At 38.7% G+C, this 72089-nt stretch overlaps 3 protein-coding genes across 3 annotated transcripts in view; 1 reads left to right on the top strand and 2 right to left on the bottom strand.

Moving 5' to 3' along the window:
- The window catches only part of LOC122831310 (NLR family CARD domain-containing protein 3-like), a 13241-nt gene extending 11913 nt beyond the window's left edge, over positions 1-1328 (bottom strand). Inside the window, exon 1 of the mRNA XM_044117403.1 lies at positions 1-1328. This exon is cut by the window's left edge and continues 322 nt beyond it. Within this exon, the coding sequence (XP_043973338.1) occupies positions 1-1201 (1201 nt within the window). The 5' untranslated portion in view covers positions 1202-1328.
- Positions 1329-20621: 19293 nt separating this feature from the next.
- On the top strand, positions 20622-49753 carry mc5ra (melanocortin 5a receptor). Its single transcript, XM_044117335.1, has 5 exons — positions 20622-20729; positions 40143-40366; positions 40462-40568; positions 43810-43998; positions 45189-49753. The coding sequence occupies exons 1-5, from the start codon at positions 20669-20671 to the stop codon at positions 45757-45759; spliced, it is 1152 nt and encodes a 383-aa protein (XP_043973270.1). The 5' UTR covers positions 20622-20668; the 3' UTR covers positions 45760-49753.
- A 2578-nt stretch (positions 49754-52331) lies between these two features.
- Positions 52332-68086, bottom strand: mc2r (melanocortin 2 receptor). Its single transcript, XM_044116970.1, has 4 exons — positions 68076-68086; positions 67845-67921; positions 56307-56685; positions 52332-54506 (listed from the first exon to the last, which is right to left on the bottom strand). Exons 1-4 carry the CDS (start codon positions 68084-68086, stop codon positions 53948-53950), a joined length of 1026 nt encoding a protein of 341 aa, XP_043972905.1. The 3' UTR covers positions 52332-53947.
- Between the last annotated feature and the right edge of the window lie 4003 nt (positions 68087-72089).

Here is a 72089-nt window from a genome sequence, read left to right as displayed (position 1 = left end):
CTGTCTTTGGAAGGAGGCCTTGTAAGAGAGTTTGATTGGTCTCCAGTGAAAGACCCAGGAGGAAGCGGAGGAAAAGGTCAAGGTGTCCATTTGGACTCTTTAAGGCCTGGTCTACAGCACTCTGATGGAGCCTTGTTAGGTTTAACTTAGAAAAAATCCAATTAACAAAATTTCTTAAACTGGATGGTTGGTCTTCCATTAAGTTAATTCTTGAGTTAATGAAGGTCAAATGGACATAAAGAGCAGCCAGAAACTCCTGAACACTCAGATGGACAAAGCAGAACACCTTGTCCTGGTACAGCCCTCTCTCCTCTTTAAAGATCTGTGTGAACACTCCTGAGTACACCGAGGCTGCTCTTATATCGATGCCACACTCTGTCAGGTCTGATTCATAGAAGATCAGGTTTCCTTTTTGCAACTGATGAAAAGCCAGTTTTGCAAGAGACTCAATTGTCTTCCTGTTCTCTGGACTCCAGTGTGAATCTATTTCAGCTCCTCCATCATACTTGACCTTCTTCAGTTTGGTCTGAACCACCAAAAAGTGGATGTACATCTCAGTCAGGGTGCTGGGCAGCTCTCCTCCCTCGCTGGTCTCCAACACATCCTCCAGAACTGTAGCAGTGATCCAGCAGAAGACTGGGATGTGGCACATGATATGGAGGCTTCGTGATGTCTTTATGTGGTTCATGATCCTGCTGGCCTGATCCACATCTCTGAATCTCTTCTTGAAGTACTCCTCCTTCTGTGGGTCAGTGAAGCCTCTGATCTCTGTCACCATGCCAACACATTGAGGAGGGATTTGATTGGCTGCTGCAGGTCGTGTGGTTATCCAGAGGAGAGCAGAGGGAAGCAGTTTCCCCCTGATGAGGTTTGTCAGCAGAACATCCAGTGAGGTGGACTCTGTAGCGTCAGTCAGGATCTCCTTGCTGTTGAAGTCCAGAGGAAGTCGACTCTCATCCAGGCCATCAAAGATTAACAGAACTTGGAAGTTTTCAAAGCTGAAGATTTCTTTGGTTTCAGTGAAGAAGTGATGAACAAATTCCACCAAGCTGAACTTTTTTTCTTTCAGCACATTCAGCTCTCTGAAAGTGAATGGAAATATGAGCTGGATGTCCTGGTGGGCTTTGTCTTCTGCCCAGTCCAGAGTGAACTTCTGTGTTAAGACTGTTTTCCCGATGCCAGCCACTCCTTTTGTCATCATTGTTCGGAATGGTTCATCTTTTCCAGGTGGGATTTTAAAGAGGTCTTCTTTTCTGATTGTTGTTTCTGGCCTATGAGGCTTCCTGGATGCTGTTTCAATCTGTCTGACCTCATGTTCATCATTGACCTCTCCAGTCCCTCCATCTGTTATGTAGAGCTCTGTGTAGATCTGGTTCAGAAAAGCTGTACTTCCTGCTTTAGCAATCCCCTCAAACACGCACTCAAACCTCTTCTTCAAGGAGGATTTAAGTTCAAGTTGGCACTTCTCCACAGCCCCTGGAATCAAAACAAAAAGAAAAGGGTCGGATCTGTTGTGGTTTCTTGATTATAGTCGGAATATAATTCAGTTTTCAAATGAAATGCATTGACACATATTCAATTTGAAAGTTTCAATTAATTACTTCTCTGTAATTTGTTGATTGTCTTAAATATGATCTACAGCAGTTTCCTCTACTAGAACCACTCGTCTAAAGACTTCATGAAGCTTTGCGATAACATATTTAATATTTTCTCAGACTAATCATACTGGTTTTCTGTATAAAATTTGGTAGAGCACTGGACTGGGTCAATAGTACTTCAAACAAGGGGCTAAAGTGGAATACAAATCTCAATTGTTCATATAAACTCTCTTCAGTAGTTCACCAAAGATTTGAATTTTTCACTTTTATTAAAAATGTACATCCAGACTTCTTGTTTTTGCCTTTTCCAAAGTTTAATCCCCAATGTGAATTAAAAAACACACACTGATTCATCCCAATAACTGCACACACACATACAAAATGTATATGTATACGTGTGTGTATTCATAAACAAGAGCCTTTTTTAGCTGCCTCTTAAGAAAACTCTTAAATGAAGAGCCACCATTACAGAGTTATGTGAACTTACCTTCTGTGCAGGATGAAGCAGAACATAAACGCAGCTCAGAACACAGGTATGAATCAAGTGCTCTGAGGTGATGGATTGTCTTGCTGCAGGCTTGATCCCCTTTTTTAATCACAGTGTTGAATAAATCCCTTGCTTTATTGGCTCTGAATGGGTTCTTCTCAAGTATGGACTCTTTCTCCAACTCATTCAGGACATTATCTTCCACAAGAGCTTCAAGCAGTTGGGTGAGGATTTCTGCTGACACCCTTCTGACCAATTCCCTCTGAATTCTGGTAAGCTCATTCACTGCAAAAAGGAACACAGGTATAATTAAGACATAAAATATCGAGACAAAATAAAGCATGGAACTATTCAAATTTTTGTTTTTGCATGTTAAGATATGTTGTGGCTGTTGTTTTCTTGAGTCCTACAAAACAAAATAAAATGTGAAATATCATAATCACTCCATATGCTGAATTACCAATTTACTTTTATTCTATACAATTTTAATCAATTCAGAAATACTGAATTAATCCCAAAGAGGGATTAAATGCTGTTGTAGCTCATTCAATTAAAGAGTTATTAAAACTGGAGACGAGTGTGAGTAGGAAAGATCTCCTGTAGTGTTAATAGGGTATTGTAGTATTACAACGAATTTGAAGAAGCCTTTGACTGAAGACACTCAGTTTTTCTAAGACATTCTCATGAAGTGGACCAACAGGTTTGTCCATAATCTTCTTGATTTTATGTAAAATCCTTTATTTGACCATCATCTCCACAGTAGTCCCCAGAACAGACTCAGATTTCTTTATTAGCATGAAGAAACAGTAAGCTCACATTGTGACAGTGGCAATATTGTACATGAATAGGTTTATTTAAAACAAACAAACAAAAAAAAACACAAACAAGAATATATGTACTATGTACAGACACACTTACAACTACCTCTGATTCGGTACGGCTTCAGTAATAATTGCCACAGATTCTGTCACTGAAGCTGTGAAATCTATCAAGAAAGCCTTTACAGAAGTCGCACCTAATCAGTATGCATGCAAATGTATATCTACAGAGAGCGAAATAGAGAGAGAGACAGACAGACAAGAACAGAACAGTCATATTCAATCTGCCATAGAGGCTCTTTTTATAAATTACAACCACAGACAACTAAACTTCATCATTTGCTAAATGTGGAGCCGATGCTATTTGTATAAAAAGTAAATAACACTGTGCTGTACAGGAGTTGGTCAACTGAGCGCTAAAGGGAAGATTTGTAAATGTGCATAAAACATTTTGTGTTGGAAATATTAGTTTAATTATGCTAGTTTTAATTATGTTTAACTGTAGCTCATGCTGAAATATTATACTGATTATGATTGTTTTGAGTAGGTTAGATTTAGACTCATGGTTTAATCAATACATAACTTAATCAGTAAAACATTTTTCTTAGATGTAAAGATCACAGTTGATTAAAATTAATCCATGTGTGTATTAGTCATATATTCCTCTGAAAAATCTCTTACTTCAACATAACCAAAGAAGTAGAAAACTAAACAGAGAATATTAAGTGTAATAGATCTACTAATACTGAAATTGATTTTGTTTGTTTTATACAACTTTGAAAATATCATATGAAGCAGGTGCTAATTTTTGCAATCAAAATCTGCTATTTGACGCAGCAGGTCGGAGGAGAGCTCTGTGCAGTTCAGGATCCAGTTTGAGGCAGTTTGAAAGGATGAACAGAAAACACAGATAGCTGATACACGTCAGTCCCACTTTTTGAGTAAAATGTTTCCTTATAAAATAAGCAGATCTTTTGCTCCCTCACAGTTTTCGGTTGCAGCAGGAACATCTTAACACTGCAAAGGGAATCCAGTTGGCTGACCTGAATGATGCTGAAAATTTACTGCAGTTGATCTCACCTGTGAATGAATGATCACTTTCATGTAGGTGAGATCTAATGGAATGGCAATTTTTGGTCTAACATTCATTCTATAGAATGTTTAGCAAAAAACATTCCATAGCTAGAATGTGTTTTTGCTAAACATTCTGTAGCAAAACAAGACATTACTTTGCACGTTCAGAAACTTGCCAGTCGTCTCATGAATCGGCATCCCGGCAACTCGCTCAAAGAGTAGTGCTACTATTAGGCCTGTCGCGATAAACGAAAAATCGATTAATCGTACGATAAATTAAAACTATCTACGTCATTTTAATTATCGGCGTTATCGTCTCTACCAGCCTTTTTCTCTTTCTGTTGAGGCTAAATGAAAAAAGGCTCAACTCAGGTGCTCTCCACTGATCCTCCCTTCCTCATTTCCTTAGTGTAATGTCCAGCGCACACGACACCATCTTAGTGCTGTCGGTCGATTGTCGGCCCATTTTCAAAATCTGAGATCACACATTAGCCGACAGAAATCCTAGGTATAACGGTTCGATCGGGTTCGATGTGCCGACAGTGGGCACAACATAATGGCTACAAGTCCAGCTAACTAATTTTAAAACCAGGCATTAATCAATGCTTTACTACAATCTACCTGCAACGCATGTGGCTCTATTGTCAGCGTAACGTCCTGACTGAATGAAAATCATTATAACCTATTTATGTCACGTTAACGAAGAACAGCTGAAAAGTTATCGGGTTCATCAACGTAGCGATTTCGTTCCAACTCCTCCCCTCGTAATTTCTATATTCTTTGTACAAAATGTTTTATAAACATTAATGTTGTTTCCACATATTATCTCCAAAGTCCGCTGGACTTCGGGTTGCGCCGTTTCAGCAGTTTGGGATTCCCCTCTGTAATTTCCCCTCAGAAAGCAGGAGGAGAATCTGCGCTTTCTGATTGGCTACCTGTCACATTCAACAGGCTGCGTTAACAATCCCAGCGGGGAAAAACCCCTGATTTAGATCGAAGGGGCCACAACGATCTAGCGTAACACACCACACACTACAGGATGATCACAAGCCACAATCTTAGAAAGATCAAAGTTTTATTGCATCAGGTAGTCGATGTGCCCATCTTCTCTATTTAAATCTAATGATTACTGAAGGGCAATATGGTAAACAGACTTTATAATCTGCACTCTTTTGGTTGAATGCAGTATTTATTTACACTTTGGCTTTATGTTATTTCGTTTTTATTCAAGTACATTTTTGTTAATGGAGACTGAGAATCAATTTTATTTTTATTTTTGGTTGTTTTGTTTATTTTGTTTATAAGTTCCAGTGTTGGGTGTTCTTTTGAAAATAAAGTGCATCCATCTTTGGCAGGAAATCGCATGCATTATTACATCATTTCCATTAAATCTGTGTAAAAAGGTCTTCAAACAATACTATCGTCTATCGCAATAGTTTTTTGAGACAATTAATAGTTCAGCAAAATTTGATATCGTGACAGGCCTAGCTACTATCAAATGTTGGATGTAGATTCCGCAAAAGAGAATAAATTAGTGTTGTTTGTAGATTCAGGAGATTGCCTGTTCTCTCTAAGCAGCATTGTCAGAATTGAACACAAACCTCTCTGTATGCAGAAACATTCTGGAGTCGAATGTGAGGCCGTCCGACCGACAGCCACTGGCTTACATCAGATCACACCAGAACCACAGAGGCAGATCAACAGCAGAATATCTGTGATCAAATCGAGGTTTGACTTCTTTGTTGCATTGCATCATTGTCCAAACCAAAATGACTGCCAAAGGTCATACATTTGTTGAGTTTGATCTACAAATGACTTGATTATCTTAAGGGAAAAGCTGTTTAGTGAACAGACTGACTCTGAGCCTTCAGAAAAACACCAATAGTACTTCAGATCTTTTTTTTTAAATGAAGTGCAAGTAAAATCTCTGACCTTTAGAAAGAAAGTAGTATTCCCAACAGTTCTGCCGTGGTAGGCACTTGTCACCCTGGCAACCAAGACACTGCAGGAAAGACGTGCTGTTCTCTGTGTTTTAAACACATCACATGCCTCCATGTTGTGTGGTTTTATCAGTTGTGCTATCATTTGAACCGAGCTGCTGTAGGTTATCCTGAGAAGCTGCTGTTATTGACGACCATGTATACACAAAAGGAAAAAAAAAAACTCCTACAGCAGCCTGTAGCAGTGGCTAACAAAAACAGAATAGAAAGAAACAACATTCTGATAGTTTCATTTTTATGGAGTTGAATTAATATGTGTGTGTGCACTTACCCCAGCATGCACAGTGAATACCAGCTTTGTTCAGTTCTGGTAGTGAAACAAAAAGTCCTACTCTACATCTTGACCTTAATTAGATCAATATTTACCGGGTATTGTGAAAGTATTCTATCCTGGACGCAATATTCTCTGTACATGCCATAAGTCAGATTTTAGTCAATTAATTCTTATTCTTGCATTATATTCCTGGTAAAGTTGTTTATTGTGTGAAGGTCACTACATAAACTAAAGCAAAAAAAAAAAAAAAAAAGTCTGATGTTGGTTTAATATTATGTGTTATTTCCTCATTCCATATTTCCACACGCTTTCCTTCACTCAGATTTGCATTACTGGGCTTGGATGAGCTGAAACTGAATTTAAATAGGCAAACGATGCAACATTATTGCATCTTAGATCTATTAGATCTATTAGATCTATTAGGATCTATTAGGATCTATTGAGATCTAATAGATCTAACAGAATCTAATAGATCTAATAGTTAGATCTATTTCAACAAATTTATCAAAAAAAAATTAGAAACAGATAACAAGTGATGTAACGTTATGAAGGTGCTCTTGCCTTCAAATACTAATGCGACTATCTGTAATTCATGTGTAGTCATTTACAGATGCAAAGAGGAAAAGGAGCTGTTAATAAAACCCAGCCATGGTTGAGAGCATCAGATATAAGATAAGAGTTACAGCTGTTATGATACTATTTTGTGAACTCTGCTCATAAGTATTCCTATTGTCAAGGTTCAAATAGCTTTATAAAAAGGTTCTGAAAGCATTTATTTGTCATGAAGTGTAGTTTTAAAGTGCGCCAAATGCAGAGAGGAAGAGGCAGCCTCTAGATGAAGAATATTTAATGACCATGTTCCCTTCAGTTGTTATAGAAATGCTGTATAAGGAAACACTCCAGGAATGTTTTTGATGAAGGAATGACATTATAACATAGCTAAAAACTTCGGTTTTACATAATACTGTCCCTTTAAATAAGGTAAAGTACATACATGTCTCGAGTAAACACAACAAATTGAGACAGGTTTTCTGGACTCTTTTAAGATTTAAGTGTAAAAAAATACTAAGCAGAAAAAAACACATTGATAAAAACCGTATATAAATCAAGTATTTAAAGCACTAATCAAAAAGAAGTGCATCATATTTAGAGCAGTCCTGTATTTTAACAATAGAGGTAAACTATGTAACAGTCTGTCTGGTCTCCTTTTGATGTGTTGGTACTGTTTGTCTGATGGCAGCAGATTGAAGAGTCATGAGTTTCTGACCGTGATCAGAGTTCCTCTTAACTGAAGCTCAACGAAGGGGAAAACACTCTGGTGTGGTTTCAGATCTCCTCACTAACCTCTCCAGCTGTTTCCTCCCCAAAGCTCCGTGTACTGTTTTGAAGATGCTGGTGGGGAGTATTGTGTTCTTCAGTTTCATCAGTAAGTGCAGTCTCTAGTGGCTCTCTTTCATCAGGTGAGGTCAGAGAAATGTACTCAAAAGTGTCTGGCACTGTTTGTGCGCTTTCTAGTCGACAGCATACCATAAATACGAGGAGCCCTTGAGATCTTCCATACAGGAGGATCTTTTCGTTTTGGTCATGATTCTTCTCATGAACATATGGGAGCGCTGCTGGAACGATGCAGTAAATCAATACTGCATGGCCTTAGGAAGCATCTCCTTCATGACAACAGACCAGAGCCTAATTACCACACCAGAATCCCTGATCTGCTGCTCCATTCTGCCTCTATGCTTCACTTTGGTTACACATTTTAATGCTGGTGGGATCAAAGTAAACTGCTGCTTTTGCCTTTAGACACTTACCACTTACCCTTTAGTTCACATCACTGTTAAACAGACTTTCTGTTTCCTTTGCTTATTTTAGCGTAATAAATCTTACATCGCTCTGGGGGGGGGGGGAAGAGCAAAATGTGTGTTTACAAGAAAAACCTAGTGCTTTAGCACTAGCTTTTTCTTGTTTAGTGTCCTGACTGTGACTGACTGTAAAACTACACAGATTCAATTCAAAGCGGAAAATCCTCCACTGGAACAGAAGCAATTAGTGTCAGGAGGGGGCCGAGAAAGAGCCAAAGTGGATTCTTTTACATGACTGAGTTTAGAAATTTGAGTTTTGACATTTAAAAGTTGGTTTTCCAATTTTTTATAAAAGCCTATGCCTACTGAAAATGTCCATAACAATAGTGGCTTAAAGTGAAACATAGCAACAAAGGAGACTGCAAGTATTTTTTTCTGTCAGCAGGGGATGGGTGAGGGTTGATGTGTTCATAAATAGATCTTATAACACTATACTCAAAAGACAGAGTGAGAATCTTTTGTTTTTCATCACTAAGCTATAAAATGAAGAAAAAAAAAAGAAAAGAACGTACATAATACCGACCTGCTGTCAGTTCTGTTTTCTTTATTTGAAACTAATGAAAAATGGGTTGGGCTTTGCCAGGTTCTAAAATGTTGCAGAAAATTGCTTCAAGTCAGCAGAAACACAGACAGGATTCCACGTCGTCATTATTTATCGAGTAGAGATGGAGCCGAAAGACGTGTCAAAAACTCAGTACGCCTCACATTCAGTAACCTGTGGAGCCAGACCTGTTATCTGTCCTGGTTTTTCAGTCAATCACCTCATTGTGGACCAATCATGGTTCCCTCTTCTTTACAGCCTTGCTTCATTGCCTACATCAGCGAATTTTTTAACATTTGATTCTAGAATTCTTTAGTACACAGATGAATTATGGCTGAAGTCAGTGACTGCCAGGTGTCCAGGTCCTGCTGCCACACAACAACCCCTCCACCTCTGTGACTAACAAATGAAAGGAAAGCAACACGGGTGGGCCGAGATTTTTATTCAGAATTTTCACACAGTTCTAGGTTAGTTTGGATTTTTTTTTTTCCCTCAATGAAAGCATCATCTTAAAGCTGCATTTTGTATTCACACAGGTTATCTTCATGCATGTTGATATATTTGATGATCTGAAAAATGGAAGTGTAATAAAAAGCAAAAAGAAGGCTGCCAATAGATTTTCACTGCACTGCAATTACAATCTGATGTTTTACCGGCAGGATTTAATCTAAGGATTAGCCGAGTTGGACCTTATTTAACATAAAGGTGAACCTGCAAGCGAGCTCTTCTTCAAAGGTTAATCTATTTACAATCTTCTTCCAGTCTGGCTTGTGCTAATGTGAGCCCAGCACATCTCTGACTGAAGAGAGAGGATAAAAAATGTCTGTTATTATCCATCGACACGGAACTACACTTTCTTCAGTTCCGTAATATAATTGCACCAGGACTATATTCAATCAACAAACACAAAAGAAGGATTAAATCAAGTGCTTCTAAGGTTAGTTTGACTCAAGTAATTGCAATGTAAAGAGTCACTATAAATCAAAACTCTTTATTTCTGCCCTTTTTTAAATTTTAGCAATTGCCTTTCTTTGTTCTCAGATAATCCAGACCGACGTTTTAATCCTGGTATTTTCTGTACGAGTTCAATATTATTGCATCTTCAAAGATCTTTCTTTGTGAAAGATGAAAAAGTAAAAGAAACGAGAAAGATGAAGAAAAGAGTCTGATTTGAATGTTGTAGAAAATTATAAATCCAAACCCAGAACAGCCTGACAATACAAGTAAAAGAAAATAAACATCTGGTGCAGATTTTTAATTAACACACTTCTTTGGTCTCACATTTAAAAGTTTAAAAAAACTTTAAAGCTGCATATAAGAATTTAATAAAACATAAAAATAGCCAAAGATAAAAAAAATTAATAAGAAGCATGGTATAGTTAAAAAAGAACGGATCAAACAAACTCAGATGGGATTCAGGAACTGCATCAGTGTTTGGCTTGTGTAATTATTAATAATTATGATCAATAATTTATTATAAATAAAATGATTAATAAATTGGAGTTTCACCACCAGAATATCTGGACTCATTACTCTGACATGTCAGTCATGCTACAGACACCAGATGAACAGACACTTATCTCCAATTAACTGAGGATTTATTAACAAATTAGCTCAGCCTTCCAGTCAAAATATCCAGTCAATAGCAGCTGAATCTAACTGCTAAAGAAAAAAACAAAAAAAATTGAATAATAAGTGAAGGATCAAATGAAATTAACAAATTATGGTGAAACGTAATGGAATGATTTTTGACTAATCATTAAAAACAACGGAGGATCAGAGGAGCCAATTATACAGTGAAATTACTACTCAAAGTAAAAAGGGACGAATCATAAAAACTCAATATGCGCTTCGAGTTTCCAGACCAAGGAACACATGGCTTCAGAGCTCTTTAATACTCTGAATGAAAGAGCTCTGTGTGTGAGAAAGAAGATCAAAAGAGGGTGACCTTGGTTTTATCTTGATTTTTTGGATGCAGTCATTTAAAAAAATCGAGCCAGCATGCATCACAAAAAACAATAATAATCACACAGCAGTCAGCAACTCCAACGACAAACATTCAACCAACATGTCTTAGTTAACTTTTCTTACTCAGCCCAAACACTTCATGGGAGCTTTGCCCTTACTATGAGCTGATGAGGGTCATTCAGATTCAAAATGAAGTTTGCAGAAAGGGTCCAATGAAAGGCTCCACAGCTGGAACAGCAGGATGAGTCTTAGATCGACGAGTCGACTGAGGGAGAGCCCACTCCGAAACGGCTTCTAATCCGACTACGCTATTGATTGGAGTTTGCAAAACAGCCAATCCAGGAACGCCATTCGTTTTCCTTGGCAGTGATTGGCTGAACACCCAAAAGCAGACACAAGAAAGACTGTAGATATTAACTTCTATGGTAGAGCGAAGCTTCCACTGTGCATGTTAATGAACAGTAAGGTATATTGAACATGTTTTGTGAAGAATACAAGGTATTCTTAGACTCGGTTTCATGTATTTTAGCTTTTCATTGTTCTGTATGCTGGGGATCCTCTGAATACATGGCCTTCCATCCAAACTGGAGCCAGCTTAGTTTTGAATTAATGCGAGAAGCCAAGAGCTCCATGGTAATTTTACAATGGAGAGATTCACATCTTTGGTCAGAGAACATGAGACGGGCCATGAAACAAGCAGGACCAAGTCTCCCCCGGGGCGTTTTCAGTTATTTGCACAGTCCAAACGTGTGGATTCTTAGCTTGATGTCAGATACATGCAAATGAAAAATGGAATGGAGATCTGATCATTTGAATGTTGCCTCTCTGCAAACAAGATTAGTGAGAAAACAGCTATCAAAGTTTCTAAAGAAACTTATCAAAGGGTTTTCACTCACATTACTTTGTAGTAACCAGCTTCAAAAGAGTCTAATTGTTCACAAGCAATTAACAAATGAACACATCACTACTTATCATCAGCTCTCTGTTTGGGAACACAATGCCCCGTCACGTTCATGTCTGCTAGAACTGGGAATTCCGGCCAAATCTTCCAGGCCACTTGTTACATCTAGCTGAATAGAAAAAAATATTCTTTTTTTTGTTGTTGTTGTTTTATATACAGGACATTGTGTGTCTTTACCATCAACTGGACTGTCTCCTACTCCTCAGTGCAAAGTGTCACCCTAAAAGCCACTGAGTTTAGCTGTTCAGGAACCTTCTTCCCACACATAATGAGCATGATGTTTTCTGAAGAGTACAGATGCAGCTGGGGACAAATTGTATGTGGCTCTCCAGCTTTTTCTATCTGGAGGCGGAAGCTTTTTCAGCTCTCTGGCTGCATGTTAAGTATGGCATTTAACGCATTACTGCATCTTTGGTTGAAGGTTGCTGTTTAAAGTTTAATGAGAGCGTCATATTGTGGACTGAAGTCTTGAGTTTTACTCTTCCCACACTAACTAAATCATATTTTAACAGAAATGTAGTCCAATCCAGCCATGCTTCACAGATTTTTTGTTGAGCCATCCAAACTTTGACTTTCATATTTTAACGAGCAACAGCGTTCCTCATCTAAACTGAATTTCTGGTCTGTGTGGCTGGACTGGCTCCACAATTAATCAGAAGTTCAGTTGCAACAGTTTGGTAGTCAAAAAGTGAAAAAATAAAATAGTCGCCAAATAACTATTTCCGACAACAAATTTGCGTAAGCACTTAAGTAAGCATTTGTAAAGTTCATTTATGTAGCAGCATTCACAGATAAAAGCCATCAAGTGGTGCCTAAAGACAGAGCAGAAAGATTAAAAACATGATGATGTATTAAATACATATGCAGCTGTAGCTAAATACAATGTGCATCACCTATCCTCTCTAAACCATTCACTGCAACTACAGATACGCATCAATTATGGCTGCTGGGGAACTGTAGCTACTTAACCTAAAGGCATACACAACAATTAGAGGCTGGTTGTTGGAAATTAACTGTTGGGAACCTGACAGCACAGGGGGCAGTGTGCCAAGTGTGGGTGTGATTAGGCTGTTCACAAGGTTTTCTGGAGTGAGCTGCAGCTTGTGGGTTTCTACTCTCCTGGCAGTGAAGCTGCCTCCTCTTATCCAATCAATCACTCCGAAACACACTATTGAACAAGTGCCAGTCAAGGAGTGGTCGATGCTAAGTGTCAGGAAAACAGTAATAGTTGTGAAAGTACCCAGCTGTAGGTCATGAGAAGTGCGTGTAGAAACCATGCTGAACCACTGAGTCAGTGGAGGAAAGCCTCCATATGTTTAGTGGCTGCTATTATATACTAATTACATGGTGCGTTGTGTGACAACCAAAGTTCAGCATGTCTATGCTGTGAGCTCTGATTGGACAAAGTCATTGGAGAGCGAATTATCTAAATATCGCATATCCGTTATTGCAATATAATGATTCCAGCTATAGGCAGTGAAGAGAGAGAAAAGACAAGATTTACCACACATGCCAGTCTTCCCAGGCAATTTAACTTAAGGTCAAGATATGGAATGTCTACAGACGTTCAAAAAAAAAAAAAGTAACTTACATCTTAGCTTACATGCCTCACTTAGCTTGTTAAATGTTTAGAAGTCAAGTTAGAAAAAGATTGAACAAGAATGGCTCATTGAAATGTTTGCCTGGAGAGGAACAAGTTGCTTTGCACTGAGTTGCAGCGCTGGACGTGTAGAGTGAGAGCAGGTTGAGATGTTTGGGTATAATCCACCACACCGTGTTTGTATTAAACTAAATGGATCACACAGGGACAATCAATCAATCAATCAATCAATCAATCAATCAATCAATCAATCAATCAATCAATCAATCAATCAATCAATCAACTTTATTTGTATAGCATATTTCAGCAACAAGGCAGTTCAAAGTAATGTACATCATAAAAACACAAAAATAAAGTCAAAGACACAATAATATAAGGTTTTGTTTATTACACATCAGAACGTTTGTCTGTGTTTCATTCATAATGTTTCAAAAGCAACTTGAAAAAAGTTGTTTCTTTGGTCCCTTATTTGAAAGTAGGCTAAGAGGAAAGGGGGAAGACATGCGGTAAATGTCGACAGGTCCGGGAATCGAACCCCCGATGGCTGCGTCGAGGACTCAAGGCCTCCAAACGTGGGTCGCACTATCCCCTACACCACCACAGTACACCCTAAACAAGTTTGTTTTAAGTCTGGATTTAAAGGAACTCAGTTTTTCAGCTGTTTTGCAGTTTTCAGGAAGTTTGTTCAGGTACGTCTTTGGAACCGTTGAGCACAGCGGTGGAAGGATGATGGTTTGGACTTTTTGCATTTATTTATCCTGGATACTTTCAGATCTGGTTAACCTTAAGCATCGGTCTCTCAAGGGTTGATAGACTTTACGTGAGTTGTATTCTTCTCTACTTTAGGTAATTCAAGCACTGATTACTATTGTTTTAACATCCAGGCTTTAGTCTTTGATTTCTCTCTTTTACTCAGCTTTAGGTTGACTTCCTTCTGAGCGCTGTGTTCCATGTGTTTTAACTTCCTGTTTTCCTGTGACTCGTGGAACTGAGCTTCTTTGTCACCCTTCAAACTTTTGTATTTTGACCCTTTTGATTCATGTTTCTACAGTCTGGCTTCTGTTTGTTCATTTCTGGTCAGTCATTTCTCCTCTTAGAGTCCCTCAGTGGTTCCTGACTTGGGTTTATGCTTCCCTGCAGCGGGAACACATTCTTTGATTAGACTCACCTGATCCAGGTACCAATGATCATCCTTTTCAGTTTTTAACCTCTTCTATAAAATGAAGGATCTTTGGCAGATCCTGCATTTTCTCATATCTGCTTGTTTCTTGTGATGTTTGCTAGCTTTGTCTTTGGAGGTTTCTCCTCTCCCTGAAAGGCTTGTTTTTTTGTGTGATTTTTAAAAAGTCAGAAACTTTATATTTAACACAAATATGTGAAGGGAAGAAATGGAAACAAAAGGTACTCATCTCTCTGCTGAATTTCTGTTGTGCACATTTTGATATTTGCTATATTAGAAAAGGGGAAAGACAATAATTTCAGTCCCATGACATTTAAAATGCTAAAGTTGATAGAAAGGTTACACACATATACGATATATATATGATTTTAAATTCCCAAACAAGCACATGTTCTATTACAGACTTTTACAAGGGTCTCAGTTTTTAGATTCATTTAACTTAAGAAAGAAGATTTGGAAATAAGAATGCTGAAAGAAAGTTCCCAGAACCTTTGATAAGGTGCTGCTCTGCAACAAAAGCAGTCTATGAGAGACTAAGACAAGCTTAATTTAAGATGAGATAATAACTACTGGGAGAAAACCTTTAAAAAAGAAATGAAAGAAAAATGAATAAAATAAACATTTCTGAGTTAAGAACTATTTCTGAGAAGACACACTCATTTATATACTTTAGATCAACAGTCACATTTATTGAGCTCGTTGTACAAATGTTTGTTGATAGAATGGTGAGAAAGTTCTTGTGATGTTTGCAAAGAATTTGCCCTTGAACAGAAATGTCGGAAGATAAAGGATGTTTCAGAAAGACTCCGTGCCCTTAAGACACCTTCTGAGGAGAAAACTGATAAAAGAAGCAATCATGACTTTTACAAGGCTTCCTTAAGAAGAAGAATTTTTTTCCACCCTTCTGAGAATTATGCTGCGTGATCTTGAGACAGAGGCCCATAAATACTCATACATACATCTTGTTAATTCAATGCGTACACTCACGTGTTACTGAAAGCAGAACTATTGACTCACATGCCAACCAAGGCTGCAGTTTGTATAAAACTTTCCTTTTCCTGTCAATCTGAGACAGAAACAGAAGTAAGACGTTTAGTTGGACTCAAACACCACAGGAATGAATCGGTTAAGATTAGCAAAGATAAAAAGCCCTTATGAAACTAATGAATAATTTTTAAACTTTGTAAAACTACATTTAGCTGTAATTACACGTTGAAAAAAAGGTATTTTTAAACCAATTTAGAAAATTACTCTAATTTGCTGCTGTAAATTTTAATGGTTTTCCCAAATTTCAATTCTTATTTTAATTATTCTAAAATCTGAATTGTAGCCTCTACAATACTAATCAAACTAGCTGAAATAAATTGAAGTATTTTTTCAAAAGTTGGTTCCAAGAAGAAAAAATAAAATAAAATGCAGGTCTTTTGTAGTGATTCCACTTCTACACACTGAGATTTCTGTTTGTTCTTCTTTGCAGGAAAACTCCAGCTTTTTGAGATGGAGAACTTCTCTAAATACCATTTTTGAAATCTTGCTAGACATTCTCCATTGCATTTGGGCTCGGACTTTGACTGTTCCACTCTTGTGTTTGATCTAAGTCAGTGGTCAATTTCTGATATCAGCATTGAGGTGCCTAAACATCTATTAAAGGCTTGAATAGCTTCGCTGATAGGCTAACTCCTTTCAGCACAACTGGACACAATGATAGTCTTTTCCAGTGTCCAATCAGATTGAATTTCAAGCCAGAAATGACCGGTCAGCGGGGGTTTGTGTGTAATGCAACAAAATGTGAATAGGTTTTATGGACTGTATTGTTCATTGAGGTAAAGTTTAGGTAAAAACCAGGGACATTTGAGGTCAACACTCAGAGGCACAGATATGAAAGAATGAGCACCCAGTGTTATCATTCCGGCGGTGTGTGAGCTTCCTGCTGCTCCCTTCAAGAGGAGAGTTTGATGAGAAGATTGAACTCTGTGGGTCGGCAGAAAAAGCAATAACATAACCAACCACACCAGGACCATGGCATAGTAATAGATAATGTATAAGTTATTTGCTAACATGACATTAAAGAAACCAAGTTTATTCAAGACCTTTTCTTTAGATTCTCAGAGTGAACATTTAAAAGTCCTGTTTCAGAAAGTTAAGCCAAGGCAGTGGGACAAAAATGGTTTCACCAAAAATAGAGAATTTAGGAGCCAGATGCTGTTAACCAGAAATTTTTGGGTTTCACAGATTAGAAATGTGATCAGTGATGGCATAGTTACTTTGAAAAAGTAACTTTGATCAGATTACAGATTACTCCTTGAGTAATCAGAAATACTTAGAAGTGATGTTTTAATGTTACTTTTAAGTTACATTAAATGTAACTTCTAGGCAGAAATGCCCAAATTACCCCAAGAAAATTATATGCAGATATTCCTCATCTACAAAAGCCTGGTTGTTTGGGTATTGCAGCAGATCATGACTCTGACATGTGAGAGCAGCTCAAAAGCAAATAATATTGGGTTTTTTAACAATTGAGTCAAGGTTTGTCTGCATTTTTTTCTACCACTGTGCAGGTATTGAATTGAACATTACTAGTTCAGGTATGTGGGGGAAGAAAACGACTTTGACTAGATCTGTGACAAAAATGCTTTGAAAAAGTCCAGAAGCAGTTTGGCTTTGGGATCACAAAAGTCGAACTTTGGCTGGAAATCAAAACAACTTTGAGCCTGTTTCAACTGGAAGTCTAATTCTGTGTGATCTCTGTTCACTTTGTTTTTCATCTGAGTCGGATTACTCGAGGGAGAAGCTCTACAAATGGGAGGAAATTACTTCTGAATCAACCAGAGCTGGAATCAGTCAAAACTCCGTCGTCTGTCACAGCATTTCCTAGTGCCAGCTGGTCACCTTTGACCTTGTTTCCCAGTCTATAACCATGCTGTCTGGAGTTAGGTGTAAGATGAGATCAACTCCGATACATACAAAGAGGAATTAGCTGGGTGGTTTTGCCATAGATACGTGTTTTTCTCAGAATCTATGGTAAAAATCTCAGATGAGTTTATTATTATTATTATGCTGTTCTCGGATTATTTGCAGGAAGGAAAACTTCAGTCAAAACTCTACAATTTCTCACAAAAAAAAAAAAACAACCATCTTCTTGTCAAAACATACATCATATAGGCTGATTCTGCTTAATTCAACTTAACTCTAAACACTCGTAGCATTTACACAAACTGTAAAAACAACTTCACCAGCCCTACATAACACCGTTTGTGCAGACCAATGGAATTATCTCTCTACATCAGACAGATTTTATAATGACCGAAGAGAATAGAAAAAGAAAAAAAAGATCACACTAAACACGACTGACCTCTTCGCCTCGCTGGATGAAAGACTTGTCAGTATCAGAGGCTATGTTGTCATTAGCAAGGCAACGTGGGAACAATCTTCTGAGTGATGAGTCCATCAATCTGATGTTCCATCAGTCTGCTCACAGGTTTCCTCCACAGCTAGAGTCTGAACACACGACCACCTTTCAATGCCATGCAGAGAAGAAATCTTTGTTGGCGTTCGGGAGGGTTTCCGCGTGTCCCTTATCACACACACCTGTGTGTGCACCTACCTACGTTGTACCTTTTAGAACATAGGTGTGTTCATTTGAAAGTTCATAAAAGTTCAATTGCAATTGCAAGGAAGTAACATTTTGATTGCTTTCAGTGTCAAAGGAGACAAAGGAGAAGTTTTATGACAAACCGTTTTTAAAGGGAGAGCTGAAGGAACAACAGAAACTCCTTAACAAACAATAAATGAGTTTTATAAATGCTTCCTAACTCAGCAGCAGAAAACGTCTTTTCAGAGAAAACTGTGCCACCTCAATGTCAGAGTTTCTTTTTCATTTTCCTTTTCTTTTGTCAGTCTCTGAATTGTTGCCTAGAAAAATTGCTTCATTTGAAGAAAACATTAATAAACCTGATGGGAGGGAGTGTTTCCAACATTCCAATGTAAAGCACATGAGCAGCTCCACCAGGAAATGTTTCATAAAGTAAAACTGAAGTTGGGCATCAGGAAGGAGGGCTGGTGTGTGAAGGCTTCAAACACACATCCTGAGTGTTGTAAGAAAAAATGACTGTAGCATGTGAGGGCAACTGAAACCCAGCAGTGGCTGCTTCCTGTGGGAATATTAGATCTATAAATGTTTCTTAAGCAAAATACTGAAAAAAAAAAATCTATCATTCCTATTGTATTTTGTTTCATAAATATAGATTTGCAGAGCTTTAAATCTAAAAAAAAAAAAAAAAAGAAAAAAAAAAGGTTGCTTTATCACAATATTTCTAGCCACAAAGAAGCATAAAGAATTCTGGATCCCTCTATGTGTGACAGGTCTCACTGTCCACAAATCAGACCTTCTTGATGCCGTTTAGGGCAGACAGGTCTCCTCACAGACATTCAATTCTTTACTCAGCTTGTTTAAGTGTTACCACTTCACTTAAGGTCCGTGTGTCTACACCGTGTGCACTGGGCTCCACACAGAAAGAAAGAAAGAAAAAAGCAACACTCAATCCATGAAATACTGGAGCCAATATTTCATGGACTAAGTCAATGAAATTCTTGCCAAATCTTGGCAAGAAAAATGCGCAAAATGCGCTAGATGTCCTGCTGTTGCCAGACATCTAGCGATGAGTGACTGACAGCATGACGCAAACGAGGCAGGATTTTGATATCGACTGATTTAAAACCCTCCTATCATTCTTCAGTCACATCGTCCAGCCTGAAATAAACCAGTCACAAACTTTCTGAGTTACATCGATCGTGATGATTTTGATGATTATTCCTCATGATAAATGAAAACTCAAAAGTCACAAGATCGGTAGAAAGCTTTTCTAATCCAAAAAGGTTATAGCAGGTTGACAAAATCACGGGGAAACCTGTTGACTTGACAGTTGTTCATCACTTGTGACGTCCAAAAGTCAGGCAAGCCATAACATGTAAATATTAAAAAAAACACTGTCTGATTAAATGTTAATGGATGGTTGAGTGGAAGAAAACAACATGGTAGAAAAAGCTTCTGAAACTAGAAACATAACTGCCGACGTCGAGAGAACTGAGAAGCAGAGAGCTGCAGTTCCCGTCACCAGGCAGAACACGGGGGCCTGTCTGCTGGCAACTTCAAAAGCGTGTTTTGCATTTCGTTTGGAAATTGCAGGTTCAGAGTGGATGAAGAGAGGAGAGGCAAAGAATACCAGCCCACATCATCAAAAGTACCAAGTGAAGTACAGAGATCAGCTGAACAGAGTCATTAAAGCTCAATCAGCCTGCAGGCTCTGAGCAGCACTGAGGCCAAACACCGTACACAACACCTGAACAGCCACATTTCTCTTTTAACTTTATAAATTCATTTTAGATAATATATATATTTTTTGTCAAAACATATTTCTTTTATTAGCTAGATTGTCATCCAGTTTAAACATACCACTTTGTGATATTTGTAACCAATAAATCAATTAATTGCATGATAAATTAAAAACAATCTCAATAATTTTCCTTTGCATGATTTATCGTTTTTCTATTTTCTCTCTTTGTTTTTTTTGCTTTTAACCAAATCTGGGTTGTAAAAGTCTTCAGTCTGGTGCTTTGGTCTCAACTAGCCCTCTGTTTGAAGGACAACTGTGTTTACAGAGACTTTATAATTCTTTTAATTTGTTGTTGTTGCACTGTTGTTTATTTGTTTAAATAAAAATTGTTAAATGTTCATTACCATTTAAAGTTTTCTAATCAGAATGTGTTCTTTCATTATTTATTTATTTGTTCTTTACTTATTACTTGAAAATGCTTTTGAAACACTAATATTATCATTTATCATCCATCAAAACTTGCTATCGTGGCTGGCTTATCTGGCAATGAATGTACACAAGTTTTAGTAGTCGGAGTCAGCGAATGAAATGTGCTGAACTGCTGTGAAGCCATTCAGCCATCATCACACCCTGACAGAGACTTTTCCTTTACTAGTTCACTTTGCTATAACAGCTGTGAACAAAAGCTACACGAAGTTGTGACAAAACCCCTGCTGTCTGTTGGAGCTTTGAAGAAGCTGCATTTCTTGCAGAGGAAGCGTCTGGCTGCTGCTCCCTTCGCTCCCCGGTGAGAGAAAGCCGGCTAAATATTCCTCGCTGTGGCTGTGTGTTGTATTCAACGCAGTCAGGGCAGGGAAGGGAGTTCTCCTTCCTCTCTCTCTCACTGTCTTTCAATCTCTCTCTTTCCCTTTCTCTCCTCACTCTCACACACAGCTCAGCATCGCCACTGACACGACTCATAAATCCACCCGTTTTATGCTCCTCAGTCCTTCAGAGCCACTTGGAGGGAGGATTTGTGTAACAGCTCCGGTTAGCGGTGAGTCATCCCTCATGTCTGTCTCTTTATTTATGAAATTCTACTACTGCTCCCATCACTTCTGCTGTATGAAATGTACTTTTTCTTTTAAACGGTCACAAAAGTAAAATGCAGGTAAGCGGCAGACACATAAACATCTATATTTATTAGGAATAATAATAATTGGTGCTATTATTATTCGGCATTTTTATTATTTATTATTGTCTCTGCATATTTTTAGATTTTTTTTTCCCACTTTCTGCATTCAGGACAGCTATCTGATTTCCTAAACTTTATTCCATTTCTTCACATTTATTATGGATGGAATGCTGCAAAAACCTATTTTCTGAACTCTCCATTGAGCAGAGTCAGCGCCTCTGCACAAGTTGCGAAAGGGATTTTAATTTTAATCATTCCCAACTTAGTGAGTTAACTTCCCAGTATGTGCAGTTTGCCTGTGAGGGAAATGACTTCCACATGCACTTATCCTGTATGTGCTGAGGGTTTGTTGCTAAGCGTTAGGGATGATGAGGCGACGAGATGCAGCTGCTTTTCTACATCCTGTGGATCCAGAGATGCAGCAGAGCTGATCAGTCAGATCTGCAACAGCTCAAGTTCCTATAGATACCGTCAGAGTTGCTTGTGTCTCGGGCAGCGTGTTGCCAGAAAAGTACACACGTGTCCTCACAGCTGGTGGCATTTATTTGGAAGAGCGGCATAGTGCAAAATCCAAAAACTCGGGTGAGAATTGTTGACGACAGGAAGTGAAAAGGGTTAGGCAATTAGCATCTTCAAGAGCTCACAAATTCATTTCTGCTGTGCAGAATCTCTCTCATTCTGGAAAAATATAAGACTGAAGAAAACATCATCTTTTTGTGCAGGATCGGGCTGAACGGGGAGTGAAGGAGCCGCCGCAGCGTGGCGGTCAGCTCCCCTCAGGGTTTTAAATGTGGCTCCTGACAAACACGTCCACCGCTCACCTCACACCAAAACCATGTCTGTCTTTTATCTCCATTGTCTGCTTTACATTATGACCGGCTCATCTCTGCTGAATGCTTGTTGGGTGAGTGATCTGCAAAGGGACTGTTGTTCTGTTGAAACTCTACTGTGAGGCAACAGAGAGAAGTGATTTTAAAAGGACAACTGGATTATTTTACTGGTAGCTATAATGTGACAGGAGCCGAAGGAAAGCAGCTCTCAGCAGGAACCAAGAAACAAAGATATTTTTTCAAAAAGCTTTTTCTAGCACTAGGGGCCTTTATTTACAGTAGATCAGACAGAAAATTGGCAGAGAGCGAAAGGAAAAGACTCTAGTATTTTGCTGCACCTGATTTGTCTTTGAATTTTCCGTGGAATTGTTCCGATCAGCGTCTGCAAGGCCACAGGGTTTATTTCCATTAAATCCAGTGCAACACTGAAGAACATCCCAATGATTCTCAGCGATCAGCTTGAGCTCTGGCCAATCCATGTCAATAACGCCTCATCCTCCCTGAACCACTGTTGCACTATTTCAGCTCGCTGAATCCCGGCATTGTCATCTCGGGTTACCCCTGTGTCTTCCAGGGTAGAAGCAATCCAGTGATAGAATAACCTGATCATTCAGTATCTCCAGCCAGTCAGCTGACCTCATGATGTTGCTGAACTTTGACCTGAGCCCATATCACAGCGCTGCCACCGCAGGTGTTACACCGCAGACAGTTTTCCTCTCTACTCACCCTGATGCTCCCATCACTCTGGAAGAGGATAAATCTGGACTCATCAGAACACATGACCTCCTTCCATCGCTCTAGGGTCCACTCTTCATGCTCCCTTCCAAACTGCAGCCTTTTTCTCCGGTTAGCCTCACTAATTAGTGGTTTTCTTGTGGAGACACAGCTGTTCACTCCCAATCTGCTGAGGTCTCTTCACACTGTGCATGTGGAAATACTCTTTCACTGGTTAACATCGCCTTGAGACCTGCTGTTGTTTTTCTGCAATTTGCTGTCATCAAACATTTAAGTTATCAACGATCATGACCATTCTGGGGTTTTTTACCAACCACATTTCTCCCTCCAGGATGATCGTTTCCCACTTTCTTTCCAGATTTGAATTATTCTTTGGACACTTCTCAACCCAATTTTAGTTGGTTCATCTTCTTAGATATTTTTTCTGTTTGATTCCAATGATCTGACCTTTCTTAAACAACCTAGAATCTTTCACCAAACACAGGATGTGTGTTTCCACATGGATGTCTGGGAAATGAGCAGCTACAATTGCTCACAAATGTAAAATACGCGCCGATAATGAAAGCATCGCAGAGCTAAACCAGCTAAACCAACAGTCCAGTTTATTAATCTGTCTTAATATCAGAGGAGAGAAATCTGAGCCTGTTCACCTGCAGTGGCATCTTTTGATGTGTTCTATGACATTCCATCAAAGATGGAACAAGCGCTCTGAAAAGAGTGTTTATTGCGTATCTGCATGTCGAAACAATTCTGCTGCCGCTGGCGACGACTGATGATGAGATCTGAGCCGATCTGGAATGAACAGATTATTTTAGGCACAGTTTGACTCTTATAAAACCTTCTTCTATGTGTGAATGCACAATAAAGCATGTAGATTGAGAAAAGAACAATACGTATAGTAGGACCTCAGAACAGAATTAATGTTTTTCTTTGATATGCTGAACTTTTGTTCTATGTATAAATACAGTAAATAAATCTTGAGCAGAACAGGCTCAGGGTGGCTCACAACAACCACCGCTGTTTATGTTTTCCATTTCTGTTTCATAAAGGATTAATATTCCTTTTCATGTATCACATGTAAAGGATCCATGTGATCCCACTGAGTTCTTGTTTTGCATCTAATAAAGAAAATTAGGTTTAATTTCCCTGCAAATATAGATACTTGAGGCATAAAATATATGATTAATGACAAAAAGATTATACAGCATGTAGCTGAAAGACATATTTAAAAACTCTTTATTTATCCTTAAATAACCAGCTCTAACTTTAAACTGGACTAACTAATCTGCGGCGATTTGACAGTAAAAGTCATCAAAGCAGCTCCTCTGCAGCAGATACAATCTAAAGGTGTTGAACCCTGAAGGCATAAAGGTACAGACCGACTGAAAACCACACATCACAGCACGTCGCAATGGTATAATTTTGCTGCGAGGTTCTGTCAGCTGCTTTGTTATTAACATGAACATTTCTTCCTTGAAAATCACCAGCAGATAATTAGGATGAGACATCCTACAGCTCCAAACTACGAGTCAGAGCTGGAATGGTGATAGCGGCGTTATTCTGGGTGGAACATTCAGAAGAGAGATAGAGAGAGAGAAAAAAAAATACATCACCTAACAAGCAGTGTGTTTTTGATAGTGTATCCTTGGCAACCTTTAAAAAGCACCTCTGACTGCGCTCTGTTCCCGTGTCATTGAGCATCATGAGAAGAGCTGCACATTGAGGTCTCAGTGTGGCGGATCGGGCCGATCGGCGGCCCGATCCGCCACAACAGAGCTGCACTCTGTTGTGTCGTCAGCTGTAGTGAAAAGAAAGGAAATAAATATTAAAAGGTAAATAGATAGAAAGAAAGAAAGGTCTCAAAATGAGACGAGACACAATGCTGATTTCACGAGAACGAGACGTGATGAGAATTTAATGTTACTTCCAAGAAAAGTTCAAAGATCAAATTTATACTTCAGTGATGTGCTGTGGTGGTGCAGGGGTTAAGCACAACCCACATATGGAAGCCTTAGTCCTTGATGTGGCTGTCACAGGTTCAATTCCCTGCCTGGCAACCTTTGCTGCATGTCTTCCCTTTCTCTCTTTACCCAATTAATTATCTAATAAAGGCCACTAGAGCCAATAGAACTTTTAAAAAAAAAAAAAAAAGAAATGCTTCAAAAAGACCTTTGCTGTGAATTTTAAAGATTCTAACCTGATGTTTCCTTTTCTGATTTGTTTTCATCTCTTCAGACCTTAGAGCGGTTCTCTCACAGTGGATGGTCTGCTGTACCACATTTCCCAGTTACTACTGATAGAGTGGGCTCTGATTGTTGATTATTGAGCAGATGTCAGTGTTGTACCACTGACATCTATCCAGTGGTTGTCATAGCGATGCTTTCTGCCTCTTTTTGCGTCATGAGTACTTATAGATTTAAGTCTCAGTCACTTTGTTGAATCTATAGTTCCAACTAGAAACCCACAATTCCCCCAAACAAATGATTTAAGGGTAGCTGAGATAAAATTTACCTCAATGAGAAATATCGTCATGGTTTAATATCGCGAGATCTTGTATCACAAAATCCAGTTTCATCCCAGAGGAATTTGGAGTAAAATTGTTTTTGACAGACTCCATCATATCAAAGCGTTGGTCACCTTTATAGTTTAGGTCATGCACAACATTTTCTGGTCGAAAATGGAGACATCACAGAAAAAGCACCCAGTTTTTGTCCCACCAGGTGGTTTTTCAGCCACTTTGACAACAAACAGCTCAAAGTTTCCAGGATTCGCTGCTGCTCTCATGAAAGGAAATGCAGCAATAAAAATGTGACAACAGCAGGATGCTCTGAGCTAACTCGGTTCGATCAGAGGTTCCTTCATGTTTTGTAAATAGTGTCACCTGATCAGTGGAGGGATAAGAACCAGAATCAGTTGGAACTGGTTTTAATGAACCCGTTGCAGAACCAGATCCACCGTCAGCCTACCTCCACTGCTGTATCAAAGTGGAGAAAACTAAAAAGTGATTGTTGAGAGCATGAATACACACTAAAGATAATATAAAATCAAGCATATATCTTTTCCTAAAGAAGAAGAAATGGAAAAACCAGGTTGGGAGAAAAAAAAAAAATCAGCACAGAAACATCAGTGACTCACAAAACTGTGAGAGCTTGTTGCTCAAGTTTGATTGGGTTTGTTTTTTACTATGTTTTAGTCCATTTAAATATTTCTATGTATTTTTAGTACCAACTTTACATATCATTGGTGTCCATTATGTAACATCTATAAGCACTGCTGCTCAGTGAAAGCAGAGCCTTGATCAGAGCTGTAGAGCAGATTGGAGTCTTAATGTGTTTAAAAGATTTGAAAAAAAGACTGTACATATCCACTCAGCTCACTTTTAATCTGCCTAATCAGTGGTAAAACATAGCCAGTTCACCTCATTCATACTGTACATCTGTACTTGTGAGACAAAAGCTTTATATATGTCATGGTTGGAGTTACGCGCTTGACCCACATGCAGAAACACAAGGAATCAGAAAAATCTAGTTTATTTTCTTTTCAAAAAAGGAAAAAACCTGAAGAATGTTTTGGTTGGGTAAATGTTTTCTGGGGGAAACTGGATCGGTGTCGTCTCAGTGCTGGAGGCAAGGAAGAGGAGAGATAAGCGTAATGTAGGCTGGAATTAAACAGATTCTGGAACGGGCTTCCTGGGTGAAGTGAGGTTCATCCGCCAGGGGGAAAAACTCAGGTTGGGTCTGGAGCCTAGGAAGCTGACGGGAGGGTGGAGGAGTCCGGTCCGGACCCGAAGGTCGGAGGATCTTCAGGGGTAACGGACAGGGGAGTTCGAGCGTCACGAGGAGGGAAATCCACGGGCCAGGACGGGGTTCACAACAGTCGAGTACTCAGCGTCACAAAAGTGCACCTGGAAAAAACTCGGAGAAGTCACTCTGGGGCTCTGAGTACCATTACTGGTCAACACTCTGGCGCCGGAGAAGCCGCCGCCTGCTCCTCTTATACTGGCGATGATTGTGCCAATTACGCACCGGTGCTCGGGAACCGCCCTTCAACCAACCGTAACCTCCTGGCTCCTCCTGCTGGAAAAAACAGCTCCCCACAAGACTAGACCTCCAAACCCAACAATATATTAGTGGGTTGCAGCGGTACTTAGAACTCACTGAACATATAAGAGTGAAAACTACAATCTCATTAACTCAGCAGTCGAACCTAGCTCAAGCCTTACAGCTGCTCTGGGTGCTCTTCTCTGAAAAAGCCACATGAAAGGTGTTTGAAAATGTTCACGCACAAATGAATCCTCTAGCACCTCTAAATGTAAAAATAGTTCCCATGTCTGATGAGATAAATGCTTCCCAACCTCCGGTGTATAAAATCTTGAGTAGCGGATAAAGTCAAGCACTTACTCAGGAATTGGGAAATTTATTAAAGTCTATCTGAAAAGCAGTGGGGGCCGCACAGCAGTACAGCTGGTCGCTTTGAAGTAAGAAAGTTGTCGGTCCAAATCCCAGCCTGGGGTTTTTCTGCATGTTCTCTCCAGGCACTCTGGAACCCTTCAAGTACAAAACACAACATTTAAACTGAGTGTGTGTGTGGGTGTGTGTGTTGGACTGGTGAACTCGTAGACGAACTTGAACAGTCTTTATACAATAGTAATCAATTTAACCATTTTATAAGAGATTTAAACATTTTTGAGAGCCTTTATCACCAATGGTTTATCAACAGTAGCACAGCTGCTGACTGTAGGTACCTGACATACAGCAATTTATGTAATGACATGTATACATTTTTTTGTTTATAGGTAAGAAAAGAAAAGGGAGGGGATAAAATCATAATGCATGGGTTCAAAATGTTATTATGAATTGACAGAGAGGTAAACTGACCCACCAGAGCCAAACGACTCAGTCAGCCCAGTTGGATTGGAAACAAAGCATTTATACTCCAGTATTAATTTGTGCAAACGTTCCACTTTATGAGATCATCAGCGTCTTCTCTTCAATTAAATCGCCATCTGTCATCTGCCTTACTGTAGCAATGATGATATGATAGTACCTGTAATCCACTCAGTCAGTGTGCCACAACAGCTGCCACCTTATATCTTACAGGTTACTGATTATGTTTTCTATTAAACAGCATTAATATGTTCTTATTTAGCAGCATACCTGAGATTGTTTTAATGATGTCCGTGTCCCTTTTGATTGATTCAAACTGACAGATTTTGCTTGTAAATGTTATGGAGACACATCATAAACTAACAGTGCAGATGTGAAGTGATAATAGTTTAAAACACTAGAATGATTCACTAGAACCTCTTAATTTAGTGGTAAGGGCTAACGTTCATGACTGCTGTTGTGCAAACTTTGTCCAGTAGTACTAAAAGTTATCTCCAAGGGGTGTGCTGTGGTGGCGCAGGGCGTTAGCATGCCCCACGTTTGGAGGCCCTAGTCCTCGAAGCGGACATCATGGGTTCGAGTCCCGGTCCCGGCGACCTTTGCTGCATGTCTTCCCCCGTCTCCTCACCCTCTTTCCTGTCTGCCTACTGTCACAAAAAAAATACAAGCCACTAGTGGAGCAAAAACTCTTCGGAGAAAAAAAAGTTATTTCCAAATACTTTGCTGGAAAAAATATTCCATGAAAACTTATTCCTGTGTTGGCTGAAGTTCTGTATCTTTCTATCTAGGTTGTTAAATGATAATAATATTTTGTTTTATGCCTTGTATGAATCTGCAGGTTCAGCTAACCTAGCACCCACACAAACTAGCTTGTGTGGGTGCTAGGTCCACAGTACATGGACCCGTGAGCAGCTCTAGTATATGGACCTGCTCTCACCATCTCCCAGCCTAAGATAAGCTATTAAAATGCTTGGAAATCAGAGTTTTGAGTAGGAGGTCGCACCTTTAAAAATAAGATGTTCTCAGCTGGGTGCAGTCTGTTCCACAGTGTGAACAGCTGATGCTAGCTCAGCCTGTTAACAAGCCATTTTGGCTCACACACTCTCCTGGTGGGATAATAACCAGCAGCGAGTCTGTCTGTTGTAATTCAGCAGGCATGGCAACTAATGGCTAACATTTCCTTAAACTCAGACAGGAGCAAGTCCCTGTGTGATATTAACATCTCCTGTGCATGCAGAATATTTTATATTAGAAGAGAGAAGTTTGGCAAATCTATTAAGATTTCATCAAATAATTCCTGCAGGCACCTCCTCTTCTCAGGATGGCAAACTGAAGTTATCCAATTTCCTTAATGCTAGCTACGTATCATTGATTATCTCTTGAGTTACTTCCTCCCACTAAGATTTTAAAAATGTCAGCCAACAAAACTTTTTCTCACTCCATGGCTTCATTCTGTCTGGATGAAAAATTGCAACTTTTTTTTTTTCTTTGGCTCTCTGTCATGGAAATAAATTGAAATCTTTACTTATTTTCTGCCACTGTTGCTGGTAGAAGAAAACTTGTGGCAGCCACTCTCATATACTACTATTTTCAAACACATCATTATGTTTCATTAATCTAGGTTGCTGAAAAATTATAATTAATCTCAAATTAACATAGTTTCACTCAGTGGCTAAAAAACAGTTGCACAGAAGTGTTTTACTGTAAAGACGGTTTGTAGTGTGTTTTATTGCAACCTGAAGTGCGAAATAAACTTCAGTGGAGTTTGAAAACAAAATAGGTTTAAGTCATATTTTGAAAACAAAATATGACATAAACCTATTTTGTTTATATGTATATAAACAAGATAGGTTCATGTCTGGTTGAACAATTTGTGTGCCCTGTTGAACTTTTTCTTTCTTTTTTTTTTATTTGGGGGGGGGGATTTTATTGTAATCTATAGGGGGCCCCAGAAAATCTTTGGGAGCCACTGGTTTAACTCATCTGCTTCTATGCTTCAGCAGAAGCAGATGCATAGTCCAAGTCAGTCCCCAGGTGATGGTGATCTGTTCAATGTGTAAACATAAACAGGTTACTTACAGGTTTCAGCCAAAGTTTATGAAAAAAGTTAAGTCTTTTCATTCAGCTAAGTTTATTAAGGATGCATTTAAAACTTTCTGGATACCAACCTTTGAGAATTGGATTGTGTTCTTTAAACATGTTTAGGAATGTTGATGTCTGATATGAATATTGACTTCTTTCTTTGCATTGTTGCCTTTTATCCAGGCTCTGTGACATGGCTCCACTTGGCCACAAGCACTTTGTATTTCCTTGTTGTTGAAAATGCGCTATATAAATACAATTACCTTTACCTTTTACCTTTGGCCCTGTTGCTAGTATCTCTTAAGGCTAGGTCCACCACTTGTATTTTTCTGCCAGGTTAGAGGCATAGTGCTTTATTTTCCACAACCATGTTATGGCCGTATCACTGAAGGAGGGTTTCTGTCTTCTTGGCAGTAACTGGGTCAACCTTAAGTCTTCGTCTCAAGTCCTCCTCATTCATGCCGCGGTTGAATCTGGTCAGTCAGAGGAGCGAGCTCCTGAGTCGCTTCATTTCCATATTGCTGAATTTTTATTTTTTTTTGTTGCCAGCCAGCATAGAGCGCTACAGGTCACATGACGGTCTTGTAGGTTTTGGCATCTTGTGGTCGAACGTTAATCCTGTAACTTGTCATCGTTTCATCAGTCATCAGTCTTGACTAGTTCCAGTCTATGGATCTCGATTGTGCCATTGGTTCATCAAGTTCAGGCCAGTTTCTTTCAATCAGTCGCTCCAGGTTTGCGTTTGATCCTGCCGTACCAGCTGGGTCAGACAGTGCAACATCATCAGAGTGGAAACTGATCCGGGGGTGTGTCTGTTTCAAATCCTTTACTAGTCTGTCCACACCTATGATCAACAGCAGGGTGCTGGTGCTTTCTGATATAAATAACATGGAAGTAACACAGCAAAACAGTACAACCGATAAGAAACAATATTAAACTGTGATGAAAATATGCATTTTATCAATAAATAGGACCGCTGCCCTCCGTTTAGGCTGATCTTTTGGCAGTCCCAAAGCCAAGCTTTAGATAGCAGCTGTAGTGTTCTAGTAAAAACATTATTTTTATCCATTTCTTATTCTACATATCTTCTGTCTTTAAAGTATAAAAGTATCTGGCAAAGTGGTTCACTTTTACCTCACAAAGTGCCTGTGAAACTGCTAAATGGGATACCAACAGTATACAAAATAACTCAAGGAGTACATGAGCTTTCTTAAGTGTCACGTTGGTAAATAAAGCAAAAAAAATAAAACAACAACAACAACAAAAAAAAATTGTCAATGTGAACTTTGATTAGTTCAGCCATTCTTTTCAAAAGATGTTTTTACATTTGGGTAAATGATTAATCTGGAACACAATACAGGCATTGCATCAGTCTATTTGTGGAAAAGCTAAGTTTAGCTCTTATTGATGATGTTTGTTTGCTGTGGAACTCTGATCCATCTAAACTCATGTCAGTTTCACTCATATAACACATTCAGACAGTGTGTGTGCTCAGGCTGCCTTGTTGATGAGAAAAGCATATCCGTCCGATCGCACTTAATTACATTTATGATGTAAACTCTGCTGACCTGATTGCTGAATGAATAATGTGGAACACTTCAAAGGACATGCAACTTGAGATGAGCTTCTTTTGTATTTATTTTTTATTATATTATTTGCCACATTAATTTTGAACTGATGCGTTGATCTGAAAATAGACTTAGAATTTGAATGTCTCATCATGCAATCCATTAAGCTGCTTTAATCACGATAACCTAAAATTTTCATGTGTGGGCGAAGACACTGTTTTGCTGCAGTGCATAATGTCTCTTTTTCTTAATATGCTGGTCTGCGAGGCCTTCATCAGACAACACTGAAAGCGTTATATTATGTTAGTCACAGCAAGTAAGTTCAGAAAAGCAAAATTGATTCACAAACAAAGTCAGCCTTGTATATTAAATTTCTTTTTAACAGGCTGGGGCAAAATGCAGAGAAAGAAAAAAAACAGTACTCAGAAGGATAACGGTCAGATTTTCCCTCCCTGAACCTTCAGTTCATTACAGAGGATTACTTTGACCTCAGCTCCACTTGCTATCATGTGAGGAGCAGAAGTGGTGGATGTGTGATGTTCTGGGGTCAATCAAACATGCCTTTCGTTCAACACAACAAAGACGATTCTGTGGAGTAACAAGTATTGCCACGTCTTTGCGTGTCTCTCTTTGGGAAATCCTGATCTGAACAGTGGAGTGGGTGTGGGGGGGTGTGACTGTGTGTGTATACAGTGGACCTCTGCCTTTTTGTGGTTCAGTATTCGTGGATTCACTGAGGGGCTGCAGATGAACCATGGCTAATTCTGGCATATTCTGTAGTGTGTATTGTCCTGCTGGAAATAAACGTATTGACAGTCTTTTCTGTGGATAACAACTTGACACAATACTACTTGATCATCGTTTTTTTCTTCTCTTTTTGCTCCCTTGGCGCTAAGTGACTGTACCTTCAAGAACAGAGATCTAATCCACTGTTAGTTTTTTACTCACAGTAGATATCAGTTTCTGCAGCGGTGCCATGACAGTTTCCACTGTACATATTGATGTGTATTAAAGTATTTGTTGTGCTAGCTATTGAAGTTGGGAGAGGTCTCAAGTGTTTGCAGATTTGAGTTATTTGTGGGCAGCAGCAGCCAATAAATACTGCAAATGCAATCCATTTGGATCATGGTTTTGGACGTTTCAGAGATTAGGATGGGACATGTTACATTTACCATGATGCTACAGTCTCGTCTTATTGGCATGTTACAGGATCATCTGGTCATTTAGTTATGACATTTAAATGCTCTGGGAGTTTCCTCCAGCGGTGAGGTAATTATTGGTTAAATCAGTAAGTCACTTTTGGTTCCAACTTCAAGCATCCTGCATGCTGACTTGAGGAAAGCTTCTTCATAGCTTCTCCACAAAGAAATAATCTAGGACCTTTTCAGATTCTGGATATTTTAAAGCAGTATTTCCCAACCCTGGTCCTCAAGGCTCACTGCCCTGCATGTTTTAGGTATTTTCTTGCTTCAGTCCAGTTGATTTCAATTGATGACTGATTAACAGGCGTTTGTTGAACTGCAGTCAGTTGAATCAGGCACATTAAAGCAGAGAAACCTCTAAAACATGTAGGGCAGTGTGCCTTGAGGACCAGGTTTGGGAAATACTGCATTAGAAAGAGAATGTTACCTTGGAAATGAAGTATAAGAGGAAGACCCTTGAGTAGATTCATGGACACAATGAATCCATGAATCATTGTGTCCCATGGCATTATGGGCCAGCTGCCCCTTAACGTTATGGGGCAGCTGGAATTCTTCCTTGTTTCTTGAAGATGTTTTAATTCTCATCCAAAGAGAGTCGAACACCTTTGAGAGACAAAACAGGTCAAGTTGCTCTCTGCTTAAGAATGTGGGATTGGCATGTCTTGAATTACTCAGAATCTACACCAGCATTTTTACAGCGAGTCGATGAGTCTTTGAGAATGGAAGGTTTCTGTGTTTATCTTGTTTTTTCCTTCTACAGACTTTCTCTTAGAGTCCAGTCAGTTGCAGATCAAATTTTTTTTTTAAATGTTCAAATCCAACTCTGCTGGGGGTGAGAATAACTGTGATATAACAGTGGGCAGCATGTTTTCAAGATTACAGGCAAGAACAATGCAGGGTAGTTAGGTGCTATCTTGGCAATGATAACAGCTGAGAGCTCAATTTTCCCCTAGCATCTTTACGTCTCCACAGTGGCCCTTTGTGTGGTCTTTACCTGTGAGTTCGCATGACCGCACTGGCAACAAGTGACTCAAGTCACAGCAGCAGGAAGCAGAACATCCGTCCATAAGCACACCTCAGCAGGGAGTGCAGATGGCTGCCACCTACGACTGAATGAAATGTTTTCATAATGCATGTCTGCCTTGAGCTGCATCAGAGTTCCTCCAGGCTTCTCTCTGATATTAATGAGTCACTGTGGGCCATGCTAGCGTCTCCTCAGCTTACATACAATCTAGATATGTAAAGGCTTTGAAATCTGCTGGAGACCAAGAGTCCTTCCACAGGTGTGAATCTATATTTGGGACGAGCTTTTGCTGTATTTAAAAGTTTGTGCAGGGGAACACATTGAGATCGGAAACATTAGCTTTGTCAAATTGCCTGCAGGCGCTAATTAGTCATGTGAAAAGGACTGTAGAGGATTTTCCAAAGGAAAAAAAAACCAAACACTGTTTATGAATTTAAAAAAGGGAAATAACTTTAATTTGTTTTCATTTTAGCTGCAGTTGGGCATAGTTAATATGCCAAAAGAATTAACTATGGCTCTCTTTGTCTCAGTAATTAAAGCTTTGCCTCCAGAACATGCTGCATCATCCATGCCCATAGCTGAACCGGGGGCCCAAAACGGTCCCTCGGTGCCAGAGTCGCCTTGACTGCTTTGGGCGTCCTTTGGTGTGAAAAGTTTTAACTCCTGTGTTATGTATGCTGGATGCTGCTTTTCTCTGTGCTGGAAGTTTGGACAAGCTTCCACTGGGATTCATCTTACAACACCTCTGATGCAAATTGACCTTCATTATTTAGAAAGTTCCAGTTCATGCTATTCAGGTACAAATGATGCTGTCAAGGTCAGGATTCATGCATTATAATGTAGGCATAGTAGAAGAAAATCAATGAGAGATGAAAAAACTCTGTAAGTAGATTAGATTAAATAACAGCGTTTAGATGAAGATGTGGATTTTTAAGTGCATTCTGAAATACAAGATTACATATTTATTTGTGCAATATTCCAATTAGATGCAGTAGCTTTGAAAATGTCTGCTAAAAACAGACAACTGACAACTTTGAAGAAGAGATAAGCATCCAAAAACAAATTATGCCTTCGGGCCATAAAGCAGAAATAACAGCAGGTGGCTCTGTTTAAACCTATAAACCTGGCCTGCCTTCTCCTTCCTGCACAGCTCAGACTACTGTTTGTGCTGGGGATTATTCCTCCCAGATATTTAGAAACTCTTAATGCCGCTTAAGAAAAGCTTTACTTTAACGACCCACCTGAATACAGCAGCTGACCGGTTGTCTTTCTTCTTGGCCACAGCTTAGAGTTCAGAGATGCCGTGGGCTTTTCCAGTCATCAGCTCCGAATCCAATCTGATGCCCTAAGGATGTGGGCAAAGAGTAGACTGGCAGCACGACAAGTCTGCTGAAAGTGTTTGTCACAGATGATAGAGCGGGGACTCAAAAGAAGCTTTCCAGCAACAATCATCGAAAATGGAGGCAGTGAAAAGTTCTTCTGAGACGAGGCAATTTCCAGTCCAAAACTGGGGTTTCAGAGGACAGAAAGCAAAACTACAGAGCAGTGATAAAGAATTAGTCTACATGTGTTCTGAGGATTTCTTTCTTTCTTTTTCTTTTTTTTTGCTACACGTTTGTCAAAGTATAACATTTGATTGTGCCACTCTTGGTGTAATAACAACTATCAAGCCGATGTGATGAATGTTAAGTTCTTCCAAAGCAGAGCATCTGCAAGAAATCCAGCCCACTTTTTGCTGAATTGCTTCAATTCAGCCACGTTGGATGATTTGGGAGCATTGAATTTAAGTCCTGACTTTGACTAGACTACCCTAAAACCTTCATTTTAACTCAGGATGGCTTGTGGTATGTATGCAATGGCCAGAAGTGGTTTTCGTCTGGGAACTCTCTCAAGGATGTCATTTTTGCTCAATCACTTTTTGTATTGGAGTTATAAAAAAAATCATATTTTGTGAGAAAAACCACATCTGCCCTAGTACATGTAATGCATCAACTCATGGAATCCCGTTTTGGCACAACTACATGTTACTATTTTATGTTTCCTCCATTTTTGGATGATGACTTCATGGTTTAAATGGTGCAACTATACTGATTAAAAACAAAAAGTGCCACCAGCCTGATTTAATTAAGCTTCCTGTTTGGTTATTGGTATGTGGTTGGTTGACTTTCAGCTGGCAGCAAACTATAAAACCCCACCAAGCTCCTCATATCTTAAACAACCACACGGTCATACACTGCATGTCCATGGAAGGGTTAAAGCAGTGTCAAATCAAAGGCGTCAAGCGGAGAAAGCATCTAAGGAGATTTCTGAAACTACAATTTGATGAAGAACTGTCCACTGCATCATTAAAAACTGGAGGTAAAGAGGGAAACTGTTGTCTTTCAGGTAGAAATGTTACTGATTGATTATGATTGGCATTCACTTTAACATTTGGTGGGATCAAGTGAAAGAAAAACAACAGTGGAGCTCAGAGCATTTCCACGCACACAGTGTGAAGGGAACGGGAGGAGGACTGAACAAATGTGTAGCCTTAAGAAAACCAGTAGTAGGTGATGCTGACCAAAGAAAAAGGCTTCAGTTTGCAAGGTGGCATGAAGATTCCCTAGAGCAACGGAAGGTCATGTGGTCTGATGAGTCCAGATTAATCTGGGGGAGCATCAGGGTAAGAAGAGAGGCAGATGAAGTGTTACTACAGCAGACATCACGCCGAGTGTCTGCTGTATAACACCTGTGGTGGCAGCACTAAGATGTGGGGTTGCTGCAGTGGTCAAGTCAAAGTTCACCAACATCATGAGGTCAGCTGACCGGCTGGAGATAGTGAATGACCAGGGGCCTCATGTGAAAAAGTGCACAACTTTCATCCTGAAAGTTTTCAAAAGGGAGAGATTTGGAAATTCATGGCACATAAAAAAATGTAGATGTATAAAACGACATGTCACCACACATGTTCCCTTTATGAATCTGGACTTGGGTGAGAATTGGGGGCATCTGCCCCTAAATGAATATGCAAATGACCTTGAAACCTCCCACTACTTGTCTGAAAAACCCATGGCAACTGCTTCCACGTGACTCTGTTTCTACTGCTGCAAATAATAATAGATTTTATTTAAAAGCACCTTTCAAGGCACACATGGCCCTGAGAGGTGTGTATGTTCACATAAACTGTGAACACACACTCCTACACTGGCGTTGTCCTCCAGCAGGGGACAACGGCAGTGTAGGAGGCCACAGCTGCCACCGTTCCACAATCACACACACCTTTATGCAGCTATTTATGTACATGTGTGATTGTCTCCACTTCGTCCACCTTGTTAATCATCAAGCCTGACCTGATTGGAGTTAATTTGCTGATCCGACTCCATTTTCTCTGTCTGTGAGAATGGAAATTTCATATATTTCATGTTCATGCATCTGTCTGATGCAGATTCACATCTGCATCTGAAAAAACTGACAAAATTTACTCTCTTATATTCAATTGAGGTCTTCCCATAACTTTCTAAAGAGTGTTACGTTATTTAATGAGGTCAAATGAGGTTCAGTTTTAACAGAAAATGTTGGATCCTGGATCCGTATCGCTGTATGGAATCAGATTTCAGCTTGTGTAGGTGAGTTTTGGTGCTTTTCTTATTGTCACCTAAAACACATTTGTGTCGCTGTGGCATATTTTCACGACAGTTCAAAGTTTGCGTACACTTTCACTCCAACTTCTAACTTTACACACGCTGAGTAGTGTACAAATTTATACATGCATCAACAGATTGTTTCCTTCAGCCATATTGGCAGATGATGAAGCCAGGATTCATCAGGCTCACAGGGAGGATGAGACATCATTGTCACCCACAGACCCTGGACTGAGAATACTGAGTATATGGAAATATGCTGAAAAAGAATTTGCGCAGTGGTCGGACTTTCTGATCATCAGTAAAAAAAAAATATATAAAAATGAAACGAAAAATGAATTAACACTGGATGGAAATAAATCTTGTGACATTGCAGAAGCTTATTGAAACAATGCCTCAGCAAGGCGTGTCATAATTAAAGATTAAGGTAAGATTGTGTCTGTACAAACCACTGGCAGCAGCATTCAACGGCCTGAATATTAAAACTTCAATTTGAAGTCTTAAAACAATTTCCAAGTGCAGTTTATTAATTCAGTTTGTAATCCAGACTGCTCAGTGATTCTGAAGAGAAAAAGTGCAAAGGATTCACTGGGACTAAATTTAGCAAAAACATTTTAAAATTGGAAATGGCCACTTGCCAGCTTCTTCAACTTATTCTTTTTCATAAGGTTCTTAACATTTTTTGTACAAAATTTGAAACTGTATTGCTTATATTTCAGCTTGTTGGAAGATATGATAAGTGCAGAAGATTTTGCATTCATAGTAATAGACATAGACAGAGGTGTATATTTTGTCTGTGAAACATATTAGCAACCGAAGAAGTGTCACATGACATTGGTGAAAGAATTCCTTTTTCAGGTCATGAGCTGTAACATGTTTGACCACAGGCGTGTTTCAAAGCTACTCTTTCAAGTCCGTTGCATTTCATCTCGTCAGCTGAGGCTGAGGCCGTAACACGGGGGCCGTTTTATGGGACCCAGTCAGAGGTGTTGTGTCATTTCTCTTTCCACATTTTTGATCTGACCAACATATCAAAAACAATGTTAGTACTGCTTCATTTATCCCCAGATGAACACAGTATTGCCTCAAGGGCTGCGATGCCTGGCAGGGATTGTAATCCCTGTGGAGTCTTCACGTATTCCCGCGTTTTACAACCACGAGCTTTGATGTGAGAGTTTATGAAATGGATTAAATAGTAAATATTGTGTTCTCCTTTTTAAATATAGATAAAAATGTGAAAAGTCAGCTTTGTATTTGCTTCAGCCCCCACAAGCTTTGCCAGCTTTGCTTTTCTATAGACCAAAGTTCTTCTTCAACCTTCATGCAACCAGGAGAAAACTCCTTCAGGTCAGAGATCTCTTGTACAAAACTGTCGTCATGACAACACAGGACTGAGCTGATCCTGTTTTCTAAGTGAAGTCACTTGAATTCAGTCAGAATGGATGAAGAGCATCTGTGAACATCAAGTTTTCAACACTTACCACAGATTTCTGAGGACACACCTTGATTTAGATGAGGCCATTTTAACACCTAAACATCGATTTCACTGTGTTTGTAGAGTCGTCCTGAAATGTAAAGCTCCACCTCATTTTAAAGCTTCTTATAGTTTTCTTTCCCTTGGATTGCCCTATACATCTAATCAGCTTCCTTGTTCTCGCTGAAAGCTGCGTTACGTCAGCATCATACTGCCCCAACAATGTTTCACAGTGGGGATGGTGCTTAGGCCACAATGTTCAGTTTTGTTCTCTTTTAACCTTGAGGCACAGGGTGTGATGCAGGATTCCAAACAACCCTAAACCACACTGCCAGCGCGTCCCCCAGCGCAGATCAAGCCTGGAGGCCGGGAGCGCTGCGGCCCGGCGAGAACACAAGCCGCACAGCTGCAGAACCGTCAGAACCAGAGGAATCTGTAGTTGAACTCCCTCAGATTGAGGCATGATGTGTTGCTATTTTATGTTGTCAGACATATTATATTCAAGTGATGTATTGATTTTATACATCAGCAGTCAAACCTTGGTGAGGCTAATGAATTTAATTAAGAAAAAAATCTGCATTTTCTTAATTACATCTATTTCTTAGTAAGTATCAGTATGAGTATTAGAGCCATACTAATAAAAAAAAATAAAAATAAAACAAAAATAAAGTGATAAATTTTTTTAAGAAAAGTCATAAACAAAGAGAAGAAGCATTCAGCTTCCATGCACCACAAATCTGGAACAAACTTCCAGCAAACTGCAAAACAACCGAACCACTGAGCTCCTTTAAATCTAGACTACAAACCTGTTCAGAGAGTATTTGAAACATAATCAATGAAACATTAATCAATAATCTGAGGTGTAAAGATGGCACATGACAAAATGCAATGTTTCAATTGTTGACTGTCTGTTCTATGATTTTGTGCTTTTATGACATAAAGCACTTTGAAATGCCTTGATGCTGAAAAGTGCTATACAAATAAAATTTGATTGGATTTGATAATATTACCTGAACAAAGTCATAGTATTATGGGAATAAAGTCATACAAAAATAAAGTTTGAGTATAAAATCAACAGTATGTCATGATTACCAGAATAGAGTCAGAATATTACCGCAATATGGCTGTAATATTATGACTTTATTCTTGCATGAGTTTATTTTCATTATATTCTGACTTTACTCTTGTCATTTTTACTTTGTGTTCTTAGCGTTCCCTTAATACTCTGTCGAACTTTGATAAAGTAAAACGTCTAAGTAAAAAGAAGCATGCACATACTTCTCTACCTTTTGAAAGATTAATATCCTGAAGCCTTACTGAGGTAAAATAAGTTGGTTGTTTATATGTCAAAACACAAGTCATCATTTTTAAGGATTAAAGTCTTAACACCGAGGTTTAGTAAAAATTGAAAGACAAAGACAATCCTATTTCCTCCAAGAGAAATAAAATATGCCACCCATCACATGAAAAATGCAACTTTGCTGCATTAATAGACAATGACAAAGACCTGGGAGTGAACCGCTAATCCTTCTGTGGAAGAACAAAAGCTCCAACGCCTGAGCATAAAGGAGGGTCTGGGGGTGGGAGGCTGTTCAGAGGATAGTTCATACAGTATCAGCTGTAACTGAAAGGAATTTCCCAAACTGACCAAGACATGAACAAGAATCACGAGCGAGAAATATTATTCTGAAGCCAGGACGAATGCTAACTGAGATGCTACATTCAGTCACTTTGGCAGATCTTTGAATCCAGTTTGTTCAACATGGAGACTTTAGGGAGCGACATTAATACAGCCGAATCCAACAAGCATCAATATCGAACGACATTCATTTTGATATTTGTTATCTGTGTCAGGTCCGTTCCGAAAATGGTGTGCAGGTAGAGTGGGGATTATTCAGAGTTCAGCGGCGATGAACAGGATGAACACGTCGACGTACCAGGAGGAGGAGCTGCTGGGTAACTCCACCTGGACCTTCTCCTACCATCACCAGAACTACACCCCCACCCCGCCGCTGCTGCAGGACAAGGCCTCCACCCTCAAACCCGCAGCCTGTGAGCAGGTCCACATTGCTGTGGAGGTTTGTATCGGGAACGTTGACCCTGTGAACCCATGACGACCCCTGACCTGGCTTTCTTTACCCATACTTCCTGTTGCTGCGTGTTCTCTCCTCAGGTGTTTCTGATCCTGGGAATCATCTCACTACTGGAAAACATCATGGTGATCACGGCAATAGTGAAGAACAAGAACCTCCACTCACCCATGTACTTTTTTGTCTGCAGGTAAATATTTATTATTGAAGTTATTGAATTTTGCATCACAAGTTTTAAAAACTATAACACTTTTTCTGTCCAGGCTAAAGATTCTCAGTGTGTGTCCAGAACAAATAAAAAGACAGATCAGAGAACTTCACTTTGGTCCAATCTTTTTCATTTTTCTACTGCTTTTTTGATTTTTGTTTTTGTTGGACCTAAATTCCCTCTTTGTTGGTCCTCTTGTCGCTACACTTTTCTCTAACTGTTTTCACCAAGACCTTTCTAAATTTAATTCTGTTGCACTGCACTCTTCGGGAGAAGATGCTAAGTTGTGTTTCTTGGATGTGGTGAAGTTTTCTTCAAGTAAACAAATCGTCTCATGCTGAACCTAGAAAACTCCTTGCATCAAAGGTTCTGGTTATAAAGAATAAAGATGGCACCTCACAGCCCGGTTTTGCATTTTAGCCTTGTTTTTAGTTTAATTAATAACATTATGTAATATCTCATGTCTCATTATAGAGACTACGTGACAGGGTTTACTCCATTCTTTTAAATTCTAGCCTTGATCAGATTCACATTTCATGAGTCCTTTGTATTTACTTTTGAAAAGCATAAATACAAAAATGTACTATGAAGTAAAACTGATTTCAACAAATTTTGGATTTTTTGATGTAGTACAATTAAATGTTTACTTGCGTCATCTTTTGTGATTTCTGTATTATGTAAGACTTTAAGGTGACACAAACGTGGAGCATGCTGGGATTTGTTATGGTGTAGCATTTAAAACAATTCAATAACTAATCTACAGCACAAAGCATCAGCAGCTTCTTTGTGTAAAGCTGTCAAAATCAATGTTGGACTTGTCCTTGAGTTCCTTTTATTCATTTTTTTGGAAAAGTGTCCTCACTTTGTGCAGATTTACAAAACAAAACAAAACAAAAAAAAACTTCAGTTGGTTGAAATGACTGCTGGAGCACCGGCAGGGGAAATCTCTTGCGGAGCGTTTCGAAAGCATTTCCATTCGTATGCAGGCAGTTTGACTCTGAGCACATCAGAGAATCTGGTCATCTTATGTCCACAGAGATTCAAAGATGCTCAGATTCTTATTCACCTGGAGGCAGGACCTGTTTTGACAGTAACAGTAACTCCTACATTGAGTCAGATTAAAGGATCACTAGCGTTCATTTTGAATGTTCATTCTCTTTGTTGTTTTGATCACGGTGTCAGGCAGCATCTGATTTTATTCTCCAGGGCGGATTAAAATATGCAGCTGTTGTTTCCTTCACAGAAAATCTAAAATAAAATACATCTGAACCAACTACTGTCGTTTTTAAAGAAAACCTTATGAATACATTAGTGCTGTTTCCAACGGTTACAAGGCTCTAATCAGGCACTTGATGGATTTCTTCTGGGTTTGTTTCCTCTGTATTTCAGATGAACACGCAAATACAAGCTGAGTAAACACAACAATCAGGTTTCAAATGATGATTTCACTTCTTAATGAGCTTTTCTCAGAATCCCGGGAACCAAACATGAAGAAGCAGCATTCAGCTTCTATGCACCACAAATCTGGAACAAACTTTCAGAACGTTGCAAAACTGCGGAAACACTAAGATTCTTTTGAAACATAATGTTTTAAGAATTTAACAATGGCACTTCACTAAATGTCATTTTTTAATTGTTGATTCTGTGTTGCATGACTTTGTGTTTTTGTGGTTTTATGATGTGAAGCACTCGAAAATGTTTTGTTGCTTAAATGTGCAACACAAATCAAATTTGAATGATTTCAAAACCAATCTCTTCCGATATACAAATGCACCTTTTTAAATCACAAACTAACTACCCAATCAAATTTTGGATTTGATACTTTTATCCCTGACTACTAAGTGATCTGTACTCAGATCACTTATTCCATAAATATCACCTGTGTGACAACATAGAACAGATTAAAAGATTCAAAAAGCAGCACATTTCCCCCCAATCTAACACTATTCATGTGAAAGAGTTAGTAAAATATTCTTTAACAGTATAAAAATTCTATTTTTAACAGAGAGCTTCCATATTGCATTCTGAGATCCACTTTAGTAAAAATCTTCTGACTTTTCTAATTGAAAATTATTTTTCCAGATTAGAACTTTGAAAGTTAAATTTCAGTTTTAAAAAATCAAGTCCTGTCGTATAACTGTTTTGAAATATTTGTTTAAATGGTAGTTCTTGAAATGTGAAGATTTTATTCTTCTACTGTTGTAATTGACTGCAAGTCATTGCTGAACAAAACAAACTTCACCTAGTTCCTTACTGGCTAGCTAGCTACATTACAAGGTAAATTCTTACTTATCAAATTAAAACTACATCCTGTTTAGAAATTCTACAATCTCTGTCATTTACCCATCATGCCTTGCTTCCCTCTAACAGTTTAAATGTAGATTTAGGGCTGTTAGTAATGTAAAAATATCCTCTGACACAAGATCTGTACATATTCTGCAAGAACAAATATGTCTGCTCTTTTACTCAGGGTGACAAGAACAAGTTTTTTTTTCTCCAACCAGGACATTTCATGCTTCACAAGAGCTTAAGGAAAGAACTTCTAGGAAGTTTTTACAGGTACCTCCCACTGGAGCACAAATCCACTTAATCTTTCTTGGACACCACAAAAAAGAAGCCGTGCCCAGAGCAAGATTAACCAGAAAGAAGTCTAAAAACTTTAAGATGCAAGAACAGAATGATGTCAAAGAAATGTCTCTATGTTTCCATTGACCTTCAGAGAGAAAGAGAAGAAATCTCTCCCTGTCACATATCCAGTCAGCACCACTGAAGTCTAGAAATGAGCCATGCACTGAGATTCAGGTAGAGAAGGGGATATTTAGATGTGTAGGGTGGTAACTCTCAACCACTGGACTTCGGGAACCCCTGATTTAGCTCAAAAGGCCGTCGCCTCAAACACCTGCTAACATGCTGCTTTAAAGCAAAATGTATCTGTCAGCGGTATCGATATATCCCTCATAAATCACAGTTAGGATCTGCATTGCTACATGAGAGACAAGAAAATGGCTCAACCCTGCAGAGAGGGAAGGTTGCACATTAAATCATTGATTGATTTAACTGGCTCTCCTGCTGGGAGGCAGGGATTTAAATGCATCACTGCTCAGCGGGAAGTTCTGCCAGCTTATCTGCTGGCAGCTGGTGAAAGCACGTCTGTGAAGAAACTTTAGGAATGTGTGTTTTTGGCCAAAAGCGTCCGTTATTAACCGTGTCTGCTTGGTTGCAGTCTGGCTGTGGCAGACATGCTGGTGAGTGTGTCCAACGCATGGGAGACCATCATCATCTACCTGCTGAACAACAGGCAGCTGGTGGTGGAGGAGCACTTCATCAGACAGATGGACAACGTGTTTGACTCCATGATCTGCATCTCGGTTGTGGCGTCCATGTGCAGCCTGCTGGCCATCGCCGTGGACAGGTAGGACCATTTCAATGTGCCACACACGTATGTTTAACCCTTTGAGAAGTCCACATCTTGTCACGTTACAAATGAAAACTTCAATTGTGTCATTTGACAAAAACAACGTGGCAAAAAAATTGCCAGGTGGACAGAAAACGATGTATAGTTTAAGTAAAAATCTTTAAGGGGTTAGATGCATTAATATTCACCCTTATTCAATGTACTCTTCCTGTGTGTAAATTAACATCTGGACAAATTCAACCGTTCGCCATGAGTTTCGAGCATCTTGCATGTTGGGGTGAGTCAAAAAAATGTGGAAATAAAAAAAGTATCTACAAAATATGCAAAGGTTTACATTTTATATGTGTATGACAGAAGGTTTATACAGTATGAATATGATTGCATATGTATTTTTTGTATCTGTTTTATGGTTTTCTGTTTTCTGCTGTATGTTTTACTTTTTAAGGATGTTTTCATGTTTTCTGATCGGATCGTTCTTGTAAATGAGAATTTGTTCTCAATCAACGTATATGGTTAAATATAGGTTAAGGGAAACAAACGAAACCATTTAATGAGAAGACAGCGCAGCGTTAAGGTGAACCACAGCAGCAGGAAATGGAACTAATGTTGCAATTTTGGTCCCAAATCTGTCCTCAAAACTGTCAGGTGTAAAAACGCCCTTAACCTTACAAAGATAACTCTAGAAAGCTAAGAAGTGATATTTTATTTATTTATATATTTATTTTATTTTTATTTATTTTCAAACATGATGGTAGTTTAGAATCACACACATAAACAAGGAATGCAAAAGACACATTTTTTGTACCACAATAATCTTAACATGCTCGAAAAAGAGTAGGAAGAAGTGAGAAACTTACAAACTCCTACCCCATAAACTCATACAGTATTTTCAGATGGACTCTCATTATTAAATCAAATTTAAAAACATAGTTTAATTAATTTTCCATTTTATTTTGGCCTGTATATGTCTACATATATACATACATACATCCTTATCCACACACACTCACACATTATTGCTGTCTCTCCCCATATTTCTCTATCTTGTGAAAATGACCTCCTTATATTTCCTTCTGATATATTTTAAAATTTTGACTTTGTTTGATCTCCTCATTTAACCTGTTCCATAATTTCACACCATGAATTGAAATACAAACTATGTATGTATGATATGCTTCCCTCCTCAGGTATGTCACCATCTTCTATGCTCTGAGGTACCACAACATCATGACGGTGAGGAGAGCAGGCTGCATCATTGGAGGAATCTGGACCTTCTGCACCGGCTGTGGGATCGTCTTCATCATCTACTCTGAGACCACCCCCGTCATCATCTGCCTGGTGTCCATGTTCTTTGCCATGCTGCTCATCATGGCCTCCCTCTACAGCCACATGTTCATGCTGGCCCGCTCGCACGTCAAGCGGATCGCCGCGCTGCCGGGCTACAACTCCATCCACCAGCGCACCAGCATGAAGGGCGCCATCACCCTCACCATCCTCCTGGGCATCTTCATCGTCTGCTGGGCCCCCTTCTTCCTGCACCTCATCCTGATGATCTCCTGCCCCCGCAACCTGTACTGCGTGTGCTTCATGTCCCACTTCAACATGTACCTCATCCTCATCATGTGCAACGCCGTGATCGACCCGCTGATCTACGCCTTCAGGAGTCAGGAGATGAGGAAGACGTTCAAGGAGATAATCTGTTGCTACAGCTTAAGAAACGCCTGCAGCAGCATTTGCTCCCTCACCGGTAAGTTCTGAAAAGAAGACGTGGAGAAAAAGAACACACACCCACACACAAAAAATAAATAAATAAATAAATCGAAGATGGATGAATGAAGTTGAACTGAGACCTGTTCCGGAAATTCAACGTCCAGCACACGTAGACTGTGTTGTGTTTTTTGTTTTGTTTGGGTTTTTTTTGCCACTTACGTATTACGGTCAAAACAGTTTTTAGTTGGGTGTCTGTTTTTTCTGCCAACTGTTAGAAAGGACGAGCCAGAAACAGTGAAGTGTTTCCTAATGCGCTAATGCACTGCATCCAAAACACACACAAAGAGGCTGATTTATTAGGTACATTATCTAAATGCTCTACCAGCCCCATCTGAAATCACGAGGTATTTAAAAATGCGTCACAGAAATCTACCCTTCAATCTCCCCTGACATGTCCTTTTCTGTGTGGTTTAGCTTTTCTAATCAATGAGATTACTATCCTACCCTATAAGACTATGACCGACAAGGCAGCCTGACAGATCTATTTCACTTCTGTCAAGTGAGACATGCAGGCTGAAAGAGAGCTTAGATATTCACTGCTAATTGCCGATGATGGCAACTCAAGGCAGCCAGTGTTGCCTCAAAGCCGTGATATGCACATCCTTGGCAATTAGGACAAACAGCCTGGCAACGAAGCCGGCAACTCTGACAGGATCCTGGGAGTTCTCACTGATGTTACAAAAGGAGGCCAAAACTCTTTAGAAATGCAATTCAGGGCTTTAGGGGATAAAACATGAAGTCGTTGTAATGCAATGTTCAGGGTGTTTGGAATATGCTTGAATCAACACCATTTTTTTGTTGTTGTAATGGTGTTTAAATGCAAAAAAATGCAAATTTATTGACAGGTGCAAAAACATATAAACACATTAGTGGGGCAGAGATGAACAGAAGCAAGTCATCAGCGTATAATGACAGTATGTGAAATCCTTCAGCTGACTGATACTTTACTGGTCATACACTGGAACTATTTCAAACATCAAAGTTCATAGCTAAGTACTGTAAAGGAATCCAAGGAGTAACGGCAAGTACAATATAAGGAAAAGTTGAAGGATTTTCATTGTTGTACCTAGATAAGATTACTCAGTAACGCCCCAACAAAACTGTCCTACCGTGTCCGGACACAGCGCTCTTCATTTCCTCAGGTTAGTGGTAACCTGTACTTTGAATGTTCCAAAATGCAATCCAGAATAGGAAACAGTGTTACAGCAGTTTAACAAAATCCAGTGAAGGAGTTAAAGTTGAACGCTGAAAAAACAAACAAACAAAAGGTTCTATAAACAGTTGAAATCAGACACTGCTTGAAGATCATTTAGTCCACTTTGGCAGCTGTATCAGGGAGAGAACGTTTTAATGAAGGTGTTGTTGGAGTCTCTGTTCAGTCCAGGGTTATTGATCAGTGGGGTGATTACACACTCTGCTTAGCATACTGTAAAATGTTATTCACATGAGAATCGGAGCTCTTCACCCATGTGTTGCATGTTAACTCTTTTTGGTTTTTTTTTTTTTCAATTTGTTCACAGTAGAGTTGACACAGTCGTCAGTAGACATGGGGCTTTTAATTACACTTCAGTTGAAAACTGTCCTCTGCGCTGACACTAAGCTCCGTGAAAGTACAAATAATTTGTGCTACTTTCATTTTTTCATTTGACATCTACGTGCATCATAAGCTCATTAAGAGTTCTTAAGCCAAATTATTTCCACACGCAAAATTTGTCAGAATCAAGGCGCCGTTAGAGGCGTGCGTGTTCGTCTGGATGCTTGTCTGCTCCTCAGAGCCAGCCCACACCCGCACACCGGTGACAGGGCTTTAGACTTCAAGTAAACACAAATAACGAAATGTGTTGTCTCCATCAGAGAAGCGGTGCTGAGAGTCGTGGAGGAGAAGCGTTTTCTGCTGTCGCTGCAGTAACTCCTGAGCTCCGCTGATGCCTCTGTACGATTTATGAAGACAGTTTTTCCCTCATTATTTACAAAAAGCAAACACTGAATGCGTCTTCTGCTGAACAGAAGAACAGAAAAGTGCTAATTAAAACAAGCCTTGCAATATGAATGATGGGAAAAAAAAGAATACAAGAACACAATGAGTACATTTTAAAAACATTTCTAATTACTTTCCTGAAGATTCAAACTCTCTTGAAAAGTTTGTAAGGAAAAACTTTATCTTTAAACATGTTTTAGTTAAAGTGGCTAAATAGAAAATGTATCGCGAGCACACGGATTGCATAAATAACACAAATTAATGTTATTATAATAATACAATTTTGAGATTCCATCTGTCCATTATTTTTGCACAGAAACCTGTGATCTGAGTAACTAAAGATATAGAAACCACATATACATATATAAGTTTTATTCATACGTAAATGAATAAAACGTATTCCCATTTGGGAAGGTCAGGTAGTTAATAACTAAATTAATCAGAGGGTGAATACAGTTAAAGTTTGAGACTAAAAGATATCAGACTTAACTTGGACTCCTGATCTGAAACTTGAGTCTTTTTCACATGTATGAAGATTTAATAAAAAGCTGTCATGACAGGCTAGAGTGTTATAGAATGAGGCTTCTTTAACTGTGAAAGGATGCACTTAATTATTATCCAGTGATGTTTGTGAGTTATGGGCTGTTAACGACGCATATACAGGATAAAAATAATTCAAAACTGAAACGTAAAAGTATATTTTGTCAGTGGAAAGGAGGCGAGCACGTTGTACTGTTCAGTTGTAAATGTGAAAAGTGATCTGAGTCAGTTTGGAAACCAAATCCATAATCCCAGTTTATGAATGAATTTAGACCTGTTTTGGCAGAACAATAATAATAATAATAAAAAAACATTCTTTCTTTCTGGATTCTTACCAACCTACATTTCATTGTCTCACCGGAGCCCAAAGAATTCTGCAGCCATGAAGGATGTAACAGTAAACTTCATGTTAGATTGGAAAAAAAGGAAAGGATGACTTGAGCTGGTGATTTTCACTGCTCAGTTTTCCAGAGCTTTCAGAATGTAGGAGAAGTCTTTGTGAGGAGACAGGAACAGGGATGATGCATTAAGAGTATTATTACTGTCTTGCACACATGAAGAGTTCTGCACTGATTACTCTGTGGTGGGAAGGCAGAGCCTGCTGTTCGGCTTTGTTCAGCACACTGAAGGTAAAAACCATCCAAGTAAATGCCCCCTTTTAGAGGTCTGACAAAGACTTGCAGATGAAAGCGCTGCCTCCACTCCAGGTGGAAAAGCATTATGATATCCGGTGCTGTGGAAGACATACATGACTAATACCTGGATCATCAGCTTACGTTGCTACAATGTGAATGAGTAACACCAAAAACAACGTAGAAAAAGTGGTGATAAAACAGCAGGGCAGTATGACAGACACTTACTCCTCTGACTAATGGTCCTCACGCTCAAATCACCTGTTAAAAGCAGACATGGAAACCACAAAAACACACACAACAGCCATCTCTTTTCATAAACGCTTTCCAAGATAATTACAAATCCCTGCTTCACTCCGGGGGGTAACACGTTTCTCCTGCTGTCTCACATATTGCCTGACCTTTACAGGATCTATTTATTTTCTGCTCAGTGTGAAGCATAAAAGTGTTTTTATGTATCGCTGTAGAAACATTATGTTTCCAGATATTTTTTTGTCCAGTTTTTTTTTTCTTTCTTTTTTTTATTTAATGTAATTATCAGCATGTATTCAACAAACACAACAAACATTCATGATTTTTCGGAACTGCCTAAATGCCAGCTTTAAAAATTTGATTGTTTTTTTTTTGTAAATAAAAAAATAAAGGTTGACTTTTTTTTTTACCTGCTTGTCCAATACATGTAAATAAGAGCCTTTTCTGGTGATAATAGTTGTGGGTGGGGAAGGCTGAATTTCAAAAATCAGCATCAACAATGATTTTGAGCAACTTTAATTTTTAACAACAAAAAATAAGATGTGGCTCAAACTATCAATTGACCAAATTTTACTTTTTTTTTTTTTTTTTAAATCATTTGTAATGGAAACGCAGCTGATGTTGAATGATCCATAGATTATGATTCATATTTTGAACAATTCATACCATGTAAACATGTTGTTTATTTGATCCACGTTTTGGACGCAGATAAAAAGCAAAACTCAATATCTATCTTTTTTCATTTTATGCTGTTTGTACCGACAAATCCAGAGTTGCGCAAGTATAAAGTAATGACACCAGGGGTCATCAAGCTGCAGCTGTGTCTGCATCAGCGCCATGGTTACCAGCCAACCAGCCTCTTGCAATCTGCCTGTGTGTAAAAGCGCAGCAGCTTTTCCTCAGACATATAATGTTTTTTTCTGCTCCGTTCTGTCTCTGTGCTCCACATTGATCCCCCTGTGCGCTGAGCAGCTGCCATGTAAAAACATGAATGTACAAATAGCTCCACATCGCTCTCTGTGATCGTGTGCTGGTGCCTACCTCCCTACTGAGAGGCTTGATCCTTCTTTATCAGTAAAAATGCAGCGGCCTGCTGAACCTGAATGTTATTAAGCATTGCTATGTAAATGACGTTATTATCTGTGCAACATATTATTTATTGTAAAAAAGGAAAAAATATGAGTCTGTCGCTGTATATCTCCCTGAAATAATGTTTGTTCCCAAAGAAATGGAGATAAAACAAAACAAAAAAATCAAGGTGAAAAGATCAATATGGGTTACCTGTCTTGTGCTGTAATAGTGTTCGGATTTATTGTAAGTCTTTTGCACTGCAGAGAATATTTATGGGAGAAGATGCATAAAAGTACACAGACTTGTAACAATGTTTACTTTGATGACTTTGCATTGCTGTGCTCGAACCCCTCTCTGCTGCTATTGTATGCAACATTCTTCAAAACTGACACTGAGTTTCTGTTGCCCACAGAAGCAGCAGTCTGTGATTTTGCCTCGGCTGCTTCAACAGACTGAGGTTTTCCTGATCGGATGCTTAATCTTTTCTCCATGTGCCGTGACACAGTTCCCACATTTTGCATCCTCAAATGGTTCTATGAACAAACATAAATGTTGGCTTCTGTTAGCAATGTGGCTTACAATGGATTCTTCTCTTTATGTGTTTATGTCTTAATAAAGAAGATGATAAATCTGAGTGTTATTCTGTTTTATTAACTATGTATACATAATTTTTTTACTCCATTTTAAATGATTTGGCACTCTTTAATTGTACTTCATGACCTGAGAATCCAAAAAGTGCTCTGAGATTTTCTCGACAGATGTTCTAACTGTGGCTAATGGCCTAATTAAAGCACAAAGTGGCTGGAGCCCATTGTTATTCATGCTGCAGTCTTTTGAGTTTCTCCTGAAAACTCATTTTTTAAATCCAAGTTTGATTGATTTATACTACAGCTTTTTTTTTTTTTTATCTTATTGTTCTTCTTGATTTTATTGATGTGTTTTGGAACTTTGTCTATTTTTACTCTTTGTGATGCACTTTGGTCAAAGTGATTGTTTTTAAATGTGCTACATAAATAAACTTGAGGAAAATTGGCTTCAATATTTCAAGGTTTTCTGTTTCATTAAATATTTTTTCATGAATGTTTACGACTGTTGTCATGAAGTGTCAGTGGTTAATTTGTCACACTTTTAATGCAACGGTGACAATTTTAATTTACTTTTGATGCAAGTTTTAATGAGACTTTGCTTTAAAAGTGTCATTATTTACCAAATAATGGTAAACTTAGCCTGTATCAGATTATATTTATCATCCTGACTGCAGCGCTACTCGGAAAACTTCAACAGTTTATACCAACTTTTCAGTTTCTAGTCAGAATGTCATTCAAGTTCTCTTTCTGCTCCATTCACTGGCTCTCATCCAGATGTTCAGATCTTATCAGACATCTGCTTGCTGCACATTGCTATGCCCTCACTGACACCCAGAGGGAACAGCCTGGTCTGGTACATGTGCAACCCAGCAATAGTTATGTGAATGTTTTAATATGCAAAGGGTTGGGGTAAACTGGGAAAAATCAGAACGCATAAAAGATGGCGTCTTCAGTGAAACTTGTTAGTTTGGCCTGTCAGTCAGTCAGTGGGTAAATGATGCTCTTTCCCCGCCTTCAGCATCAGACCATGTCTGCACAGTGCTGCAGGCTTCTTCTGTCAGCTGATCTTTTCTCAGTCTTCAAATACTGGTGACAGATCACTGATCTCTGGAGGCACAGTGCTCTCTGCTCTAAGCAAGCTGGCTCTTTACTAATCAGGTCATCTATATGCCCGTCTTTGCCCTTCGTTTGGGCTAAAATTACTTCCAAATAGTCGTTTCTTTTGTGTCTCTTCTTATCAGTGGATTTGCATGACAGCTGTATATTGGGGCGAATGTTAGACTTTAGCATATTGACAGCTTTTTCAATTGTAATAACGTATCAAAAATTTACCATTTCCTTTAGATATTGATCAGACTCTTTGTTCAGACATCATTTATTTAAAATCAAGCTGAATAATCAGTACAGCATAATACGATTTTATTGACAATCAGTTATTGTACATCAGATCTACAATAATTAATTAAGCAAAGGAACAAAAACAAAGGTAAAACTCACAAACACAAACAATTTAACACTGTTTAAAGAGAAATGTCTGACTGAATAAGAACTGAAAAGACAAATAAACAAGCGAAATAAAGAGATTTTGGTCTCTGCATTTAAAGTCTAAACCAGACAGATCAATGAAATTAACTCATTGATCTTTCTGGTTATGAGACCAGATCAGCAAATTATAACCAAAATTAGAGCGACATACTGTGGATCATGTTGTGCTGGGTGTTAACCATCCCATTTATCAGTTCAGCCTTAATCCACATTTATGGTTGTTTTGGATATATATATATAAAGCAGAGGCTGATTTCTCACTTTAGATTACTCTAGAAAGGAAAGTTAGAACTCAGCCAAACAGCCTGAAAGTGGTCGTTAGGAGATTGAAGCATAGCTGGCAAGAAAAAAATATATCATCAAGTCTCACGATCCAGTTAGAGATAAAAATTTCAATTTCAGATATGTAATCCTTTTTTTTTTCTCCGCCTTATTTTCTTTTATCCGCAGAAAGAGAGAGAGGGGGAAAAATTGTTTTAGATAAACTGATCTGCTGCTGATTGGAGCCGTTTATCGTTGAAGGTTCACAGCATGTGATCATCCCCGGAACGTTCAGAACGTTCAGAATCTAATCCAAGATTTAAAGCTCTGATTCATCAGAAGCTACATGTGGGGTGTTGTAATTAATTTCTGAATTTTTAAACTTTCACTTAGAAATAGAAACAAGATTACAAATTAGTAAACTAACAGATATCTAAACAATCTTTTGATCATAAAACTTCAAGACAATATTTATGAGGTTGATATGGGCGAATTCTGCAGTAGGAAACCTTTATAAACAACATGTCTTAGACGTTTGTTAAAAGTGTCAGAATGTCATGATAGACAGATAATCTCCTATTGCCATCCACATAAATACACCACTAGATCAAAAAACTACCAATCAGAGTCAGGAAGAGAGTCAATCAGGCTCACGTACGCACTGCTCACACCATTCCTTCTTGCTTTCTGCCCCACCGAAGAGCCTGTCCTGAATGCTCAGCCTAGCTAGCATGACCAGCAATAAGTTGTTTCTCCACCCTTAATCTTCAGCTGTGCATACACAAGCATGATTTACAGCAATGAAACCCTCCTCCTGGCTATGATTGGTTGCTTCTGACAAGCAGCCAGCAATGCATTTCTGCAGACAGCAGGAGGATCACTGGGTGGAGGTGGATTTTGATATAAGCTAGCTGCTGCTGCTGCTGCTGCTGCTTTAAAGAGTAAGATGCCAACAATGGAATCGCTTTCAGGTCATAGGGATTCCCACTGAGACCAGCAGGACAACAGAAGAAAAGTCCAAACATGTGGTTTGTATGCTCAAAGTCCATTGACCAAATGTCCAAGTAGCAATGCAAACAAGAGTGATGTGGGTTCATTCCCTCTACTAGCCTCAGCTGCTTGGTGACACATATCACAGGAACCACACAATATCCTGACGCCTGCCAATCAATGACTCAAAGCACTGAGGGGAGTTATGAACTTTTGGGGGAGCAGGTTTAACGTTGCGCAGTCATCAGGATGCAGTGCAACCTATTTTTGTTCTGCGGATGAAAACCGTTTAGTGGCTAAAAACTTTAGATATATTTCTGTCACAAGCAAAATTTCCAGTCTGAGCAAAACAGCATCTTTCTGAAGGTGTGCCGCAGCTCGGCCATGCGGAAAGCGTAGATAGCCGGATCTATGAGGGCGTGGCTCATCATCAGCACCACATGCAGCTCGAACAAGGACCGGTAGCATTCACAGTACGGATTCATAGGGCAAACTGTGATGATGACCAGGTGGACAAAAAACGGCGCCCAACACACCACAAACGCCCCGAACAGGATGGTGAGAGTCAGAGCGCCTCTCATGTTGCTGCCCCACCTCCGCTGATGATGAGACTTGTCCCTGCCGCCACCAGGCAGCGCGGCGATGTTCTTGGCGTGAATGCGGGCCATCATGAACATGTAGACGTAGAGGAAGCAGATGGCTGCCAGGGAGACGACGAAGAAGACGATGAAGCAGATCACGATGAACTTAAAGTTGAAGAACTTCACCATTAGCACGGCCAGAACTGCACATGATGTCCAGATGAGCCCCAAGATGGCTGCAGTTCGCTGCATGGTCATGATGTTGTGGTAACGTAGCGCATGGAAGATGGTGATGTAACTGTAGGATAAAAAACAACAACAGATTGAAAGATCTTTGGATTTTATAATTAGAGTTTGTGTTAGGGTTATCACAATCCAAATGTGTGTATGGTTAGAAAGACAAATTTGTGACCATATGCTAATATTCTTACATTTGCAGCTGCCCTTAGGTGGTTAATGGAACTTTGAAAAGAACATTGGTGGTTCGTCAAACTTTCAGTTGAGTTAAAAGCTTGTCAGAGTGAAAGTAATCGGAAAATGTTGGAACCCACACATTGTTCAGATAATGGCTCTCATTAGCCAGCAAAGTGTCCTTTGTTGTTTCAGTTTAAACAAAAATGAGCATATGAAGAACATCATTTTTTTTTTTTAATTGGCAATCCACTCTCTTCTGTATTAGAATGTGCAGAGATCAAATTCATCCATCAGTCCATGTCTTGTGATGGGGGATGGGGAGGTGGTGCTTACCTGCAGCGGCCACAGGGTGAAAGACAGGGTGCATGCAAAGATCAAATGTCGAATGAAAAACACAATTTAAACTTAAACGCGTTTGTCAAGATCTTATGTGGCCCTAACAACATGGTCTCAGCTTGTTGTGTGGAACAGATCAGAGAATGAGAGTCACACCAGTCCCAGTATAAATGAGCTACAACCAGAGTTCATTAGATCCTGTTCACCTCTTCTTTTGATAGACGTGTGCTGGGAAATTTACTTAAACTGCAACGGTCAACTGTTTCTGCAAGGCAACATGTGGCTATTTTCCATAATACCATCTCTTTGCCTCGGGGTAATAGTTGGATTTTAACAAGTTTCCTTTATTTGATTTTTGGGTAAGCCACATTCAGCTATCAAGCAATAAAGTTTATGTATCTATAGCAATCAGTATGATTTTTAGGTGGAAATGTCAAATTAATTATGTTTTCCAGACTCATTTTGAGTATCGAAATGTTAATGAGGGTTGTTGTTTTTTTTGGAGAAAATCTGCAACAAAAAGAGTTTAAATGTGGCTTCTTGAATGTCATGTCACAATTGATTCATCATTATCTTTCCTCTTTTATAAAATGTTGTATAATTCAAAGGAATGCTTTGTTGAACAGTGACAAGCCAAAATGAGAGGGTAAAGAACATTGCATCACTGTGGCTGGACACCAGTCACTATGCCAATGGTCAAAAGAATAGCACTGCAGGCCTCTGTGCTAACACTGTACTAAGAAACATCACACCTTTTAAAATGGGATTATATTAGCAAGAAATGTGACAAAAATGATTGACGGAGCTATCCATCACCGTCTTCTGACTCCATCAAAAGGTTTAGAAAAAATGACAAGTTTGATTAATATCCATGTCGGTTTGACAATGACCAGTATTACAGTGAAATCAACTGAATAAAAGCAATATCAGTTGGCTTGTTGTCTGCTTTTTGTCAAGTTCTGGAGGAGTTAATGCTCACATAGGTTGTTTTAACATCAGTCATGGCAGAGTAGGTTGTTTTCTGAAGAGCCTGGCGTTATGAGTTGGGCGTTACGGTCAATACATGGTGACAGTGAAAAAACACATTAGATTGGCCAAAGATGCATTAGACATCAATACCAATTCTTCATGAAGGAATTGCACAGTGCAGTTGAATTAGGTAACATAGCTGCTTTGTGGCCTTGCCCAATGTGTAGGACATATAGTTCACACAATAGTGTAATATTGGAGCCAATGGCTAAGAAACCTGTTTACTGCTTTAAGACGGCTAACTTTTTTCCTTTTTTTTATCACTCACTGTCGGAATATGAGCATCCTCAGTCATCCGTCAGCAGATCTGGATACATACCGGTCAACAGCAATGGCCAGGAAACTGGATATGGAGCCTACAAACGACATGCAGAGCAGGGAGTCCATCACGTCGTCTAGGTCGGTCTCAGGAGGACCCCTCCTCTCCAGGTGTCCCGCATCAGCGAGAACTATCATCAGGTTTTCCCACGTCTTTGTCACACTGGCGATGGTGTTGAAGGCAGCCAAGCTGCACATGAAGCAGTACATGGGTGAGTGGAGGTTCCTGCTGCGCATCACCGCCACCACGACCAGCAGGTTCTCAGCCAGGCTGACGATTCCAACGGTGAAGAAGACGGGAAACGGGACCTTGACCTCAGGGCAGCCTGTCTGGTTCATGGCAGCGTCCTGTCTGATTCCAATGCAGCTTAAATAAGTTCCTAAAAACAGGTGAAAGCAAATAGAAATATCACACAGATTTAAATGTTAGCATAGAATAATAATAATAATAACAATGATGATGCACCAGTACTGTCGAGCATTGATGATAACTATTGGGGGCTATGCAAACTGCATCGTTGCTTTTAGAGTAACATTATATTTGTCCAATATTATAAACTTGATCATGTTCCTGGCTCAGATTTAAAACTTCATTTTAACATTTTGGTCCATGTGAATTTCATAATAATAATAAAGTTTTACAGGAAAAAAAGCCAGGCAGATATTTAAATTCTAAATTGAAATATAATATCAGAAAAAAATATATATACTAAAAAATGAAGATTTGGAGATGAGCTTTCAGCTTTCAGTTTATCTCTAAACCCTGCAGCAGGAGTTCTGCAACTCCTTTATCCATTGGCTTAATTTTAATGAAAATTGAAAAGAGAGATCTTATTTCAGCTTCCCTTCATTGGCTCCCTGTTAAATCCAGAAGAGAAGCTTCTCCTTTTCATATATAAAGCCCCTAATAACCAGTTCCATCATGCAGCAGAGATCTGATTGGTCCAAATGTTCCTAACAGAGCACTTTGCTCTCAGACTGCAGGTTTACTGCTGGTTCCTAGAGGTTCTAACAGTAGAAAGTGAGGGAAATCCTTTAGTTCTCAGACTCTTCTGCTGTGGAACCAGCTTGTGAATCAGCCACCCTGCTTACTTTTAAGACAAGGCTTAACACTTTTCATTCTGATCAAACTTATGGTTAGACTGGCTTATCTTACCCGGACCTAGTCTCTCACTATTTTTTCTTAATTGAAGCAACTTCTTACTAGACAAAGATATCACAATTCACCAATCAGAGTTTTAAATCTCTAAGCTAAAGAATATAACCTGTGCTATAATGTCAGGACAGTTTGCACAAGGTAAATTGATGTGCGTGTGCCAGGGTTTATACAGTAAAAACTACAAACATGCAATATGAGTTCAGTCTGCTCTCACAGACTGATTCAAATTGAGTTTTAGTCATTTGAGAGCTCTTGCACACGCACAACTCATAACCTGTGTAAATAGTGACTTGCAGGCTTGTAATGTGTCTTCGTTTTGCAGATAAGAGAACAATTAACTCCATTATGCCAAACTTGGGTGTGTGGAAATGGTGGAGAGAACTGCAATCCAAGCTCCTGAACCTAAAATCTCAAACTGCTCATTAAAATCCAGCATAGGATTTCACAAAATTTCAAGATTAGCTTAAAAGAAAAGCACAACACAAATTTAAAGCCAAAATGAAAATCTATAGAAATGCTTTTGGTGATTTCAAATAAAAGCTAAATTAAAAATTTAAGCATATCCAGAATATCCTGACAAGACATTGAAAATTAAAGCTGCAATCGGTAAAAATATATATCTATTTACATGTTTCTTAAACCTTTCACCATGTTGTGACTGTATAAGATGAGACAAAAAAACAAAACAAAAAAACAAGGTCCTCTGCCTCCTTCTTGTGGTTCCACTGCCATCTGCAGAAACAACCAATCAGAGCCAGGAAGAGGGTCTTAGCGCTGTATATCATGCTCATGCAAGCGCTTCACCTGTGCTAATGGTGGAAAGACAATTTGCAATCACAGGAAAACTGTTTACCCTCTGTCATCGGTAGCCATGCTAACTGGTTTGCGCATTAATGGAAAGCTACACCCTGGGGGAAAAGTTTTAGCTTAGCAAGGTGATACAAGGGGCAGGATGTGAGACACACCTATGTTAGCATGATTGCTAAAGCCCTCTTCCTGGCTCTGATTGGTTGTTTCTGACCAGTCGTATTTCTGCAGACAGCAGCAGGAGCACAGGAAGGAGTCAGAGGAGCTTGATTTGTTAACACATATATATTCATACTAGTAATAGTTTTAGCAAATATGTAAAAAATCCTTTTTGTAAATAAAAGTTACCAACTGCAGCTTTGAGGACACAGGGCATTTAAACTCAGACAGAGAGGCTGACCCAAAACCCAGGTGGCTGGTAGCTGCTATCTTAGTGAGCAAGGGTAAATTCCTCTGGTAGTTACTAGAGCGCCGATCACATTCAGGAAACTCACACAGTAGTTATGAATAACCAGCAGGTCTCTGCAGTTGTTCTGTAACAAATGCCTTTCTCTTCCTTGTACATCCTGTTTTTAAGCGGGATGTGAAGTGGTGGGAGTGGTGGGGCTTTTGGCACTGCTCAAGCTTTATCCGCAGCCACATCTGCCTCTGCTTTCCTGTTTACATAAGAGGCTTGCAATCAATTTGTTCTGCAGGTGTTCTTCTCAGAGTTTTGGTTTGTTCGTGTTTACCACAAGTCTGTGATGCCAAAAGCTTACAGGATATTACAATGCCTCTGATTGCAGAGTCCGTCTAATCCGTTGTGCTTTCCTCCGCTATCTATGTACAAATCTTTGCCTGTTACATCATCTGTGGAGATGATGCATCAAGCATCTGTATATCAAGATGCTTGATATACAGATGCTTATATCTGTATATCAAGCAGATGCTAAAATGTGCTGCTGAAAGGGCCACGTGTCACTCAATTCCAACACATCACTGTTTCTCCTAGTAGAGTAAAGCAAAGATTGTGTACATGTAAATATTTTAGTACAAGTCACATGGATGCTGCATTATGTTTTTGAAAATACAGAGAAAATAAAAGTGCACCTTCTGAAATGAGCTGAGTCTACAATACTCCATTCATTATACTTGTGCAGCCTTCTGTGTAAAGTATAAAGAAAGTAATCAGTGCAGCAGCAATGCATTAAAAAGATGCAAAGTTTTCACTTTTTCAATGTGTCATTTTTCTTTATAGCAGAATAATACAAACACAAAAGATAGCACTTGGTGTCCATGAATCTAAAGATCCGTAAGATCCACAAATAATTGTAAATAATTTAGCATGTTTTCTGTCACTAATCAACCAAAGACAGCAGGATGGATTATTATCAGGTAGTTCTGACTAGTTTGTGGTTGACCTTTATGGAAAAAATGCAGAGAAACTGTTTAAAGGAACAAAGAGGCTTCGTTCACTCAGCAGATCTCGATGCTTAATTCAGATTTCTTTGGTGAAATTCAATTTTCTTTTTTTTGGGGGGGTGGTTGTTCATATTACTAATTTATCAGACCTCTGTGTGAATGCGCCACCAACAACTCCAAAGGGACCTGCTGTCTGCCATCAATGATTAAGGCAGTAATAATAATGGATGCCGCAGCGATGAGAGCCAAAGGTATCATCAAATATTCAGTCATCACTGACGTACAGATTTACCACATCTGGTGAAACATTCTGATGTCTATGACATAAATGAAATGCAACAAGGCAATTCAGACTTTAGACACTTTAACAACAATCGGACATCCATATTTGATTTGTGGCTTTGTGAGAACAATGTTGGATGGTTGTCATGGGAGATTCAAGGATTTCTCAAACTTGCATGAAAGAATCAATGCAAGTCCAAGAATTCTTTGTTGTCATTGAGGGAATGACATGACTTGATATGAACTCAAAAAAGTTGGTTTTACATAATACCTCTTTTAACAATAACTCGTGTCTAAATGAAATATTCTTCCAGGAACTGTTCCTTGTTTATGATTTGCTGCACAGGGTAAAGTCTTGGTGTTTGTTGTGAATCTACGCATAAGTTCAACTAAAATGAATTAAGAAAAACTTAAAGAATCTCTAAAGAGATCGAGCATTAACAATGAAGAGGAGTTCGCTATAAGGCAACTGAACAAAAGTCAAAAGCACTTTGAAGATATTCCAGAGTTTTGTCAATTTCGTCAAAGTACAAAATATTACTAACAGTGTCATGTATTGGAACCAAAAGGCCAAAACCAATTAAATTACCGAAACCTGGCGGCTCCCTGGGGCCTCTGAGGCACATCAGCAGCGCAAAATCACAGTGGAGGCTGAATAATACATATGAATTGAATTCAGTAATTAGAAATAACCTCTCTGTGTAGTGAAAGTGAAAAGATAGAAATGTCATTTTGAGTGGGTTGGTATTTAATTAGTGTGGAGTGATAGAAAGAGGAGTGATGTACTGAATTCTGACAAACCAACATTTAAAATTCTCTCTGGAGGTGATGAATGCAACATGTCTGCTTCAGATAAGAGAATAGTTGGAACCAAGAGTTGAAAGTATTTCACTATCTCAACTTTTCTAAAATGTGCTGCAGTCAGTAGATTCATTAAACGACCATGCATTTTTCATAAGCTGATCATTGTTTCAACGTCTTTGCGTTTCATTCAGGTGTATATGAGAATGAATGTAGAATATAAACACAATTCTGATCAATGTATCATGTTTTACATCCAAACTGGGTTTTTTTTTTCAGTGGTTTAAATCCTTAGATATTATCATTTTATTGACACATTTTTTTGAGGGCCTAACAAATTTACACCCTTAAGTTTAAGCTTAGAGCAGATAATTTATGATGAGATGTATACGCTCAAATCACAGCCATTATGGCATATCACTGACTTGTGTCTAAATGAGATTTAGGTATAGCAAGACAGTCAGTACTATGCTCATAAATTTACATGAAGTTTGCTGTTTATCCTTCAACAATATCTGCTAGCATACAACAAAGCAACAAGTAAAGATAGAAAAGGAGAAATGTTGTTAGAGGGTTGAGCAGTTCCAGATCGGCACTAAACTCTGCTTATGTTGTAAAGATCTGCCAGGTTACAAACCATTGTGCTACAAATGTAAGAGTTGATTCTAACATTTAACTGCCTGGGTGGGGTTTTTTGTGTTTTTTGTGTTTTTTTTTTTTTGTTTTTTGTTTTTTGCCATCTACTCCATAATTGTAGTGATGGTCAAACTAAAGAGACCAATTGTGAATGTGATAAAGCTGATTTCTATACAATGAGTCTTTCTAGAAAGAATATGAGGAAGAGAAGATGAATCGAAAAGGCTGGATTTAGCCAACAGAAAGTGTTTTCACACACAAAATGTGAACAGAAACAGAGTTGCCTTGTTAGCAGTTGTAGGATTTTTCTTTTGTCTTTGGCAAAAGACCATGAGCCATTTCTCACCAGTGGTAGGCTTCTGCATTTGTTTTTGTAGCATTTACCCAGGACGTCCTGTGCTGTAGTCCACTTCCTGTTTTAGTGGTGGTTTCCAATCCTGTTGGCATTCACATACGAACCACACCAGAATTCACTTCAACGAACTGAGAGTGAGGTTTTCAGGTGGCTTAGAGTTCATTTTCTTGGTCCGCATTAAAGTTCAATTACATATTCAGACCTCCTCCAACAAACCTTATGAACCTCAATTATTTCTGTCTAAACTTGTTTCTCAATACTAGTATCCATACTGAAGATAAAGTCATTCATAAGTTCAATTTCTTTTTTCTGCTCCAGTAGAGAACCACAGACACATTCATCAGGTGGAGTTTGTGTTGCTTGACAGTGATCAATTTTGAGAGCATTTTCTGAAAGTTTTATCTGCCTGTTTAAAGCAGAAGCAGCTCCCCTGAGACAGGAATTGTCAGCTCAAAGTCATAAAAAGAGTCATCTGTGAGCATCTCTGGAGTTGCTGTCACTTGAAATGGCCTATTTGTTGAATTTCCCAAAAAAAAAGCAAGTGGAGCGATTGCTCAGTTCAAGAAGGAGTGTGCCACAAATGATCAAGCTCAGCTGTTGGTTGTATTTTATTCAAGCTAGAACAGCGTTTTGCTGACGCGGATGTTATTTCAAATTCTTGTTCATGGTTAGTTTTTCCAAGAGCACATTTGATGCAAACACACTGTGAAGCTACATACCTTGGATCAGTCTGGGATAGTAGGGGCACAGATTTGTGCTCATCAATGAACAGAGAACTGACGAGTAAACATGAAGAGAGGGTTTCTGGGTTAGTTGGTGAGGCTGTGCACCAACAGGGCTTGGAGCTGATCCTGAGAATGCCATGATCTGACCAGGAGCTTTTTGGGTCCTCCTTCACTGGCCAATTTATTGATGGTAGATAGGCATGCATCACTTGGGTCAGGAGACTTCATTGCTTCCAACTGGGCACAGAGGTCGCCATAAGGCAATTAGTGAGCTAGACCAACCCATCCTGAAGGTCTTGGCCAATGAGGAGCAGTTCTGTGTCTGAGGCATCCTGGGTAAACCGAACACCCCATAAGTGTGCAGGGATTTTGGAAGAGTAACTCTTCTCCAGGTTTTCTGTTTTCTGAGTATTTTCTTTTTGGTGAGCGAGGTAGGTGCCAGGTGCAGGGAAGCACTTCTGAGGTAAATGTTTGTTCAGGGAATTGCTGATGGAGTGATTGAGCAAAGACTCTACCTGGGATGTGGAAGTCTCCTCTGCTGCATCTCCTTTAAGTTAAGGTGGAGTTTGTAGAAAACACCTCAGGATTTCTTTTCCCCCATCAAGTTATTAATAGAAAACAACCTTCCATGAAATATAAACCACTCCAGGTTCCTTCATTTAGTTACTCTGAAGATAAACTGCAAAGACAGTTCAAAATGATCTACCATCTTATAAATACTCCAATCTCCAAATATGTTGTGTGCAAGTACTGTTTTATCATATTTTATTTAGCATTATTTTGGAGGGAGAGTTGATGTAGCTACACATTTAGTCACTACTGGACTTTTTCGACAGAACAACACAATTCTGTAAAGCCGTTTTCAGAGATGTTTGTTCTTTTTGATTTATGCCTCCTGCATCTGTCTAACCAGTCATTTGCCAGGACTGGGGCCACACTGGAGTTAATCTTAAGTTAATTAGAAAAGAAATCTGAAAAACAAATATTCAGAGAGGAGAAAAAAGTTGTTGTTTTTTTTAATTGGATGTTAACAAAAGCCTTGCAAATGACCATATGCTACTTATCAGATTCTTAGAACTGGGTTTTGGTCGAGGGATTATGCAGTAGACTCTGAGAGAATTCCTGTTGGAGGATAAGATGATTAAACTAACAGCAGCCTTTAAAACAATTTTACACCACCTAGAACTTTTACAGAGTTGATTGCAAACTTTATCTCAACAGCACTTTTACAATAGGACTGGTTTAGAATGATGCCTATACTTATTTTCTGTATAGATTGTGTGCTGAACATTGGTCACGCTAAATTTTAAAAAATGGATTCAAACCCTTTCGCCTTGGATTCAAACTCAGTATTTTTATTTTCTTCAAGACAAGAAGAGTGCTGAATTATGTAGGACTTCTTTAATGCAGTCCCCCCTTTGAAAGCATTAATTGCTTTGTAAAAGCAACAAAAGCGTAAAACATCTAAGGGGGCGGGGTACTTTTTATAGGCACAGTGTCCTTTGAAATCTCATTCAACCACTGAGGGGATGAATGATATTTTTTTTTTTAGCGTTTTGTTTTTGTTAGCGGATCAATTAATCATCTCCAAGAAGAAGTTTCCAGGGTGTAATCTTTTGTTACGTCTTAAGACTTTTGTCATGTATGTGCTGTAAAATCAGCTTCTCTCTGGCATGGAAAGCTTTTAAAGGTTCTTTTTCTAATTAATGTCTCACTCACATTCTCTCTCTTTATTATCTCGGAGGTGTTGAATGAGTTTGTGGCTTTGCTCAAGGGTGCAGACTCAAGTTCAGCACTAATTTCCTTCCCATATTTATGTACCTGGTTTGCTTTGTGCACTAACACACTGTCATGTTCGGTGAAATAAGACAATTATTCCTAATTAGACAGTTTCAGGTATTTCCTGTGAACCATGGCTGACTATAGTAAGGCTTTAAACTGCAGCTTTTCTGCAGCTTAATTTAATACCTCAGATGTATTAAATTATTATTAGGGTACAGTGATGCACCACTATATTGGTTGTTTTTAATTTTCCATTTTGTGTATAAACAGAGCAATAGTATTTTATTATTTAAAAACATGCTTTAAAGTTAGAGCATGGCAACATGGACAGAAAACCCGCAATATATTTCTTTAATGTATTTAATAATTTGAGTAATTACCAGGTTTCGAATTAAAAGTCTAAAACAGTAACGAATTTAAATGTTATGAACTAAACTCCAAATTGGTAAAGATTTATCAATTAATGAAGATGTTTTCTCAATTTATACTGTATTGATGTATGAATCCCATCAGTAGGAAGACCAGTCAGGCTCTATCAGAGGAAAAATGCTTCAATAATGGCTAGCCCACATGTTGCTTTTTAGGCCACATGTATTATCTGTCTTACTAAATTTGAATAACTACTTATGATTGATGATGATGATGATCTGTATGCTCTTGGAAAACCCACATTGAACTGGACTGTGAAAAGACTAAACAGAGGATAAATTTAAATTACATTTATAACAAGTTCACTGTGATATGACATCTTTCTTCTACATAATGAGCCATTTATGCGGCATCACTAAGTTGCAATGCTAATGCAATTAGATTGTTTTAGCATATTCAAAAAGTCAGTGGCAGCCTAGCAAAAATCACCTGTGCTACAGTGTGAGGTTTAGAGTGTTACGTCCTTAAGTCTATAGCTACAATTTTATCAATGTTTTCTTATGGAATTAGAAAAGGCTGATGGAAACACCAAAATTTGAATGACCAAAATATTTGTCTTTTCTCAAAAATAGCTAATGTGCTAAAGGGGAGAGGGAACACATTTACCAAATAAGTTCTGACATATTGAACGCTCCCATTCACTGGTGAGTGGTGTGCCCTACCAGAGGCACGAAACCCTGAAAAGTTTGTCTGGTTGGACTGAGGTAGCTGAGATAGGAGGACTCTCCACTGAGATGCTCCATGCTGGTTTTCTGCCATCAACACCAGATGAAATCACACTTTGCATAGCCTGGCTGATTTGCTTAAAAACAGTAGATGGAAACATTTATTTCACTCTTCTGTTGTTTTTTTGTTGTTGTTTGTTTGTTTGTTTTTTTGATATTTTGAAAGCTTTCTCAAAATTTACAAGACAGTTGGATGGAAACATAGCCTAAGCCTATGAACCCTTGTTTGTGACTTAAACACAAGTCAGATATCTATAGTGTGAGGAGTGTACTACCAAATCGGAAGAACTTATTTTCTAATGAGATTATCAACTATTAGGTTATTATCTTAAAAGTTAACAGTTGCTGAGCATTTGCCATTTTCTGTAAGTTCAAGATAAACACCTGCTGCACCAAAATAGAACAAGAAATTCCTCAAAGACAATAAACAGGCCTATATTTTTACAATATGATCAAAGCCCCTAATATTTCTCATTTGAGGATTTTTTTTTAATGCTAAAAAACTTGTTTAAGTCATTCCTCAGCCTTTAGTGATATATGTGATCCTTTTAAGCTGAAACAAAGAGGGTTTACACAACTTTTACTTTTGCATATATATAAATAAGAACTACAAAACATGTTTCACCAGATGTCAAAAGTCTGATGGGAATAACAGAATAGCTGTTCACACACTGGACTTTTCAACACCAGCGGTGTTTTGTTGCTTCACACACCTTTAGAAGACTTTTTGATGTCATTGTGAGCTTTAGCAAGTAGCAAATAGAAGCAATGCTTAGTGAACCTGAATAAAATATCAAATGTTCTCTTTTCAACACAGCCTTTTCATTTCTGACCATTACTGTGACTCTTCCATTGTCATGCAATGCGACAACCAACATGTCTTACTGTCTTGTGGCGTCTTTTAGCATCTGTCCTTGCCATACAAGGAAGTCAAGAAGGCCAATCAACACCTCCAGCAGATACAAAGCTCCCGTCTACTCTTTTCTGTTCCTCCACTTCATCAATATGCCAACATGTCTTCTAATCAGGATTACCTTCGTCCTCTCTTATCACCATGCATGCATTTATTCTACTTCATTATTTTCCAGGCTTCTTCTCCTGTTATAATATCCCAGAGATCAAACAGCTGTCTCACCGCAGGCTGAGTGGTTTGTGGCCTGCTGACTTTTTCATCATTAGACATAAAAGAACAGTAACAGGATAAGTCATTGAATTGAAGGAGTGGACACTTTCTGAGCCACGGTGAGCCCACTGTGTTCTTAAACACACGACCTAACACCGAGTTCCTTTCAGTCGAGGTTAGAAACGCACATGGTCAGAGCTTTGATTCACAGCAAGTGGAACGTTCCTCAACACATTTCATGATGATTATATTCAACGAATTTGATGATGGCATTTGACAAAATTCATTGTATTTTGTATCATTAAGGGTGTTAACAAAGTCTGAGTGTCTTCAGTCAGAGGCTTCTTCAGATTCACTGTAATACAGACTGCTACAGAGATCTTTGCTGGCAGCGGCCATCACTATCTACAATAACCCTTTGAAGAATCCAAATTAATATGAATTACAACATCATTTAATTTCCCTTTGGGATCAATAAAGTGTTTTTGAATTGAACTTGAATTTGTACTGTGCTATGTTATTAACTGTAACTGAAATGTGCTGTTCAAATAAACTTGAGTGTATGTGTTTTCATGTCTACACACGTTTTAAAATGATTTAATCACAAATCGTTTTATGATTAAAACACAAAATGATTCTGTTTTGATCATTTTTGTACCCTATTTAAGATTAATACAAGTGCTTCTTTTCAACAAGTTTGATCAGATCTTTACCTTTAGCTTCTTTATACTTTCATCTTCTGAATCTTTCTGAATTCTCACTTATGAGTTGAATAACAGAACATTCCTATTTTCTTTGAGAAATTGCTAAAAGCATTTTTCAGTCCAAAACTCATGATGAAAGTTTTGCTTACATAAAGAAATGATGTGTTAACTTGACGGGGGAAAAGAAAAACACAATTCAGTGTGAATGGTTTTTTCAGAGAGGTAATGAATGGAATGAAAGACATTTGAAACACTCAGAAGCAAGACAAAAGAAGCAGCATTTTGTGTGAACAGAACCTCAGCTGCACCAGGGAAGATGTCAGCCTCTGCTTGTACTTCAACAAAAAAAACCCCGACCACACAGTCTAACCATTTTATTTTTTAGTCCCATTAGAAAACATCTGAGTCACTTTTTTTTTTAATCTTCCTGATATTCTCTGGAAGAAATATGTATCTGAACTGCTCTATGTAACAGTAGGCAGTTATTTTCTCATCTATGCTGGTGTGAAAGTTTACATGGATCACTGTAAAAACTTTTCAACCATGAACAAAACACGTTTAATCCAAGTGCTCTGGTTAAGTTCCTAATGACACTGAGTAAAAGTCTTACCTGCTCCATGTTCAAACCACAGCAGCTCAAACAGTCTTCTGGCTTTTCTTCCGCCTTTTATCCGTTTTAAAGAACATCTTAATGCAAGGCACCAAATGGAATCACATTCTGGAGGGTTTTTATAGAGTACGCATGGCTGGGAGAGGGGACCGTGTTATTTTAGCCTTGAAAGGCTCTAACCAAGGCAGCACTCATGTTATTTTGTCCATTTCTCTGTTTTTGTTTTCTAACACTGCCTCCATTTATGAGTCACACAAGGGCAGTCGGACTCACAGTCCTCTCTTTCCTCTGTTTTTCTGTTGAAACGCATGTCATTTTGTTCAAATGAACTTCAAATTAAACTAAATGATTACGTGGTGCTACTTAAAGTGTTTCTTCTCGGTGGATAAAGGTTTTCCTGTTAGAATTTCATGACATTCTCAAAGTGTTGTGAACGAGTATCTCAGATTATTGTTTCTTGCTCTGTTGCCACTGCCAAACGTTTCAGATCATCAATAAATTTGTATAACTAGGTAACTTACACTTCTGATACTGTATATTAGGGATGTAATGGATGAAAAAAAAAAGAACCAGCATTAAAATCTTTATAATGTGATAAAACATAATAAATAAAAGGAGTTGAAGTACACTGGGGCATTGTGTAATAAGACGAGGCAAGACGATGTCAAAGGGAAAAAACAGTTTAACATATTGGGGTGTTACTATGAGAGCATTTATGTTTGTTATTAATTGTTGGTGATACAAATTAGACTAATTACAAAAACGTAATAGCCCACCTGGTTAAATTTATAACCACCTTTGGAAAGCTGAGTTTAGTCATTGTATGGCACACCCAGAAATCTTACCTGTACGACCATAAATATGAAGCAGGCTAATAGATCTCAAACAGCAGGACTTAGCAATCAATCTGGAAATGACAACAATACCTTTTCTTATGCTTTTGGAATTTAGAGAAATACAGTGAGATACATAATGCAAAAAATAGGAGAAAACGTAAAACTGAACTGAATCAGTTCTGCCAAAATTCCTCTACACTGATGGAACACAAAAAGACAGAATTACTGTTTCACATATGGTCAATACCTTTTACCCTTAATAAATGAAATAGTCAATTAAAATTTACATTTTGTATTCATTTAAGTAGTTTCATGATAAGAAGTATGTTTAGTTAAGCATAAAAAAAGATTATGTGCGTGTGTGTGTGGGTGTGATGTGTGAGTGTGTGTGTGTGTGTGTGGTGAGATGGTGTTCCAGCCTCCCCAATGATTGTGCATCAGGTGTCACTCAGATCACGGTACTGACTGATGGGTGGAACAGTCGCTTTATATTCAGACGGGTTGCTGCTCCTGTGTGTCTTTGTTCCTCCTGCTGAGTGTGTGGCTGGTGTGGAGGTGGGATCTTTTCATCTGAGGTCGTGAGGACCATTTCCAGTCGATGAGCAGCTGGGGCTTTGTTGGTCTTTGGGTGATACTCCTGCTGTGTGTTTTCCCAGCTACAATGTTTCTGACTGATTCTAGCCTGCTGATCCACTCTCTCCCATGGGAGGCTGGGCAGCCGCTCCCTGATAGGATGCCTGCCATTTAGAGCTGACCACATATTCTCAAAGAAAGACTCAAGAAAGACTACAAATAGCTCCAAGTGACATCATTAAAAAAAATCGGAAATTCTCTGATTTTTCTATGAATTTTTACACACAGGGTGAAAGAATCAGTCTGGTGAGAATCTGTGACAAGTCATGATAATTTTGAGGATGGAAATAAGGCATAATCAAACCTGATGATGCTATGTGGGAATTAATTCAATTTGGCGTCATCATCATGACATTTTCTTTGATCCAGTCTAGATTCTGTGTTCAGCGGTTTTCTAGCAGCTAATCTCTGGTGGGTGGCGTCAACCACACCTCCTCACTAACATAGGAAGACCGAAGGCAGACTGCAATTCTAAAACAGAGCAGAAAATCGACATCATTGTTCACAACTTCTCTGTTTGGTGAAATTCTACCAGAAGACTCCAGCTCAATGGGAGAAATCCCAGACAGACTACTGAGGCGAGATGAGAATCAAATGGAATTGTGTAGGAAGGCAACAGCTGGGCTAATTGCTTGAATTCTGAATTATTTTATGTACAATTTACTAGAAATGGACATAAAATGTACATGCATTTTTCCTTTTTATCCACCCAGGGGAAAAAACAACAACAAATTATTATTATTATTATTATTATTATTATTATTATTATTATTATTATTATTATTATTATTATTATTATTATTAAAATAATTTCCCAACTTGTGTGTGGGTTATAATTCCTTTACTTGAGTAAAGTTTGAGTCTGACATGGAAAAGGCCGCCAGACGTTTTGTTTATTCTGTCATGACTTGACACTTGACTGACAAATATAATTTACTTATTGACTGACATACATTAGCATAATATGGACCCAATATTTGCATAATGTCTGTCCTCTAGTTTCATTTAGGGTATTGTTTTATTTATAAAATGTTTTGAAAATAATTTTCCATCAACCTACAGTTATGCTCTAGTAGTTGATGTGGGTCTGTTATGGAAAACGCTAATAAAGTATTTAAAAGTTTATGGTGGCAGCATGATAAAGTGTGAAAAAGGTTCAAGGGTTATGAATACTACATTTTAATTGTACACTCAATAAAACAAGTAAGTACATCCAGTCAGGCTCCTAGTGTTAAATGCTAAAAGGAAAAGTAATGACAAAAACTAGGAGTAGATGGACAACAATGGAAGCTCATACAGAGGATTGATCATAATGCTAGATGCAAGAGAAGGCATCTGTGGATACAGTCAAGATACAAACAATAGTTTGAGCCTTTTAGCCTGATGAGTCACCATCGTTCTCATTCGTGCGATGCAGCCTAAGTGACCAAAACCCAAAGTCTCCCTGAGCTTCAGATCCAGCATGGCCGGAGTTCAACCACTCTCTTAATTATCTGTGGATGTCAACAAACACGCCGCACACATTACCACAGATAGATGCAGCAGAGCCACTGCTTACTGAGATGACAGCCTACTGCCTGTTAAAGCAGATTCAGTGGGAAACCGTAATAAGAAGTTGGCAGGGGAAGAGGGAAAAAAAGAAAAACAATGTTCTGCAACAACAAAGTCACCCAGGACTCAGTTGAGCCCAGATAAAATGCTCTCAGCTCCTGGTGCAGTTTGTATTGGTTGAAGTGATGATAGGATCAGTTATCTTTCTGGGGTCACCTTCCTTCATATGGAGAAGTTTGGGAAAAGTACAGAATTTGATTTCATTTTCCAAGTGTGGATGAGTTTGGAAAATATTTCAAGTTTCCCAACTTTGTTCCTTATTCCATTATTTAAGATTAAAATCTTGAGACTAGCTCTAGAGATTGAAATGTTTTCAGATGTGATTCCCTCCCATTCATTCTCCAGATCAACAGAATAAAATGTTCCCAAGGACCTCTTCATAATTCTCATGCTGATAAAAATTTTTAAACTGTATTTCGCACTCCTACATACTGTGGGAAACATTTATATTTTGAACTTTCCAGCCTACGAACAACCAATCTGTTTCAAAGAAGTAAAAACTTTAAAGAATTTGTCTTTATTTATATATATTGCAGACTCTCTCAAATATAAAACATACAGGATCAAATATGTGAGTACATACCTAGTTTTATTTGATTAAAGCACCTCGAAAATGCTCTTTGTAAAACTTTTACAATAAGCCCAAATAACCTTGTATCTCAGGCCAAAAACATCTGCATAGTAGCATAAAGCCTTATGAATTATCTATGTAGTTGTGATTAAAAGCTGTTTATTAAAAGGATTTCCATTCCATAACAAAGTATTCTTCATATATGAAAAATCAAATTTTTTTTAGTATCTAAAAATGCAGGAAAGCTTCTGCAAAATAATCAATAATGAATTCATTATTAATCTTCACGATTAACCAACTTAAAGGTGAAACTCTGATTGCAAACATTCTTTTGACACTTTTGGACGTGTGTGAAGCCTTGAGGTGTAAATTGCTTCCAGCGAGAAGATGTTTTTATCAAAAAAATAAAATCCTATTTTTCTGAGTTGATGTGAGTGAGAAATGGAGACAGCTCTCCCTTAAACCCCTTCTGGTTTATCAACATGTTCTGCCCAGGAAGCTGTCAGCTTTCTAGAGCTGCAAGAAGCTGTTTCTGATGAGGAACAGGAAAAGGCAGAGAGAGAAGCCTGGTCAAATCAAAATGAGCTTTATCAG

Source organism: Gambusia affinis, linkage group LG05, assembly GCF_019740435.1.
Source record: "Gambusia affinis linkage group LG05, SWU_Gaff_1.0, whole genome shotgun sequence".
In the NCBI taxonomy this organism is placed as follows: Eukaryota; Metazoa; Chordata; class Actinopteri; order Cyprinodontiformes; family Poeciliidae; genus Gambusia; species Gambusia affinis.
Note: the sequence above shows the minus strand (reverse complement) of the source record. Positions and strands in the feature narration are given on the sequence as shown.

Coding starts and splice junctions, on each gene's coding strand:
- mc2r (XM_044116970.1), bottom strand. Junction 56,686..67,844: donor GTGGTTTGAACATGGAGCAG/GTAAGACTTTTA, acceptor ACCTGTTTTTAG/GAACTTATTTAAGCTGCATT. Junction 54,507..56,306: donor CTGGCCATTGCTGTTGACCG/GTATGTATCCAG, acceptor TTTATCCTACAG/TTACATCACCATCTTCCATG.
- mc5ra (XM_044117335.1), top strand. CDS start 20,669: ATGCTCCTCAGTCCTTCAGAGCCACTTGGAGGGAGGATTTGTGTAACA. Junction 40,367..40,461: donor AGGTCCACATTGCTGTGGAG/GTTTGTATCGGG, acceptor TTCTCTCCTCAG/GTGTTTCTGATCCTGGGAAT. Junction 43,999..45,188: donor CTGGCCATCGCCGTGGACAG/GTAGGACCATTT, acceptor TTCCCTCCTCAG/GTATGTCACCATCTTCTATG.